Source organism: Melanerpes formicivorus, unplaced genomic scaffold, assembly GCF_026170545.1.
Source record: "Melanerpes formicivorus ecotype bairdi unplaced genomic scaffold, bMelFor1.0.p_v2 SCAF_47, whole genome shotgun sequence".
Classification (NCBI taxonomy): Eukaryota; Metazoa; Chordata; class Aves; order Piciformes; family Picidae; genus Melanerpes; species Melanerpes formicivorus.
Genome location: NW_027142399.1, coordinates 3582030 through 3650274, shown reverse-complemented (window position 1 = coordinate 3650274; position 68245 = coordinate 3582030). Strand labels below are relative to the sequence as shown.

The 68245-nt window shown below is 54.4% G+C and overlaps 2 protein-coding genes and 2 long non-coding RNA genes across 5 annotated transcripts in view; 3 read left to right on the top strand and 1 right to left on the bottom strand.

Annotated features, from left to right (window-relative positions):
* Positions 1-19295: 19295 nt before the first annotated feature.
* ADAMTS15 (ADAM metallopeptidase with thrombospondin type 1 motif 15) lies at positions 19296-34239 on the bottom strand. Its single transcript, XM_068160044.1, has 8 exons — positions 33187-34239; positions 28913-29045; positions 28191-28358; positions 27515-27798; positions 25962-26139; positions 24743-24924; positions 23490-23665; positions 19296-22712 (listed from the first exon to the last, which is right to left on the bottom strand). The coding sequence occupies exons 1-8, from the start codon at positions 34105-34107 to the stop codon at positions 21932-21934; spliced, it is 2823 nt and encodes a 940-aa protein (XP_068016145.1). The 5' UTR covers positions 34108-34239; the 3' UTR covers positions 19296-21931.
* On the top strand, positions 33888-35719 carry LOC137452005 (uncharacterized). Of its 2 annotated transcripts, none has more exons than XR_010989938.1 (3): positions 33888-33978; positions 35180-35332; positions 35440-35719. It is a non-coding gene; the product is annotated as an uncharacterized lncRNA (long non-coding RNA). The 2 variants fall into 2 exon arrangements; XR_010989937.1 differs by having other exon boundaries at positions 35436-35719.
* Positions 35720-44477: 8758 nt separating this feature from the next.
* ADAMTS8 (ADAM metallopeptidase with thrombospondin type 1 motif 8) lies at positions 44478-63134 on the top strand. The gene is made up of 9 exons (XM_068159919.1): positions 44478-45107; positions 55398-55637; positions 55883-56015; positions 56741-56908; positions 57085-57383; positions 58648-58831; positions 59441-59613; positions 59725-59900; positions 61992-63134. Exons 1-9 carry the CDS (start codon positions 44478-44480, stop codon positions 62722-62724), a joined length of 2736 nt encoding a protein of 911 aa, XP_068016020.1. The 3' UTR covers positions 62725-63134.
* Positions 63135-67216: 4082 nt separating this feature from the next.
* LOC137452001 (uncharacterized) overlaps positions 67217-68245 on the top strand; it is a 1092-nt gene continuing 63 nt past the window's right edge. Inside the window, exons 1-2 of the long non-coding RNA XR_010989935.1 lie at positions 67217-67748; positions 68146-68245. The exon at positions 68146-68245 is cut by the window's right edge and continues 63 nt beyond it. This is a non-coding gene — a long non-coding RNA (uncharacterized lncRNA). The remainder of the gene's footprint in view (positions 67749-68145) is intronic.

Sequence of the window (68245 nt, the reverse complement as noted above, 5' to 3'; positions counted from 1 at the left end):
GGTTTGGCCCAGAGCTCTCTGCTGTATAAATTGTGGAATTAGAGTCAAACATGAAACTGGAGCAATGGGCCAGAGCTGGCAGCTGACTGCAGGTCAGGGTTTCGCTCTGTGCGAGCGTGTCCAAGCCAGACCTGCAGAAGAGAGGAAGGTGAGGAAGGGGCAAACAGAAATGAGGGGAGCCCAGCAAAGTGAGGCTGGGAACAGACCCCAAAAGGAGGAGAAATGGAGCAGCAGGGCAGTGGAGAAGTTCATCCAGACAGTAGGAAGCATCTGCAAAGCAAGACAGGTCAGGAGATGGAGAGGCACAGAATCACAGCATCACAGAATAGCTTGGGTTGGAAGGGAGGCTGTAGCCAGGCTGTAGCCAGGAGGCTGTAGCCAGTTGGTCTCTTCTCCCAGGCAACCAGCACCAGAACAAGAGGACACAGTCTCAAGCTGTGCCAGGGAAGGTTCAGACTGGATGTTAGGAAGACCTTCAAGATCATCCAGTCCAGCCTTTGACCCAGCACTGCAAGGTCACCGCTAAACCCTCTCCCCAAGCACCAGGTCCACACTCTGCTCAAACACCTCCAGGGATGGTGACTCTAACCCTGCCCTGGGCAGAGCATTCCAAGGTCTGAGAACCCTTTTGATGCAGTAAGATCTCCAGATATCCAGCCTAAAGCTCCCCTGGAGAAGCCAACACCTCCCCAGGGACCACATCCCGCCAGGCCTGGCGCCCAGCCTCGGTGACACGAGGTTGTCCCATCCACTCCCAGGGCCTCAGCTCAGCTGCCACAGCAGTGGGAGGCTGTTTCTGCCTGGCTCTCTGGTGGTGCCTGGGGTTTGCTGGAGAGGCAGTTCTGCTTTTCAAGATCAGGACCATGCCCTGGGTTGACCTCCAGCGCTTCGCAGCCGTGTGGTTTGGATTAGCTGACTCATTGTTTATGGCTGGACTTCATGGCTCTTTGGTGGGGCCAAGACACAGCAAAGATCAGCTGTGCTGGGCACAGAGGGAGATTTCTCCACCAGGGATCATCTGTGGTGTGAGACAGGCAGCAGCACAGGATTTTCTTGGGAGTCTTGGAGAAGCCTGTGATATTTTATTTCCCCCACCACCAAGGGAATTTCTTCTCTGCTTCAAGGACCCCCCAGGACCCAGGGGACAAACAGATGTCCAGCAGCAGGGACTTTATCTCCATCCCCCCCAACTTTTGTCTTCTCTAACCACTTGTCCAGACATGCTGGAGATGGAAGTCAGATGTGGGCTGAATGGATGTGAAGAAATCAAGCAGGGAAAGTCACACTGGGTGGGTGAAGCAGGGGCTGGAGAGCAGAGCCTCTCAGTGCCAGCATTGCCTCCTCCTTCTCATGGCTATCTCCTGAGGACCCCCTCCTTTAATCAGACACCCCCTGAGCTCAGTGGGAGGGAAGCTGGGGATCTCACCAACCTCAGCAACCCAGAATTTCTCCAGGCAGAGCATCAAGCTGCACTTCTTGGTGGTGCCATCACCCTTACACATGACCAGAGGCCATGGGACAAGTAGGAGCATCCCCACCAGAAGCAGTGGGATGTTCCAGCTCCCCACAGCCATGCCCACATTGACAGATGCTCTCCTGGTGCACTCACTCTCTGCAGCCAGGTGGGGTTTTGCTGAACCATTCCACTCCTTGTCTGCCACAGGATAGCTGAGGCTTATTCCTCCTGGAGTTTACAATCTCAGCCACAGCTGAGGACCAGGGAAGAGGTCAGCTCCATGTCCAGATGTCCACAGGGTCTGTGGGCGTTTAGATTGCAGCTTCCTTCCAGCCCCCACCCCATCCCCACCAAACCTTTCAGGAGGGAGTTGCAACATGGAGCTGTTCCCAGTCATGTGCCTTCCTGCAAGCCATCTACGAGTCCTGGGCCAAAGCAGAGGGGTTGGCAGCACTCCCAGAGCCCTCCAGCGCCACACTGCTCCTCTATCACACTCCTGATGGAGCAGCACCGAGAGCTTTGGCTGCCCTGTGCCTCCAGTGCTGTTTGCCACCCCGGAGGCAGAGCTGTTCCTGTGCTAGGTGAGGTTTCCTGCACACAGAGCTCCTTTGCTAGGATCATAGGATGATAGAATGGTTTGGGTTGGAAGGGACCATTAGAGGCCATCCAGTCCAGCCCCCCTGCAGTCAGCAGGGACACCTGCAACTGGAGCAGGTTGCTCAGAGCTCCAAACAACCTGACCTGGAATGGTCCCAGGGATGAGGCATCTGCCACCTGCCTGGGCAACCTGGGACAGGCTCTCACCACCCTCAGTGTAAAGAATCTCTTCCTACCCTCCAGTCTGAATCTCCCTCCTTTAGCTTCAAACCATCGCTGTCCTGCCTCACAGGCCCTGCTCCAGTGCCTGTCCCCAGCTTTCCTGAAGCACTGCAAGGCCACCAGAAGGTCTCCCTGGAGCCTTCCCTTCTCCAGGTTGAACAATCCCAAATCTCAGCCTGGCCTCACAGCAGAAGGCTTCCAGCCCTGCCAGTGTTGGTGTGGCCTCCTCTAGCCCTGCCCCCCCAGCTCCCAATCTGTGCTGAGGGCCCCAGAGCTGCCCCAGAACTGCAGGGTGGGTGAGCAGAGCACAGCAGAGGGGCAGGATCCCCTCCCTGCCCCTGCTGTCCACAGTGCTGGGGCTCAGCCCAGGCCAGGCTGGGACTGGGCTGGCAGTGCTCAGTGCCAGCTGGTGTCCAGCTCTGCCCCCCCATTAGCCCCCAGGATCTTCTGCACAGGGCTGCTCTCCAGCCCTTCACACCCAGCCTGGACTAATGCTGGGAGTGGCTCCGAGCCATGTGCAGGACCTTGCCCTTGGCCTTGTTGAACCTCATGAGCTCCACACAGACCCACTTCTCCAGCCTGCCCAGATCCCTCTGGATGGATCCCACCCCTCAGGTGTCTCAAGTGCACCACCCAGCTTGCTGTCCTCTCCCAGCTTGCTGTCCTCTCCCAGCTTGCTGTCCTCTCCCAGCTCGCTGTGGGTGCACCCAATCCCATTTTCCGTGGTGCTGATGTAGATGTTAAACAGCAGTGGAGCAAATCACACAGGGGGAAAGACTTTGGGGTCACCTTTATGTTCTTGACCTCCCTGCCACCAGCCCAAGCTGCCCTAAGCCACCCATCCCTCTCCTCAGACAATGCCCCATTGAGTGCCCGAGCAGCTCGTGCCAACGGCGAGGGTCGTGCCGACCCCCCTGCCCCGACCCACCCTTGGAAAGGCCTCAGACAATGCCCAGCCTGTCTGCAGCACCCCATGGCAGCACCACCACGGCCCTGCTGGGGACCTGGGGAGCAGCAGCAGCACAAAAAGGGTCTTATGGTGGCAGGGCACAGGCGTTCCTTTCTCGGGGCAGTGAATGGCATCGATTTTTCTGGCTGCAAACAGAATGCCCTTTAAAACATCCAGGGAGAGGGTTGGCCTGGTCCTTCCTTCAGGCTGAATCCTGCTGGTCCCCCCTTGCCTGGCCTTTTCTGGAGGGTGCCCATGTGGATCACCCTGGCTCACACTGTTCCCTCGGAGAAGGGAGTTAGCACGCCACGGCTCCAGCGTGCAAGGCAGGAGCCAGAGCCCAGCTGGCATCCAGGCTGCTGCTGTCCCCTGCCAAAATCTCTCCTGCTCAACTTCAGCAGCAGCCCCAGTTGGGGTTTGTGTGAGCTCTTCTCCCTGGAGAGCTGCCAGCATCAGCATCACCCCCAAACCTTCCCTCCTGCCTGGAGCCATGGTCAAAATAAACAGGAGGTAGGAAGCAGACCTGGTAAAAGGCTGGGTGGAACACTGAGGAGAAATCCTGCATCCAGGTCTGGGCTGCCCAGCTCAAAAGGGACAGGGAACTTCTGGAGAGAGCCCAATGAGGGTGCTGAGGAGCCTGGAGCATCTCTGTGAGGAGGAAAGGCTGAGAGCCCTGGGGCTGTTTAGCCCGGAGAGGAGCAGCCCCAGAGGGGATCTGAGCAATGCTCAGCAAGAGCTAAAGGGTGGAGGTCATGGGGATGGGGCTGGGCTCTTCTCAGTGGTGCCCAGTGACAGGACAAGGGACAGTGAGCACAAACTGGAACCCAGGAGAATAAACCTTTATTTAGAATAAACCAAACCAGGTTGGAAGAGACTTTCAAGATCATCCTGTCCAACCCATCAACCAATCCAACCCACCCAAACAGCTAACCCATGGCACCAAGCACCCCACCAAGTCTCCTCCTGAACACCTCCAGGGATGGCGACTCCACCACCTCCCCAGGCAGCACATTCCAATGGGCAATCACTCTCTCTGTATAGAACTTCTTCCTAACATCCAACCTGAACCTCCCCTGGCACAGCCTGAGACTGTGTCCTCTTGTTTCACTTCAACTTCAGGAGAAGCTTCTCTAGTGTGAGGGTGCTGGAACCCCAGAGCAGGCTGCCCAGAGAGGTCCTGGCATCTCCTTCTCTGGGGAGATCCAAACCCACCTGGCCTTTGTGATCCTGGGCAGGCTGCAGTGGGAGCCCTGCTTTAGCAGGGGGGGGTTGGCCTGGATGATCTCCAGAGCTCTTTTCCAAACACCACCATTCTGGGATTCTGTGGGAGCTCAAATAACCACAAACCCCCCTCCTGGCCGGTAAATATGGGCACAAGTCCCAAAGGACTGCCTCCTGGCGGGGTCTCCATCATCCAGCTCCAGCCCTGGGGGTCACACAGACTTTGTAGTGCTGGCTTGTTGTTTGGCTATTTTTATCCAAGCCTCTTTCCAAAACAAAGCCTGTAAAACATCTTCAAGCTGTGTCCCCTCTCCCTGCCCTTTCTGCCCCCAGTCAATATTTTTAGCTCTGGTAAACACAAACCATTCAGCACTCCAGAGTGCAACCAGTGCTCTGGGGAGGTAGCACTGTGAGGACAACCCATGGTCCTCTCTATCCAGAGATACAACCCAAGAAGTTCTTCACTGTGGGAGTGGTGAAGCCCTGGAATGGGTTGTCCAAGGAGGTTGCCCAGGGAGGTGTTTAAGCCCAGGCTGGATGAGGCTCTGGCCAGGCTGATCTAGTGTGGGGTGTCCCTGCCCATGGCAGGGGGGTTGGAACTAGCTGATCCTTGTGGTCCCTCCCAACCCTGACTGATACTATGATACTATGATTGCAAGGATGAGGCCTTGAGCAACCTGGGCTGGTGGGAGGTGTCCCTGCCCATAGCAGGGGGATTGGCACTGGATGATCTTTAAGGTCCCTTCCCACCCAAATCACTCTGTAAATCTATAAGCCTATTTTAGTCCCTCTGGCTGGACCCTCCAGGTTTGGGACCCACCAAATCCTTGAGCCCATCCAGCCCCTGCTTCCTTCCTTCACAGGGAGCTAAGAGGAGGCAAAGCTCCCCAAAGCAGCTGTGAAACTGAGGTTGTTTCAGAGGAAACCCAAGGGAAGGCTCTTGGTGGCTTGCAGCTCTCCCAGAACATCTCAGAGCCTGTACAATTCCCATGCATACCTAATGCCCCTGAGCTTTTTCTGGGGGCTGTGCTGGGCCCACTGGCTCTTGGACCTCCAATTGCGTGCTGATGAGCTGCTGGCTTTCAGTTCAGATAGCAGGAAGGGAGGGGGAAAGAAAGGATTTCTCAGTGCTCCAGTTTGAAACCCCAGTGAGGATCTCCCTCGATGCAGCCTCACCCTTCTCCATGAGCTTCTCTACTGTCACCACTCAAGATACCACCACAGCACATCTCTGCACTCTCCAATCCCACCTTTGATCCCAGAACCTCCCTAAAACTGATGGAAAACACACTCTCTTTATTCCCTCCCCCCCCCACTTTGTTGACATGTTGACATCTGGGGAACTCTGAGCAGCCCCAGCGTTCCTCTGAGCTTTGCTGGAGGCCAGCACTGTGGCTTTAACACAAACTGCACAAGGGAGAGCAAGAAGAGAGGAAAGAATTTGCCCATGAGGGTGGTTTGGAGCCATCCAGAGGGAAACCTCATCCGGTTCCCAGGTCTCAGAGTCTGACCCATGTTGTGCAATGAGCAGGAGGGCTGGGATGGCTCTAATGAGTGCAACATGTCCCCAGGAAAGGGGACATCTAGAAAAGGCTGGAGGAGTCCAGCAGGGCCAGGAAAGGACACTGGGAAAGCCTTTGATGAGAGCAGAGACGAGGCTGGCTCGGATGCAAGAGGCCTTTGAGGAGGTGAGAGGCTGAGGACATGGCTTTGGGGCCAGGAGTTTGCTTTCTCTGGCTGTCTGATTTGCCCAGCTCTGGTCTGTGGGACTGGACTCAGCAGGACAAGGTCTAACAGCACAGGCTGGGGAAGGGGCTCAGTGGCACAGCTCAAATGGAGCGTGAGCAGAGCTGGGCTCCCATCCAAGGTCCAGGGCAAGGCACAACTCTGAATTTCCCAAGCTACCCAAGCCTCCTGGGTTTGCAGCTTTGCAGCCTCCTGAGATCAGATTCCCATGATGCATTCCCATCAGCAGAGGACAGAAAGCTGCCCAAGAGGCCCCAGATCCCAGCTGCTGAGCGCTTCCTTCTCAGGCTGTTAGTGGTGTTTGGATTTCTGAAGGCAGCAGTGAGCAAGGAGGAATTTCTCCCTCCTTTGAGGCTCCTGTTTCCTTCCTCCCTGGGAAACTTCTTTCCTCCCATAGTGATGAAAGCCCAGGTCCATCCACCCAGGTGTGGTGGCTGCTCTTTCCACCTTCCTCCTGCCCCAAAAAGCTTCTGCCTGGAAAACCACCCTGTTGCCATCAGGTGGAACCAGACCCTAATCTCTTCCTCCACTGGGCATTTATAGGATTCCTTGGGATGGGATTGGCACAGTTTGGGATAAAGCACATTTTTGGAGCTCTCCTAATCTCTAAGTAGTGACTTAAGGCTCTGGAGCATCTCAGTTTGTGGCTGCCTATCTAGGGGGTCTCTATTAATATTGCTTTCCTTCCTGTTCCCTCACTGTCAAGTTTATAAGGGGATGGTGTTGTGTGTGAGGATCTGGGGACCCTGCTTTCCCAAGGGAAAAGGATCCTGAGTGAGGTGGTGGAGTCACCATCCCTGGAGGTGCTTAGGAAGAGACTGGATGGGGTGCTTGGTGCCATGGTTTAGTTGATTAGATGGTGTTGGGTGAGAGGTTGGACTTGATGAGCTCAAAGGTCTCTTCCAACCTGGTTAATTCTATTCTATATAGTTTCAAGCTGCACCAGGGGAGGTTTAGGCTGGATGTTAGGAAGAAGTTCTTCATAGAAAGAGAGATTGGCCATTGGGATGTGCTGCCCAGGGAGGTGGTGGAGTCACTACCACTGGAAGTGCTTAGGAAGAGACTGGATGGGGTGCTTGGTGCCATGGGTTAGTTGATTAGATAGTGTTGGGTGAGAGGTTGGACTTGATGAGCTCAAAGGTCTCTTCCAGCCTGGTTCATTCTATTCTATTCTATTCTATTCTATTCTATTCTATTCTATTCTATTCTATTCTATTCTATTCTATTCTATTCTATTCTATTCTATTCTATTCCATTCCATTCCATTCTTTAACCCATCCCCAACAGCTGAGCCCTTGAGCATCAGTTCCCCTCTCCTCCACCTACCCAACCCTGAAACCTTTTACTTTATACAAGGGCTTGTAGCGATAGGACAAAAGAGGATGGATTGAAGCTTGAGAAGGGCAGATTTAGGCTGGGGATTAGGAAGAAATTCTTTCCAGTGAGGGTGGGGAGACACTGGACCAGGTTGCCCAAGGAGGTTGTAGATGTCACACCTGCTTCCCCTTCTCCTGCCTGTGCTGTTTGGTAGGGGGCTGGGGAGGATTTCCTGGGTTATTTCAAGCTCCAAAGCTTTGAAGCCTCCATTCAGTGATTCAAGGGAGGGCAATGAAGAGGATCAGAGGGCTGAAGAACCTCCCCTATGGGGACAGGCTGAGAGAGCTGGGGCTGTTTGGCCTGGAGAAGGGAAGGCTCCAGGGAGACCATAGAGCAGCCTTCCAGTACCTGAAGGGGGCTACAAGAAAGATGGAAAGGAGCTTTTTGTAGTGATAGGACAAGGGGGGATGGATTGAAGCTGGAAGAGGGGAGATTGAGACTGGAGGTTAGGAAGAAATTCTTTCCAGTGAGGCTGGGGAGACACTGGAACAGGCTGCCCAGGGAGGCTGTGGATGTCCCCTCCCTGGAGGTGTTCAAGGCCAGGTTGGATGAGGCCTTGAGCAACCTGGGCTGGTGGGAGGTGTCCCTGCCCATGGCAGGGGGGGTGGAACTGGCTGATCTTTAAGGTCCCTTCTAACCCAAACCATGAACCTGTGATGAGATGGGACAGATCTCACTGCCAGTTGGTGTAAATGGGGCTGACAAATGCCTCTGCTGTCTTCATCAGGAAAGATCTTCCTCATTCTCCTGCTCCATTCCTCTCTTCTCTCCCTGTTTCATTCACACACCCACCCCCCACTTCCCACGCTGCCAAAAGCAGCAGTGGGATTGTTGTCCTTGAAACAAGGTGCTGTGGGGCTTGGGGTGGGGTGGGGGAGATGTCAGGCTGCCCTGAAAACCCTCACAAAGCCCACACACATCCATTTCCCTGTCAAAGTGGCTTTAAACAAGCCTGATGTGAGTAAACATGGAAGAGCAGATCCCAAAGGTTGTGCAAACACTCCCAGCTAAGTGGTTTATACTCTGCAGATGTTCCTGTTTAGCAGGAGGGGCTGTGCCAAGAGGGTGAAGCAAAATGTTCCCTTCCAGGGAAGGTGATGTGGCTGATGGAATTGGCCTTTTCCTTGGGCAAGACCCATGTGGCAGCAGGTGGAAGGTACCTGAAAGGAGGTTGTAGCCAGGAGGGGGTTGGTCTCTTCTCCCAGGCAAGCAGCACCAGAACAAGAGGACACAGTCTCAAGCTGTGCCAGGGGAGGTTTAGGCTGGAGGTGAGGAGAAAGTTCTTCATACAAAGAGAGATTTGCCATTGGGATGTGCTGCCCAGGGAGGTGGTGGAGTCACCATTCCTGGAGGTGTTTAGGAAGAGCCTGGATGAGGCACTTGGTGCCATGGTTGAGTTGATTAGATGCTGTTGGGTGATAGCTTGGACTCAATGATCTCAAAGGTCTGTTCCAACCTGGTTAATCCTCAGCCTCTCCTCACAGGGCTGTGCTCCAGACCCCTCCCCAGCTTTGTTGCCCTTCTCTGGGCACCTTCCAGCATCTCAACATCCTTCCTCAACTGAGAGGCCCAGAACTGGACTTAGGAGGGTTTGTGGGCCAAGGCCATTTGGTATCCATAGGAATCCAGCTTTGGCACGTGTAGGAAAGCAGCCATGATCCTGGAATAATGTTATCCTAGCAAATGGGTTTGTTCTGGCTGTTGGCTGCCTTGAGGAACATTCCTCAGTGGAGAAAAGCAGCGATCCCAACCCAGAGGGAAGTTTCTCATTATCGGCTCTGAGGAGCTTGGAGAGGAGAGCTTTAGGGGGAAAGGCATCAAACTCCACTGCTCCAGGGAAGGAAAACGTGGGATCTCTCTTTGGTAGGATGTGAAAACTCCCTGGAAAATTACTGGCTGCATCCAGATGTGAGCTCAGGTAGCCCAAATTCCTGCTGGGGGGGTTGGGGGGGGAGCAGATGTGACATAGGAGCAGCTGCCAGCATTGCTTGAGCAAAGAAAACCTAACAGAGAGTGGAGAAAGGAGGAGCCCTCACACCTGTGACAACACTTCTCCTCCTGGTCCCTCCTTCTGCCACATTCTTTCATTGTTGTTCACAACACTTGGAGCAAACCCCAAACGTTTCCACTCAGAGAAGCACAATATTGGCTCTCTGTGTATATAACACAGGGCAACAGCGTTGCCAGCGCAGACACAACCAGATCTGCAGCCTCAACGTGAAAGATCTGCTGGGGTTTCATCTTAAGAGGATCCCATCAGCTATTTTCTTTCCACTTGGGGACAGCCCCAGCTTGAGCATAACTTTGCAGCCTGGATTTGAGCAAGAGCTCAAGATTGCTTCTAGCTTCAGAGGTCATTTGGCATGAGAGTCATAGAATAGAACCAGAGAATCAATAAGGTTGGAAGAGACCTCAAAGATCATCAAGTCCAACCTGTCACCACAGACCTCAAAGATCATCAAGTCCAACCTGTCACCACAGACCTCATGACTACCAGACCATGGCACCAAGGGCCACATCCAGTCCCTCCTTGAACACCTCCAGGGATGGGGACTCCACCACCTCCCTGGGGCAGCGCATTCCCATGGCTAACAACTCTCTCTGAGCCACAGGAGAGGAGAACAGGAGATGGAAATAGAAAGGAAACCAATCCAAGGGATGAAAGTCCATCCAGAGAAGACTGGAAGGTGCACTGGTTGGATATGGAGAACAATTTGTTCTCTGAAAGTCTTGTCAAGCCCTGGAACAGGCTGCCCAGGGCAGTGGTGGAGCTCCCAGCCCTGGAGGGGTTGAACAGCCGTGGACCTGTGGTGCTGAGGGGCATGGTTTAGTGGGGACCTGACACCTGGTGGCCTGGATGATCTTCAAGGTCTCTATCAAACCAAATGATTTGATTCTTGTAGCCAGGTTGTAGCCAGCAGGGGGTTGGTCTCTTCTCCCAGGCAATCAGCACCAGAACAAGAGGACACAGTCTCAATCTGTGCCAGGGGAAGTTTAGGCTGGAGGTGAGGAGAAAGTTCTTCCCAGAGAGAGGAATTGGCCATTGGAATGTGCTGCCCAGGGAGGTGGTGGAGTCCCCATCCCTGGAGGTGTTCAAGAGGGGATTGGATGTGGCACTTGGTGCCATGGTTTAGTAACCACGAGGTGCTGGGTGCCAGGTTGGACTTGATGATCTTTGAGGTCTCTTCCAACCTTATTGATTCTCTGGTTCTATTCTGCAGAGGAATGGAAAGAGCAGCACCTGGGATGCAGAACCAGGAGATCTCTTCCCAAGGGCTTTTCACCTTAATCCAAGCAACCAAAGGCACTGCAATATCTCACAGCTGCTCCATAAAGGATTTATCCCCCCTACAATTTGGACTCTCCACCCAGAATAAGAAGGATTTGAGGCCATTTCCTAGACTGCTGCCACCACCAGCACAACCCCTGTCTGTCTGTCTGTCTGTCTGTCTGTCCCACTGGCTTGGTGTTGGTTTCTCACCATTTCTATCCTGTGCACTCCACACCACGAGGGGAAGGTCGTTGGATCTTTTATCTCCACCTCAGCCCAGTGCTATCAGCTCTTAATGTCTGTGGGTTGATCTCTTGCCTTGTTTGTTGTTTCACTCTCACACTCCCTGAGGCTGCTGAACTGAGGCAGAAAATATAGGACAACTCATTATTATTATTTGCATGTTCTCCAGAACAAGCCAAGGAGGAGTCTCTGGGGGGAGGGTGGGTTTGGCCTCTGTTTGTTTCTTCAGAGGCAATAGTAAAGAGGAACAATGTCAGAAGGCAAGGGGAAGAGTTAACCCTTGCTGGAGAAGCCTCCCTGCACCATGGAGGGGGACTGAGAGCTGCCAGCAGTGGGGAAGAGCTAAAGGAGGAATCAGGAACAGGTTCCCCGATGCTTTGGGCTTCCCACCAGCAGAAACGATGCAAAAATCAAATGTGAGAGGAATCCCTGGCAGGGAGGAGGGGAAAGGCCTGCAGGCTGGTAGCCAGGGCAAAGCCAAGGGCAGGGTTAGCTTGTCCCCATGTAAATTCACCCCTTAAAAACCAAACCACACCAACCAAACACACAAAACACACACTGCCCCTGAGGGCATTTGGAGGAGCACATCCCAGACTGGGCAGCTAAATTCCAGGAGTGGAGGTGAAGGGCTCTTGAGTGGCAGATGGAATGCTCAGCTCCTCCTGGCTGCCTGGGATGCTCAGAACCACCCCAACGGCCAAGAAGCCTCTGAACAGGCACCTGGGGTGGCCCAGGAGATACCATTGGTGGCCCAGGAGATATCATTGGTGGCCCAGGATAAACCATTGGTGGCCCAGGAGATACCATTGCTGGCCCACTGCTTTGTGCCAAGACACTGGAAAAGGGAGGGAAGGGGAGGGAAGGGGAGGGGAGGGGAGGGGAGAAGGGAAGGGAGAAGGGAAGGGAGAGAGAAGGGAAGGGAGAGAGAAGGGAAGGGAGAGGGAAGGGAAGGGAGAGGGAAGGGAAGGGAGAGGGAAGGGAAGGGAGAGGGAAGGGAAGGGAGAGGGAAGGGAAGGGAGAGGGAAGGGAAGGGAAGGGAAGGGAAGGGAAGGGAAGGGAAGGGAAGGGAAGGGAAGGGAAGGGAAGGGAAGGGAAGGGAAGGGAAGGGAAGGGAAGGGAAGGGAAGGGAAGGGAAGGGAAGGGAAGGGAAGGGAAGGGAAGGGAAGGGAAGGGAAGGGAAGGGAAGGGAAGGGAAGGGAAGGGAAGGGAGAGGGAAGGGAGAGGGAAGGGAGAGGGAAGGGAAGGGAAGGGAAGGGAAGGGAAGGGAAGGGAAGGGAAGGGAAGGGAAGGGAAGGGAAGGGAAGGGAAGGGAAGGGAAGGGAAGGGAAGGGAAGGGAAGGGAAGATTGAGATGGACTTTGTTTTAAATAAAGAGCAGCCTAAATGCTTTAAAGTGCTGTGCTTCACATTTGATTTAAGATGTCAGGTCCTTGCTCTTGAGGAGATGATGCTAAGGACTGGCAGGAGGGTATGTGTTGCCTCTTCCTGGCTCCTTTTCTCCTCCTCCAAACCAGGAAGAATGAATAAAAACAAAATCCTAGATTAATAAAGAAATAAAAAGCTGAGAAGGGATTGAGCCAAAGGTTTCCTTTCCAAAAGGACACACGTTTCAAAGGGCTTCTTACAACCAAACTCCTCCCCCTGTGAACAACATGAAAGTGATTTTTCTTTCCTCCCCATCACCTTTTGGCAGCCAGGTTTTACCTCCCCCCTCCTCTCCAGGTCTAGCACAGCACGGAGGGTCTCCGGCTGCCCTGTGGTGCTCCAGGGATGTGGAGCAGCCAAAAAAATCCCAGGATTCAGGTGGGATAACAGCTGCTTTGCATTAGCATGTCCCTCTTGAGCTTGCCTTTGTTTTTCTTCTTGCTCCTTGTTTCCTTTTCTCTCCACTCACTCCTTTTTTCTCCTGCCTTTGGGAGAGGAATGGGGTGGGGGGAGGAGGGGGGAAGGCGGCCCAGGTTCTCCCTGTCTTTCAGTGCCTGTTTGCCTCTGTGTTTGTTTTTCTGCCTAATATATCCTCACCTCCACAGTAAGTGCTGAAGCCAGGAGGTTAATGAGCAACCTGGGAAAACCCTGACCAAGGCCATACCCTGCCACAGCCATCCCGTGTGACCCCTAAACCCAGATCTCACCTCCCCCAAAATCCTGGGGCTATCTATGGAAGGATAAAGATGTGGCCTTTAGCCTCACTTCACATCTAGTGGGGGGTTTCTTTTCCCCACATGTTTGGGGATGTTAAATTGCAGGATGCAATGGGCTCAGCCTACTCAGCATCTCCCTGCACCTTCCCATCCATCCCTTGTCCAGATGGCCCTCTCCTACCTCTCACGGCCGTGCGCCTGCAGCGTGTGGAGCTGCTTCTGGGCAACACATGTCAAGGAGAACACAGAAAGCCTTCATTATCTCTGTCATGATGATGTGGTCCTGACAGTGGCTGTGATTTTGGGGGAACATCTGTTTCTGCTATCCCAAGCCTGGGTGCTTTGAAAACATCCTGAACAGCGCAGGGCTGCAGAAAAAGGCTGAAACAAGGCGGTGGGGAAGGGGAGGGGAGGAAATCTTGCTGTGTGACAGGGGAAGGGAGATACTGGAGGAGAGATTTAGGGAGATATTCAGGGAGATACTTCAGGAAATGTTTAGGGAAATATTTAAGGAAATACTTAGGGAGAGATTGAGGCAATTTTCTCAGCTCTCTGCTCCCCAAAGGCTTTGATTCAGCCTCGGTGCAAAGTTCCAGCATGCGTGTGAAGCTGCTCTGCTTTACAGGCTGCACCAAGCGGGGAGGTGCTGAAGTGCCTGCTCAAAATTAAGAACATGCTCAAGGGCTGAGAAAAAAATGTGCAGTATTTCAGCTTGAACAGCAATGAAGGACCAAGACGTGGCCCTGAGTGCCTCGGTGGCTGAGGGACAGCACGTTGCTTAGCCAGCTCTGGCTGCGCTGCTCGGCGCTGCAGCCACCTGAAAGTGTCTCAGACGCTCTGCCGAAGCCCCACAGCCTCTGGGTTGTTTTAACTCAGAGCAAGGGGGGGGGGGAAAAAAGCAGCTGTTGCTGCAAACAATTATCCTTACCCCTGGCTTACGTGTGGGGCTGCTCCTTCCATGACTCCAAAGCATTTTTTCCTCGAGGGCTTCTCTTTCCAGAGCTGTCAATCCCACACACCCCACCCCCCACAACTCGCCGTCGTGAAAGTCAGTTTCAGGAAGGAAATCGACCAAACCAAACCCAACCAACGGCTTTCAAAGCTAAATAACCGAGCCACATTAGCTAACCTTTCGGGAGACCATCCGCCCTCCCAGGCTTGCCTGGCTGAGCTTGACGTTAATTAGGCACAATCTCAAGGCGGCACCTTCCCCGGGAGTCGGCTGGAAAGCTCTCACCCCATGGCTGCAGCTTCCAAGGCTTTTACCTAGTTAAGAATCATAATCTTTAACAGCTGCCTGATTTACTCAGATCATTCCCTCCTCCATGCTGACGTGGTCCTTGATGTGGCTCTCGCCTTCCACCATCACTCCGCTGGGGATTGTGCACCATGGCCATCCAGCATCTGAAGGGGGCTACAAGAAAGCTGGGGAGGGACTTTTGAGGGTGCCAGGGAGTGATAGGACTGGGAGGGGGGATGGAACAAAACTAGAAATGGGTAGATTCAGACTGGATGTTAGGATGAAGTTGTTCCCCGTGAGGGTGGTGAGAGGCTGGCACAGGTTGCCCAGGGAGGTGGTGGAAGCCTCATGCCTGGAGGTTTTGAAGGCTGGGCTGGATGTGAGCAACCTGCTGTAGTGTGAGGTGTCCCTGCCCATGGCAGGGGACTTGGAGCTGGCTGATCCTTGAGGTCCCTTCCAACCCTAACAGTTCTGTGATTCTATGATCTATGAGAGAAAAAGGACGTGATGGAGACCTTCAGAAAGGTAAAATCCCTCTCCTGCCACCAGTCAGTAAGGAGGTAGGAGTCCCCTTGCCAAGTTCATCTTGCCAGATTAGAGCTGTCTGGACAAATTTGGCACTGATTGCTTTGTATAATTAGTGGGGGGGGGGGGAGGGGGGGGGAAGGAACAAAAATACAAAAACAAGCCTAAAACCTAGCAGAAAAGCTTGTGGGAACGTGTCAGTTTGCTGGCTGGAGGAGGAGGAGGAGGAGGAGAAGGGGAAGTTTAGTCTGCTGCAAGGGGTCGGCATCGCTGGGGGGGTTGGCAATCCCTCCCCGGCGGTGGAAAAGCTGCCCAGGATTTCTGCGAGTGCCTGACCCGGGGTTAGGCTCTGTGGCAGAGCTGCAGGAGTGGGGAGAGAGAGGGAGGGGGGGGGAAAAAAAAAGAAAGAAGGCTGTTTCTGCTTGGAGAGCTGGATTTTTCCTGCCAGATCCAGGGAGGACCAGCCACAGCCAGCACAGCCTGTCCTCTGCTATCGCAGCTGGCAGCACCGGCAGATGGGGAGAAGGGCCAGGACCTTCCATCCCTGCTCCACCCCAGCATTCCATTTTTCCATCCCTGACCTCAGGTGAACATCCCATTTTCCCCTCTGTGCTACAGGACACTGCACTACCCTTCCCACCCCCCTCACCCCCCAGGAGAGCTTTTCCCTGGGACATGTGGTATCAATTAGGTTCATTTGTTCAACCTACGTCTGGTTTAGCTTTTGTCTCCTGGCAAAACCCAATCATAATAATAATAACAACAATAATAATAATAATAGCAGTAATAATAGCAGCAAGGCAGCATCCCAGCCTCAGAGACCAGATCCACATCCACTTTGCAGGCCTTCTTCTGATGCTTTCTCTCCCTGGCATTACACTTCAGGTCACCTCCCTTCAGTTGGTTGTTTTTTTCCCCCTTCAGGTTTTTTCTCCCTTCAGGTTTTTTCTCAAGCTCCTCAGGTTTCAGCTCAGGACAACTGAAAACAAGCAGATTTCCAGGCAGTCCCAGCTGCAAGATCAGGTTTTAGTTTCATGAAGGCATTCAGGATGCATTGCCCAAAGCATCTTCCATCCTTGGGCTCAGCCAGGAATGGAGTTTGGAGAGAAGCTCTTGATTTGGCTGGGTCACAGCAGGACCTTTGCTCTCAGCATATCCTCCTGCATATTAAATCACTTGGAGAGTTTAGCACTTGCTGGAGGGGCTGCCACAAGGGCTTCACAGGCTGGAGATCTCCAGGTCCCAAGCACAAATTGAGGCTGGGTGAGGAGTGGCTCAACAGCAGTCTTGAGGAGAAGGCCTTGGGGCTGTCAGTTGGTGACAAAGTCCCCAGGAGTCAGCAGTGGTCACTGGCAGCCCAGCAGGCAGCTGAGTGCTGAGCTGCATCCAGAGCAGGGAGAGCAGCAGCACAGGGAGGGGATTCTGCCCCTCTGCTCTGCTCTGCTCTGCTCTGCTCTGCTGCAACTCCACCTGCAGCACTGCCTCCAGTTCTGGAGCCCCCAGCATAAGAGGGACATGGAGCTGCTGGAGCAGGTCCAGAAGAGACCACAAAGATGATCAGAGGGCTGGAGAACCTCCCCTGTGGGGAAAGGCTTGGAGAGTTGGGGCTGCTCAACCTGGAGAAAAGAAGGCTTCAGGGAGACCTTAGAGCAGCCTCCCAGCACCTGAAGGGGGCTACAGGGGGGGGACTTTTGAGAAGGGCTTGCAGTGACAGCATGAGGGCCAATGGCTCTGAGCTGGTAGAAGGGAGATTGAGGGGAAAGCTTGCTGCCCTGGGGGGAAATCTGCCTTTCTACTCCTAACAAAGCAGTTTGCAGAGGGAGCTTTCCTGGAGTGGGATCTGTTTGGGCTGAAATTGGTCTTCCTCATGGGGAGAGGTGCAGGTGATTCAGCCTTTATTTCCCTGCTGGCAAGGGTGAAGATGCTCGCATGGCTCTTTCACGTTTGGGTTTTTGTGGTCATGAAAAGCAAAGTGTGGATGGGCACCAATAAAACACATTGAATTTGCCAAACCATTACAGCACAGCAAGGAGGGGGGAAAAAAGTCAAACCACCCAACACACTTGCTGGGGGAAAATAACACAGCAGGCAATCTGGTGAGAGCTGGAGGGGCTGACATCAGGGAGAGCTGACGTGTCCCACTGAAAGGAAGGGTTTTATCTCACTGTTGGCCCAGATGCAATGGGGAAAGAGGGCTCTGACTCAAGCAGGGTGTGCTGGGAATGGGCAGGAGGAATCTGAGCTGTTTTCCGGGCACCCAGCAACCCCCCAGCCCTGCCAGGCTGGCTCAGCTGGGAAGATAGCGCTGCTTTTCCTGCGCCATCCCAAGGCGATGTGACAAAGGGCTGAGGCTGGGGGGTTGTTGGCATGTGGAGAGGATGACTCTGGAACAGCATGTCAGGAAGGGATGGTCCCGGAAAATGGCTGTTCCAGGATGTGAGAGCGCTGTTCCAGTTTGCATTCATCTCTTTAACCCTATATTCACACAGGCACAAGGCTGCTTTGGGTGGGAAGGGACCTTTAAAGGTCGTCTTGCCCAACCCCTCAACAGTCAGCAGGGATTTCTGCAAGGAGAGGAGGATCCTCAGAGCCCCAAGCAACCTGACCTGGAATGGCTTCAGGGATGGGGCATCTCCCACCTCTCTGGGCAACCTGGGCCAGTGTAAAATGCTTCCATCCAGTCTAAATCTCCCTCTTTTAGTGTCAAACCATCACCCCTTGTGCTGTCCAACAGGTGACATTCCAGACAGGGAATTCTGTCCTGCTCCTGCCAAAACACATCTTGATTTGAGGCTAATGCAGCCTTGGGTGTTTAATATCCTGGCCCAAGAAGCCCAGGGACATGCAGGGATTAATCCACCACTGTGTTTCATCAGGCTCAGGGACTGAGTGAGCTGCCAATAAATCCTGTAGCAGAAGTCAGAATAAACCTGTTAGGCTTTCACAGGTTTGGGTTTTTTTCATAGATTCATAGAATGCTTTGGGTTGGAAAGGATCTTAAAGATCATCCAGTTCCAATCCCCTGCCATGGGCAGGGACACCTCCCACCAGCCCAGGTTGCTCAAGGCCTCATCCAGCCGGGCTTTGAACACCTCCAGGGAGAGGGCATCCACAGCCTCCCTAAGCAGCCTGTTCCAGTGGCTCCCCAGCCTCACTGTCAAGAATTTCTTCCTAATCCCCAGTCTCAATCTCCCCTCTTCCAGCTTCAATCCATCCCCCCTCATCCTGTCACTACAGCCCTTGTAAAAAGCTCATTTCCATCTTTCTTGTAGCCCCCTTCATGCACTGGAAGGCTGCTCTAAGGTCTCCCTGGAGCCTTCTCCAGGCTGAACAGCCCAAACTCTCTCAGTCTATCTCCATAAGCAAGGTTCTCCAGGCTGAACATCCCCAGCTCCCTCAGCCTGTCACAGAACCACAGAATCACCAAGATTGGAAGAGACCTCAAAGATCATCAAGTCCAACCTGTCCACAGACCTCATGACTAAACCATGGCACCAAGTGCCACATCCAATCCCCTCCTGAACACCTCCAGGGATGGGAACTCCACCACCTCCCTGGGCAGCACATTCCAATGGCTAACAACTCTCTCTGGGAAGAACTTTCTCCTCACATCCAGCCTAAACCTCCCCTGGCACAGCTTGAGACTGTGTCCTCTTGTTCTGGTGCTGCTTGCCTGGGAGAAGAGACCAACCCCCACCTGGCTACAACCTCCCTTCAGGGAGTTGTAGAGAAAAATGAGGTCTCCCCTGAGCCTCCTCTTCTCCAGGCTAAGCAACTCCAGCTCCCTCAGCCTCTCCACATAGGGCTTGTGCTCCAAACCCCTCCCCAGCCTCCTTGCCCTTCTCTGGACACCTTCAAGTCTCTCAATGTCCTCCTTAAACTGAGTGCCCCAGAACTGGACACAGGACTCCAGGGGTGGCCTAACCAGTGCTGAGTCCTGGGGCACAATGACTTCCTTGCTCCTGCTGGCCACACTATTCTTGATGCCATTTACCTTCAGCCCTCTGATCCTCTTCGTTGCCCTCCCTTCAATCACTGACTGGAGGCTTTGAAGCTTTGAAATAAGCCAAGAAGTCCTCCCCAGCCCCCTGCTGAACGGCCTGGGCAGGAGAAGGGGAAGCAAGTGGGACTTTAAATACAGTTTTATTTCAGGTTTGCTACTGATGCACAAACAGCAGAGATCGAGGTTTAGTATACATGGTATACACAAAGCAGCCAGTACCATCGGCATCTCCGTCCTTTTGCTGCACACAAGGCAAAAGAACCGCACGCAACAAGTCACCCCTCCCACCCCCCACCCCCCCCTCCTTCCCCTTCCCCCATCAACCCAGGGTGATGATTTCTCAGTGGCTTAGATGGCAAGACACCCAAACAAAAAATAAAGTTAACCCCCAGCCCACCCCCAAAATAAAACCAACCCACAAAACAGGGCAGCTCCTCAGAGTTCTGTCCCCAAAGGGAAGGAAAACCCTCTGAAAATGGGTGAGAGGGTCATGGGAGTGGAGACCTGGAAGGGATTTCCTAGAACATTAAATCCCCATCCCCCTGCTGTGTATGAGCAACCACAACATCTGCTCCTGGCTCTGCCCTGCAGCATGGAGACCCAAAATATTATTGTCTGCAAAAGAAACAAACAAAACCCCACCAGGCAGTACAGAAACCCAGGGAGGATGGCTCCACAGCCATGGGCACGAGGAGTTCGCTGAGCTGGTGGGAAGGTCAAGCGAGGAAACCCTTGTGCTGCCAGTGCCCTGTCGCCTGTGATCTTGGGAATGTTCAGTCTGCAGAAGAGAAGGCTCCCAGGTGACCTCATTGTGGCCTTCCAGTATCTGAAGGGGGCTACAAGAAGGCTGGGGAGGGACTGCTCAGGATCTCAGGGAGTGATAGGACTAAGGGGAATGGAATGAAGCTGGAGGTGGGGAGATTCAGGCTAGATGTGAGGAGGAAGTTCTTCCCCATGAGAGTGGTGAAGCCCTGGAATGGGTTGTCCAGGGAGGTGGTTGAGGCCCTGTCCCTGGAGGTGTTTGAGCCCAGGCTGGCTGAGGCTGTGGCCAGGCTGATCTAGTGTGGGGTGTCCCTGCCCATGGCAGGGGGGTTGGAACTAGCTGATTCTTGTGGTCCCTTCCAACCCTGACTGATACTATGATCTTTCTTGCCTTGCCCACATCTGGAGACCTTCTGGAGCAGATCAAAGGGCACAAGGAGTTTCCATGCTATGTCTGTATAGGAGCAAGCAAACAAGGTGGGCTCCAAGCTTCTACTCAAGACAACACCTTCTGCCTACCCATAACCTGCCTGTTGTTCTGTCCTGCTGAGCCAGGAACAGCAAACCTCAACCCAGAGGCTCTGGCTTGCTCACAGTCACAGCTAATTAATTAATCAAGAGGCACCTTCATCAGTGGAAAAGGAGAGGGTGAAGTGGTCCCTGATGATTTGGTCTGAGCAAAGAGGCTGAAGGCTCTTGGGAAGAGGGCAGCATGTGAGGTAAGACCACGATGGGCACGACGCTACATAACCATCAGAGGTACCAGATAACCCCTTCCACAAAACTCTGCGTGGGGAAGCTGCTTGGAGATGCTCTGCAGCATCAAGAGGTTCAGCTCTCCCTCTTTCTCCCCAACACCTGAGCCCTGCTGAGCCCCCAGGAAAGCCTTCAAACCCATCCAGGAGCCCAGCCCCCAAATTCATCTTCTACTCACACAGCTCAAAAGCGATGCTGGGGTTGTCACACCAGCCCTGCTCGAGTTCAGCTCAGGATATCTCAGGGAGGGTGAATGCAGAGGCAAACCAACCCAGCCTGACCCAAAGCCTGGGAAGGAGAGAGGGCATAGGGATGTCTGGGCATGGCATACTGGTCCCATTAAGCAGTGAGCACCATTTTTAGAGGGGAGTCAAGCACCAGCAACTTGCAGGGCTGCATCTGACCCCATAGGGCACCGTGGTGGTACAGTACAGCTTCTGGTTGCTTTTTGTGGAGTGACAGCTCAGATCTCAGCTCCATAATGATCCCTTTTAGCCCCCCAATAAAACTCCAGGCAGGTGGGTTACAACCTGCCCTGGACTGGGATGTAAAGGAGCATCCAGCTACACACTGGATGCTGGCACAGCCCCATCCTGAAGCACCATAGGAAAGCCTCTGCCAGGTGAGAGAACCCACTAGGAAGAACCATCCCTGCTATGCAAGGCCTGCATCCATCACAGGTGGGGAGGAAGGAGGTTAAAAACAATACAGAGTTAAGCACCATAAAATCTACACTGGTCAGGTCATAAACATGAGAAGAAAATGAAAGTAAAGCCACCACCTTCCAGCCTGGTCCAGGGATGCTGCTGGGGCTCTCCAAGCTGCAAAGTCATCACCCTGGAGGCATCAGTCCCAGCACCTCACCCCACCAGGGCTTGGACAACTCTAATTTGCCATCGTTGCGTTGGGAAATCCTTTTGGTCCCCGTGTGTTGGAGGAGCCTGGGAAGGGAGGAGGTAGGCTTAGCCCCGGGAAGATGCGGGGAGGCTTCAACTGTGCAATTTAGGGGCATCTCCCTGCCTGGACTCGGCTCCACGGTGGGCAGTGATCCTCCTCCTCAGCTCCCAGGCTCCCCTGGAGGGTTTCCGTGTCGTTCAGCGGCTTCGAGGTAGACGTTCGTTCCTGCTCTGTCTCCGAGCGACCTGGTCGGTAGGATCTCTCTCTCCTGGGCTCATGGGGTGTGCGTGCTCTGTCCCCACGCCCAGGGCATCCTTTGTGTTCTGGTTTGGGTTCGGTTTGTCGTTGTCGTTTGTCCCGTCGTCTCTTTTCTCTTTGTTCGTTTGGTTTCCCCAGTTGCTATGTGCTATGGACATCTTCCCCCTCTCCCAGCCCCTGGCTGCCGCTCAGCCATGTCCAGCCAGAGGGACGCCACCATACCCTTCCTCTCAGACACCACCACTGCCCCCACCCCGCTGTGGCCTGCTCAGCACGGCCTCAAGGTGCAGAAATCCAACTCTTGAGGCTTCCTCCGAAAATTGCAACTCTCCCGGGGCAGCAGGCGCCCGCCGGGCACCGAGCACTTCAGCGCCCTTCTCTTGAAGCCCCGACCGCAGCTCTTGGAGCAGGAAGACCAAGGTCCAGCTTCCCAGGCCGGGCAGGGCTCCCCGCAGAGCCGGACGTCCGCCGGGCGCTCGGTGGCGTCGCACTCGGCGGCCGGCTGGCCGTAGGAGTCGCGGCAAGCCACGGACCTCTTCTGCAAGCCGTCCCCACAGGTGACGGAGCAGGCCTCCCACCCCCCCGCCGCCCACCTGTAGGAGGGCCGCTTGTAGCTGGGCCTGCCCCCGTCCAAGCGGTTGGACAGGCTGAGGACGCTGTTGTTGAGGTCGGGTGGGGTCTTCCCCTCCTTTCTGTAGGAGGACTTGTCCTCCTTGCTCTCCTTGGGGAGGTAGAAGGAGTAGCGCACCCGGGGAGGGGTCATCTTCCCCACGGAGAGCACCTCCAAAGTTAGGGGCTCCTGGATGGGCTTGAAGGCTTGGAGGCTCTCGACGGCGGTGCCGGTGCCGCTGTAGCGCAGGACGCTGCCCTTCACCATCAGGTCCCTCTCCACGGCCGAGACGATGAAGTGGCCGTTCAGCAGGTACTTGCCCTGCCCGTTCTTCAGGGCCAGGTAGTTGTCATCACTGATCAGCCCTTTGTAGCCCCGCTGCCTGATGTCGATGTTGGAGGCTCCGGCAGGGATGACCACGACGAAGTTGTAGCCGTGCCTGGAAGAGAAGAGCGGCCAGGGCAGGCCATCAAGCAGGGGAACAGCTCACTGTGCTACAGCCTCGACCTGAAGCTCTCTGAGGAGGAGACCTCATTGCCCTCCACAACTCCCTGAAAGGAAGTTGGAGTGAGGTGGGGTTGTTCTCTTCTCCCTAGTCTTAGGTAATGGGATGAGAGGAAATGGCCTGAAATTGTGCCAGGGGAGGTTTAGGTTGGAGATGAGGATAAACAGCCTTCCTATACAAGTGGCCAAGCATTGGAACAGGCTGCCCAGGGAGGTGGTGGAGTCACCATCCCTGAATCTGTTCAAGAAACCTGTGGCCATGGCACTTTGGGACATGGTTTTGTTGCTCTGGTGGTGTCAGGTTGGACTCAATGATCTCAGAGGGCTGTTCCAACCAACACAATGCTATGATTCTACAACTACAATCCCGAGATCCTTCCACCCCTACAGCTATCTACCTCTTCTCATGAAGATCAGAAGATCATTTTGAATCTTCCATCTATGCTGAGTGTCATCTAGACTGAGACCACCCAGGCATGAGAAGATTTTTCAGATCATCTGGCTCAGTATGGATGTCATTCCACCAGCAGAAGCCAATGGCACGTTAAATGTGTCCTCCTTCAGAGCTAGCCCAGGTCCCCACGCAGTGATGGACACTACCCTGCTCAGGATGGACTTATCCCCCACCCACCACCTCCATGACCTTCCCACATCCACCCCAAAAAGCAGAGCTGGGAGAGCAGGAAGCAACACGTGGTCACCTGACACTTACATGGGTTTGGTGAACAAGCCTGAGACCTTCTTGCAACTCTTGTTGTCCCCTCCACAGACACTGCATTTGTCAAACTTCTTCTTGGAGCCCAGCTTCCCATCACAACCTGCTTTGATGCATTTACCCTGGACGCAGACCGAGGTGGAGTCTGGAGAGCAAGGGGTGCCATCCACCACCTGCAGGAGGGGGAGCAGGACAGGTTGTTGTATTGCCCTGTGCGACCCAAAGCACCTCCCAGCAGCAGCCATCCGACCTAAGGCCACCCAAGTCCACCCAGCAGGTCCTGAGGAGACACTAGCAGGCATTGTGTCCCCCCCTGTCCATGGTATGCTTTGCAGTTGAGCTATTTAGGGTCTCTGAGAAGAGTTGCATGGGGCTGTGGCCCTTCTCCATCATTTTCATCTTCAGCATTTTCTGCCCTTTCTGTTGCATCAGTGCAAAGGGTCCAAGATACACTGAGGACAGAGTTCACACCACCCCACTCCATCCCACATCTGAAGAGCACACTCATCACTTCTGTAGCACTGGAATTATCATCCCCTATTTCAAGACTATGGGCATGCCCCAGAGGAGCCTTTACAAACCCAGAGGAAGACTCAACCATGGACCAGCTCCAGCCCTGGAATTAATAAGCAGAGTTGCACAGGCTGATTCCTTCCACCCTGGTGGATTCTCATCTTCTACAACCTCATCTAACACCAGACAAGGGGAATTCGTTGATTTCCAGGCACGCTGGACTCATCCAGAGTTAGGACAAGAGGAAATGGCCTCAAGTTCCACCAGGGGAGGTTTAGGTTGGATATTAAGAGCAATGCCTTTGAGCTGGAAGAGGGGAGATTTAGGCTGGAGATTAGGAGGAAAATCTTTTGAGTGAAGAAGGTGGTGAGGCACTAAAACTGTCCAAGGAGGCTGAGGAGTCACCACCCCTGGAGGTGTTCCAGAAACCTGTGGCCATGGCACCTTGGGACATGGCCTCAAGTTGCACCAGGGTGGGGTTAGGATGGATATTAGGAAAAACTTCTTTCCTGCAAGAGTGGTCAGGCATTGGAACAGGCTGCCCAAGGATGTGATGGAGTCACCATCCCTGGAGGTGTTCCAGAAACCTGTGGCCATGGCACACTGGGATGTGGTTTAGTGGCCGTGGAGGTGTTGGGTCGATGGTTGGACTCAGCGCTCTTAGAGGCCTCTTCCAACCTTAATGATTCTATGATCCTACAACCAGGAGGCTGATCCTAGGTGGGGTCCTCACCAACCTTGGGTGCCAGCACGTAGAAGTAGCCAGTGCCATTAGCCCTGCAGATGAGCTTGCATTTATCCCGGGGGGACACGCCGGAGTATTTGGGGACCCAGGAGACGGAGGCGGTGAGGCGGTTGGTGCTGTGGCTGTAACCATTGAAAGCTTCACACTGCTCCTCACGGAAGCTCTTCCCTGGCACTGGGGGGAGAAAAAGAAAGAGGGATGTGTATGGAATGGGCTTCTCATATTAAGAAGGACATTGAGACACCTGAACATGCCCAGAGAAGGGCCACAAGGTTGGGGAGGTGTCTGGAGAACAGCCCTGTGAGGAGAAGCTAAGGAAGCTGGGGTTGCTTAGCCTGGAGAAGAGGGGGCTCAGGAGAGACCTTGTTACTCTCTACAACTCCCTGAAGGGAGGTTGTAGCCACGTGGGGGTTGGTCTTTCCTCCAGGCAACCAGTGGCAGAACAAGAGGATACAGTCTCATGCTGTGCCAGGGGAGGTTTAGGCTGGAGGTTAGGAAGAAGTTCTTCCCAGAAAGAGACTGGCCATTGGAATGTGCTGCCCAGGGAGGTGGTGGAGTCACCATCACTGGAGGTGTTCAAGAAAGGACTGGATGAGGCACTTGGAGCCATGGTTTAGTTGTCAGGAGGTGTTAGGTAATAGGTTGGACTTGATGATCTCTGAGGTCTTTTCCAACCTGGTTGATTCTATGCTTCTATGAATTGGGAGAGCAGCCTGCAGCTCCAGCACTGAGGCCCTGAACACAAGCCCTATGAGGAGAGGCTGAGGGAGCTGGGATTGTTTAGCCTGGAGAAGAGGAGGCTCAGGGGAGACCTCATTGCCCTCTACAACTACCTGAAAGGTGGCTGTAGCTGGGAGGGGGTTGGTCTCTTCTCCCAGGAAACCAGCACCAGAACAAGGGGACACAGTCTCAAGCTGCACCAGGGGAGGTTTAGACTCGAGGTGAGGTGGAAGTTCTTCACCAAGCGAGTCATTTGTCATTGAAACAGGCTGCCCAGGGAGGTGGTGGAGTCCCCATCCCTGGAGGCGTTCAAGAGGGGATTGGATGTGGCACTTGGTGCCATGGTCTGGTCATGGGGTCTGTGTTGATAGGTTGGACTTGATGATCCTCGAGGTCATTTCCAACCTTAGTTATACTGTGATACACTGGTTTGCTGGGGTTGTTACAGGTCATGCACACAACAAGGAGCAAGAAGAGCTGCAGCCCCTTACCCGCAGCAGAGCAGGGCTCCAGGTTGCAGGAGCGGTACTTGACGCGGATGCCCTCGCAGTAGGAGCCTCCGTTGGCAGGCACTGGGTTGGTGCACTCCCGCTTGGCCAGCTGCACCCCGCCGCCGCACGTCCTCGAGCACTGCCCATAGGGCGCCCACTTTGCCCAGCCACCGTCCACCTGTGGGGATGGGATGGGTTAAGAGCCCCTTCACCACCAGCTGCATCCCAAGCTGGGGCTCCCTGGGCTCGGAGGCGTCTCACCGCTGGTGAAGCTGCGCCTCCAATACTGAGTTCAGTTTTGGGCCCCTCGCTCCAAGAAGGGCACTGAAGGGCTGGAGTGGGTCAGGGAAGCGATCGAAGCTGGGGAAGGGTCTGGAGAACAGGGCTGGTGAGGAGCAGCTGAGGGAACTGGGGTTGTACAGCCTGGATAAAAGGAGGCTGAGGGCAAACCTCATTGTTCTCTGCAGCTCCCTGAGATGAGGTTGGGACCAGGGGGAGGTTGTTCTCTTCTCCCAAGGAACAAGGGATAAAAGAAGAGGAAACAGCCACAACTTGTGCAAGGGGAGGTTTAGAAACATGAGGAACAATTTCTTCCCCAGAAGGGCTGTGAAGCCCTGGAATGGGCTTTCCAGAGAGCTAGTGGAGTCACCACCCCTGGAGGAATCGAAGAGCCATGTAAGTCTGGTGCTAAAGGACATGATTTAGTGGTTGTCTGGCAGTCTTGGGTTAATGGTTGGACTTGATGATCTTAAAGGTCTCTTCCAGCCAAAAGGATTCCATGACCCTATTCTATAAGTCTGCCTCCAAACCTGCCCATGACAGGGTGGAGCAGAGCAGCAGCATCCCTCCTTGAAGAATCATAGAATAATTAAGGCTGGCAAAGACCTCTAATCTCAACAAGTCCAACCATCAACCCAGCACCACCCTGCCCACCAAACAACATCCCAAAGCACCATGTCTGCATGTTTCCTGAACACCTCCAAGGGTGTTGCCAGCCCTTGAGATCCTGGCAATACCCAAGACACCTCCATGAGGAGAGGCTGAGGGAGCTGGGGTTGTTTAGCCTGCAGAAGAGGAGGCTCAGGGCAGACCTTGTTTCTGAAAGGAGGTTGTAGCCCGGTGGGGGGTGGTCTCTTCTCCCAGGCAACCAGCACTAGAACAAGAGGACACAGTCTCAAGCTGCACCAGGGGAGGTTCAGGCTGGATGTTAGGAAGAAATTCTTCCCAGCAAGAGAGATTGGCCATTGGAATGTGCTGCCCAGGGAGGTGGTGGAGTCACCATCCCTGGAGGTGTTTAGGAAGAGCCTGGCTGAGGCACTTGGTGGCATGGCTTAGTTGATTAAGTGGTGTTGGGTGATAGGTTGGACTTGATGATCTCTCAGGTATTTTCCAACCTGGTTAATTCTATTCTATTCCATTCCATTCCATTCCATTCCATTCCATTCCATTCCATTCCATTCCATTCCATTCCATCTCTTATCAGCAGCTCCCCCTGCAAAACCTCAGGGTGACCTCATAGGATGTTTGGGGGGGTCTGTGGTGCAGGTACTCACCCTGTACTTGCTGATGTTGTGCCTCTCCACACAAGCACCCTTCAAGCAGAAGCGTCCCTCGCCACAGCTGGTGCCATCCGCCCAGGGGAAGTGGCGAGTCTGGCAGACGATCTGCCCCCGGGCCTTGCCCGTGCACCACAGCTTGGCACAGTACTGCATGTAGGGGCAGGGCTTGGAGCCCACCCCAAAGGCCAGCTCACACTGCTGGTTCAGGCTGTAGCTCGTCCCTGGCAGGTCTTCAGGCAGTGGGATGGGTTTGGCAGGCTGGTCCAGCAAGCAGTCGCCTGCAGGAGAGGGGATGAGGTTGTCTAGGTGGGTGCTTGAGGGGACCAGTGTGGGGAGGGAGATGTGAGGGATGGATGCTGGCAGTTTGGCCAAAGCTATCCCAGAGTGACCAAAGATATCTTCATGGTCAGCTGCATCCCAGACCCAAGACATTCCACCTCTTGGGGCTGCTGGTGCTGGAAGTCTCAGGGCAGACATCCAGCACCTAGGAAGCTCATCTGGTGCAGAAGCATCACCAAATGCCCATTCCTTTCAAAGATTGTTTGCAGAGGGAGGAGAAGAGCTGCTCTACAACCCTTCCTCCTCTCCCAGCAACCAGCCCCAGGGCTGGATCCTGCTCCCAGGGGGCAGGGGCACAGGTAAGGGGGTGAGGGGGTGCAGGAGGGCTCACCATGGCCGCTGTCAAGGAAGTCAGTGATGATGGCAGCACTGCAGGCTGACCAGGGGTTGGCACGGTCGATCTGGATGAGGGTGGGGGACATCATGTGGTTGGTCTTCAGCCGGCCAAAGACCTCCTCACAGGCCTTCACATTGTCATGGGGCATGTTGAAGACATGACCTGGAAGTGGGACAAGAGTGGAAAGCCTGAGTAACCCCCACTTGGCACACAAGGTAGGGTCCCCACAGCTTCTTCCAGTGAAGGAAACTGAGGCACAGAATGGGGCAGACTCTTCCAAGGACTGCAATGGACATCTGAGGGCACACATGGGGAAAGATCATGCTTGTGCATGTCCTGGATTGGGCTGGGAGCTGGAAGAACACTTCAACACTCACCTCCTTCCCTCCCTCCTCCTCCTCCCACTGCCCATCACAAGTGCTTGAACGTTGGACTTGATGATTTTCAATGATTCTATGATTCTAAGTGTCTTTGGAGGTAGGCCTGCCCTCCACCTTACCATTCCATGACTCCTGAATCCTGGAAGCCCACCTGAGGTAGCAACCACAGCAGCAGAGCCTTTTGCTTCCTCAGCAGCTCCTTCCCACCCAGCTCTGCTGTGGAATTTCCCCATCGCCCATTTATTGCCTCTCCTGGATGCTGAAACCAAGGTTATATTGGCCCCTGCCAGCTCCTGGCATTCGTCCCAAGAGGAAGAGGAGCATGAGGAGCCTTACCCAGCTCGTGGGCAGTGGTGAAAGCTGATGGCAGCCCATCGTCCTCGATGACAGAGCAGCTGCGCTTGGGGTCACACATGGTGCCCACGTCCGCCATGCCCAGCGTGTCACAGGTGGTGGCACCACACAGGTCCTGCAAGGCAAGGGGAGACAAGGGATTAATCCCAGGGCCAGCGTGGACATCGTGGTTCCTCATCCCCAGTCCATCCCCAGTACCCCACTGGGAGCTGATCCCAGGCTACTTGGAGGGGATGGGGACCACACCAGGCTGTGGAGGCAGGAAACCTCACCCAGACCAAGCTGCAATGGTCTGTTTGCCAGGCACTAGGGATGCTTCTGTGCTGGCATCCTCCCATGCCTTCAGCAACATCTTATCTCACCCAAAAGGCTCCTGCAGCCAGGGAGGAGCTGGTTTTGACATGGAGGAGTCAGCCTGGCTCCCTTTTTCAAGGACTGGACCCAAGAACTGGTGGATGGGAAGACAGCTGGCCTGCGGCTCACAGCTGACCCATTTCTCAACCTCATTCCTCCTCCCTAGGACCAAGGAGCCTGGACCAGGCCCTGAGGTTCCAAAGGCTAAGGGAAGTTCCCCCAAGCCACTTTGCAGACACTTCAAGGAGCAACCAAGCCCAGATGCTTGAAGGAGGAGCTGGCCCAGCCTTCTACCCTCAACTCAAGCATGACCAGACCCCTGTAGATGCAGATGGTAGGAAGGTTCTCTAAAGAGTGGATCTTTGCTTCTTCGTTTTAGGTGGATCTTTGCTTCTTCATGGTCCAAAGGTGCTTGTGCAAATAGAAGGCCCATTTGAAGAGCCATCACTGCTGCAGCCTGGTGAGAGCATTGTCCTCAGATACCCTCTTCCCCTGCAGGGGCCTGTGGGTGGCTTGAGAGAGCTGGAGCATCATCTCCATCCCTCGGTGTCGTCCCAGCTGGGCTGGGAGCTGCCGGGGAGGCCGTGTAGGAGGCAGGGAGCTGCTTTCCACATGAAAAGAAAACGTAAGGGGCTGGCTGGGCGCTCCCCTGCTATAAATAAATGTGATTCATGCTTGGTGCTCGCCCAGCCAGAGCTCTTGGGTTGCTCGAAGTCTCGCCTGAGCTGCTCTGCCAACATTTCCAGCGAGGTTTCCAAGCCCAAGGCATTCCCGGCGCAGGCAGGTTCAGCCGTGGGTAAATAACAGTCCTGATGACTTCAGAGAGCCCCAGCCAGGGCTGAGATGGCTTTAGCAGGAGATTTGTGGCTACAGAGTCTGGAGGCACAGACAAGACCAGGATCTCTGGAGAGGTGAGGTGGAGAAATGCCTGGGTCTGGGCTGGCTGGTGGAAAATCCCGTCACACAACTCCTGTCACACAACCAGGTTGGGCTCTCCACTCTGCAGTGGTTTTCCTGGTTGAGTGGAACCCCATCACATCTCTGATCCCACCATACAGCAGTGCTGGCAGGGACAAGTAGGCAATGCCACCACTGGTGAGTGTGGGGTGGCTAAGCAGGGCTGGCAAGCCCAGGCACAGCATCCCCTGACCCCAAATGCCACCTAGAGCCAGTGCCCAACACCACATGGGGCTAACCCAGGGATGCAACTTGCCCAAGCTGCCTTGTCTGTGCCCTCTCCTGGGGCAAGTGAAGGTGGGTCACAGGGTGGGAGGACAGAACATCTGGGGGAAGACACAGCCACTCACAGCTCCCTGCTCCCTGCTCTTTGAAGAGCTGCTGCTTCCTTGCTGGCGTGGAGAGCATCTGGCTGCCAGCCCAACACCTGCACTGACACACTGACCCACTTCTGCTCTGAACCTTGCCTGCCCTGGGCTGCATGGAGGAACAGCTCCTAATGTGTTTTGCCTCACCCACCAGCCACAGCCTCCCGAGGACAGCCCTCTGTGGAAGGCTGGGCTCTAGTGAGAAGTCCTGGCTCCCCAAAAACACCTCCTCCAGCCTTGTTGGGGGTGCAGCCTGCTCAAAAGGAGAGACAATGAGAGGTGGGAGCTACAGGAGGGAGGAGGCAGAAAAGCAAGAGGTTTAAGGTAGGAAAGCATCATGCAAAGGGCCAGCTCTGCCTTTGCATGGCTCTCACCATCACTGATCTCCCCTGCTGCCATCCCAAACACAAGCAGGACACTCAGTACCCCAAGGGGCCGCAAGCAACTTGGTAGGTAGACCACCAGGACTCTTCTGCCAGCCTGACCTTCATCCATGGGCACTTCTAAGGCTTTTCTTCATCCCCTTGTGAACTTTTCAAGAGGCTCTGCAGGTCAGCTGGGAGGGACCTTTGTGGCTGGTGCATTAATTCACCTATTCAGAGATCAGGCACAAGCACGCTCCCCATCATGGGAGCATCCCATCTCTGGCTGCAGCCAGATGTTCCTCGGTGTGATGTCCCTTTGGTTATACAACAGGCCAAAGCTGCTCAGCAAAGCTTTGCTGGTGGGACATCAAGGTTCAGGATGAGTGGGAAGCGTGGCCAAGCCCTTGGCTGTGGTGTGCAATGTCATTTCCAAGAGGCAGGAGCGTGGCTGAAGGCTGGGCGCTCTGCAGGACCCTCCAACAAGCACCAGCTCAGGTAGGAAGGTGAAGCCTGAGCAGGATCGATTTCCTCCAAGGCAAATCCTGAATCCAGCACGACCAGCGCTGGAATGGAGCAGAGCTGGGTGGGAGAGGACAGCCCCATCCATCAGCAGCTCGTTGACACCACAGGGAAGCTGCCTATCAACCGGGCTGGAGATGAAATTTAAGACGGGGGCTTATGTAACAGCTTTTTGGCAGGGAGATAAGCTCGGGGGTGTCAGGGGACCACAGATGGATGCACTCAAGGAAGGCAGATGTCTCCTCAACCCTGTGCCTCTGCACTGAGCTTGCCTTGGGATTTCAGGAATGGATGGCTTAGCAATGTGTAAAAAATGCAGCTCTGTGCATGGCTGGGACCGGCTCCGTCCCACCTGCGGCCCCGGTGACCTCAGCAGGTTTCCACCAGAGATGGAGCCGGCCTGTCCCCACGGGGATGTCAGCAGGTCCTCCTCTCTGCAGGCAGGAGCTGCTCCAGCAGGCTGGGATTCAACCCTTCCTGTGCTCCAGCAGGATTTACAGCCGGCTAGAGGACGTGGACCCTGCCTGGGGCGTGGGGGGACAAGGAGGATGGGTGGGACGAGGTCTCAGACGTCCTGCACAGCATCACTCCTGCTCCAGGCCATCAGCAGCCCATGCTGACTCCAGGCAGCTGGATGCTAAATCCTTCCCACCTCCAAATGCTCAACCTGGAAAGATGTTTTGGGAATGGTCTCCCTGCTGTTTTAGGGAGTTCCCAACCTGTCCTTAATCCAAAGACATCTTAGCAGGGATGGGGGAAGGAGAAAATGCAAGCTGGACTTGCTGACAAAGCCTTCTAAGTCCAACATGAACTGTGACTACCACCTTCAAGCCAGGCTCATCCTTCTCCCCTCCCATTAACAGTTTGGAGGGTTCAGGCTGGAGCACCCCCAGCCATGTCAGTCCTGAGACAGGACCACAGGGAAGCAGTGTCACCCACTTTATCAGAGTGGGAGGATGGAGACGCTCATCCTGGGGCAGCAATCACCCCATAAACCTTTCCAAAGGTCTTTCCTTTGACATCTTGGCAAAGGCTAGGGGCAGTCATGGGGAAGACTCTCTTCTTTCCCCCCCAAAAAGGGCTGCAAGTGTTGGCTGCATCTCCAGAGCTGTTCTTCCAGCCCTGAACTGGCTCCACAGTGAGCAGCCAGCACGCAGAGGAGAGGTCCAGGTTCTCAGGAGGACCTCACGCATGAGTCAGAGGAAGCAGGGAGAGGTTTCTTTTCTTGGCAGGTGGCACTGGGAGCTCTTCCCAGATGAGGAGGGGGAACTGGGGCCCTGCTCCTTCTCTTCTGGGCTCAGACCCCACTTTTTGGGGTGCAACAGAGATCTTGGCCGCTGGCTGCTGAGGCTCCTGCCAAGGGGCAGTGGAGGGAGCAGCAGGATTCAGTCCATGGTGACAACCTGCCTTTGAACACTTCCTGGCCTTTCTCAACCCCCCCTGGCAGGGCTTTCTCTGAGCTGCTACCCAGAGGACAGCAAGGACTGGTTCAGACAAGCTTGCTCCACACTTGTGCTCCCCCCACCCCAACACCTGAGGGTGGAGGGTCCCTTGGAAAAGGGGAGGGGGGGGCAGCCAGCCACCAGCACAACCTCCTCCAGAGCGCGCCAGAGGTGTCATACAAAGTGTCAGGAGCCCCCCAGCAGGGTGTCAGGGCTCCTTGAAATGTGGGGTGAGCTGGAGGAGCACCCACCTGCTTGGTGAAGAGGATGGCGGTGTCCCAGTACTCCGGGTGCTTGTCGCTGACCTTGTTCCACTTCTTCTGCCAGGCGCAGAAGTTGCGGAGGGTGAGGGCAGCGTTGCCGGTGACCTTGGGCCCCTTGTCGTCCTGCCCGATGAGGAGGAACTTCACCACGGAGATCTGGATGGGGTTCCGGATGCTGGGATGCTTGTAGAGCCGGGCGGCCGTGGCCATCAGGGTCAGCAGGTAGTGCTGGAGGTCATCCCCGTGGAACTTCACCATCGACTCGTCGGCCACCACCAAGGTCTCCACGTAACGAGGGACCGAGGCAAAGCGTTTGGCCCGACCCCCTTTCCCCCCTCCACGTCCCCGGTACTTGTCCAACGCCTGCAGCACCCCGGGCGTGAGCCCGGAGCCCACGGCGCACCGGGAAGCTCCGGCCCCGGCGGGGCGAGCGGGGCTGCGGCGCTGGAGGCGATGGACGCCCCCGGCCGCCCCCGCCAGCAAAGGGCTGATGATGTATTCGGCTCCACGGTAACCGAATGCCCCCCGGAGCCCCCCGCAAAGGCTGAGGGCGGCGAAAGATTCCCGGTCGGCGTTGACATCCCCCGAGTAAAAACAGTGGCGGAGGTTGGGGAGGGGGCGGGAGGCACCGGGCGCGACCCCCAGGTGCTGGGCAGCGAAGGCGGGAGCGATGAAATGGGCGTCGGGGGAGAGATGGAGGTAAAAATCCTCCCCGAAAGCCGAAAGCTGAAAAACCACCGCTTGTTCTCCCCGGGGGGGTTCGGAAGACCCCCTCCTGAAGTAAGAGCGGCCGTTGATATCGGGGTCCAGGCGGACGGGGGTGACCAGCTGAGTGTCCACCTCGGGCCCCACCGAGGGCAGGCTCAGCCCCGGGGAGCCCAACAGCAGCAGCGGCAGCAGAGGCAGCATCGTCCCGGCGAGCTCAGGCCGGCGGCATCGGGCTTGGGGCTTTTTTTGGGAGGGGGGAGGTGGAGGAGGAGGAAGGGGGGAAAGAAAGCAAGAAACACCCCCCCTTCCTCCCTCCCTCCTCCTCCTCCTCTTCCCAACACTCGGCTGGAGGGGAGCGGAGCGGCCGTGCGAGCCGCCTGCCCCGCCGCTACCTGCCTTATGGGGCGTTTCGGGCTTAAGTACGGCGGGACCGGGAGCGGGGGGAGCGACGGAGGAGGAGGAGGGATGGGGGGGGGTGGGGGGAGAGAGGGAGGAAGCGGGGCGCGGTTTGGCCCCGCCGCAGCCACTCCGGTGCGGGGGGCCGGGAGCGGAGGAGAGGAGCCGGGAGAGCCGCGCTCCGCCCGGGACTGCAGCCGCAGCCTCCCCTGGACGGGGTCGGCACTGAGATGGGGGGGTGCGGGGTGGGGTGGGACCCTCTTCTCTTGCAGCAGAGACAGGGACCTGCAGTCCCCCCGGCGATGGTCCCTTCTACTGAGCTCGGTTTCGCTTCTTCCCAGTCCCCCATGGATGGTTCCTGGTCCCCCGTGGACGGTTCCTGGTCCCCCAAGGATGCTCCCCGATCCTCCAAGGATGGTCCCCGGTTCCTTAAGGATGCTCATAGTCCCCTAACGATGCTCCCAGAAATGGTTCCTGGTACTCTAAGGATGGTCCTCGGTCCCCCATGGATTCTCTCCCCTCCCCCGAGGATGGTCCCTCATCCCCCACAGATGCTCCCCGGTCCCCCAAGGATGTTCTCCAATTGTTCTCTGGGCCTGCTCTAAGCAGAGGGGGAGGTTAAAGCTCTGTGAGTGCCCTCAGGGAGTAGGGTGTGTGGTTGGGCCAGGGGTGTGCAGTGAAGATGGAAGGTCCTGGCTGGTGTTTGGGGCACTTCAGCAGAGTAGGAGAATGCCCTGTTTGGCAGCTGAGGGTTCAGTTCTCAGACTTCTTCAGGAAGAGATATTAACACAGTTTTCACAGCCCAGGTGAGTAGGTGTCCCTCCAGACACCTTCAGATCTACCACCCTAAGCGCCTCCTCCCCTTCTGTCCCTCCAGACCAAGGGTACCCTGGTACTTCTCCCCCCAAGGGACCAGCTATTGATGTATCCCTCACTCAGTGGCTCCATCCAAGACACAAAGGGGCGACTTCCACTGCTGGGATGGGCTCAGCCTCCCTTCATCCCCAGGACCACCAAAGGGAGCACTTTGGTAAGTGTTAATACCCCAAATGTCCCCTCCTCTGAGACCCCAGGACACACCACATGGAGTGTATGGGAATGTCCCCATGTCCACCAAACACATTTGGGCCCAGGAAGGATGCTGAGGCAACTGATGCTGCTGAGAGACACAAGAGTGGGGCTTTTTGGAGCAGAACTGCTGAAAGGAGAGTGATGGACAGTCCTCAGTGACCATCTGTGCCTGAGGAACAGGTTTACTGACAAGCAGTAAGCATCCCAGGGCTGCACAGGAGGTGTCCAATGGGTCCTTTTTTATCCCCTGCAGCAGCTCTGTTTCCACACAAACTGGGTTTGTGCCCAGAGGAAAGGATGGACCCATCCTTTCTTTACTGCTCCCAGGCACTCAAGTCCTGCATGTCCTCCCAAACCCTGCTGGTTTCATGATAAAATAAAGTCCTTCTCACAGCCAGGCTGGTTGTGCTGTGATTTTTAAGGCCATAAGAAGAACTTAAGAAATTGTGCATCAATGAAATCTAAGCCAAGGCTGTTGCTCAAGATGCAGAGCCCGTGGCCTGCAGCCTGGCTCCATGGTTTGCTCCATCATGTGTCTTGCAGCTGAACTTGTGACCCAAAATAATCATCTGACTGTGCTGGGTTCAGTGAATCAGGGTTTTTGTCTGCTGGCCAAAGGGCAACATGAGGAGGGATGCTTATAGGACCCCAAAGGAAAGCAGGCAGGGCAGGGGGTGGAGGTGCAAAGGGAGAAGGACACAACCTTGAGAACCTAGAGGTGCCAGAAGGGAACTTCTCCTTCCCATGGCATTGCCCCTTCAACAGGATGTCTTTATCCTGGAGGCCATGGCACCATCTAGGGTGGCACATGGTCCCAGAGGTGCCACCTCACAGCAGCAGCAGCCAGCTGGCACCTGGGGACATTTTGGGGAGTGAAGTTTAATTTTGAAGCTGTGCTGGGTTCCTGAGTGGGAGGGGGGAGACTGTTGTGCTTCTCCTCACCCCCACCTTTACTCTGTTCACTCTTTGTGGCTTTGTGGTTAAGGACAGTAAGTTCTCATTCCCTTCCTTCATGGGATGCAGATAAGGAAGGTCTCTGCATGTACCAAGAGAGCTCCAGCTACCCCAGCCTAGAGGTCATCAAGTCAAAGCTAGTCTGTGCTGTTCTGGGAGCAGAGGATGAGTCAAACTGGCAGAACTTTATCTTCAGCCTGCAGAACATCTGCTTGCCTCCTGATGGGGGAAGGCAGGCAGAGAGTGCAAGTGTTTGGGCTCTGCCTGTGCTGAGACACTGGGTTCTACTGGACTCGCTCTGTCCCATGATGTTGTGCCAGCATCCTTGGGGATGAAGTGAAGGGATGGTTCACCTGGCCTCTCTCCCCACAGACTTCCTTATCCTCACTCTTGCCCTGAGCAGGAGGGAACCACCTACCCAAAGACAACGGGCAAGCCAAGTCATCTGCTGCCTTCATTTTCCTGCCCACAGAAAAGCTTCTGGCTCTATGTTGTCCTGAGGGCTCACCATGTACAGGCAGCTCCAGGGGCTGCTCAGAACACTCCAGATAAGAAGACAGGCAGATTTTTATTTTCCTTTCCCTCTGGTTCATGATTTTCCCAGTCTCCATCACCAGAGAGGGCCCAGACAAAGCCCTTGAGTGGTCCCAGGGTTGTGGTGTGTGCTTGGGGCACCCTCCACTCATGGTCAGTCACTGTAATTCATCCCTTCGTGTAGGCAGGAGACACAGCAGAGCTATTCCCCTTTGCCTACCTTGATTCCAGAGGGATGTGTCACTGGGATGAATTACAGTGACTGGCCATGAGTGGAGGGTGAGGACCAGGAGAGAGCAGGCAGGTCCCTTCTTTGGGGACATCCCAGTGGTTCTTGCACCTCACAGACTTTTACATCTGCAGGAAGGAGCTGATCCAAGACACCACCTTGAGGCTCACTCGGTGTCATTCCAAGTGCTTGAGGCTGAATCTGCTTTCTCTTCACACATTTGGTTTGCCTGGGTTTAATGGAAATGTTCTGCAATACAGGAGACTTAAAGGAGACCACATGGTAAGCAGAGAATGGAGATGGAAGATGCCTTTGGGCCTCACCAAACAGCTATGGATGATAAAGTGTGTAAAGTAAATTCAGCTCCTACTCTGATTTTCTGCCCAGAAACCCCCTTAAGTTACATCTTATCTCTCTCAGGGCTGATCTATAGCTCCACCCTGATCTTGAAATATCAGCATGAGCTGATGTGCAGTGTGGCCTCTGCTTCTCCCACCTTCCTCCTCCTTCATCCCAAGGGGAAAGTGATGCTGAGTTATCTGCTGGGATTTGTGCCATCATCGTTGTGATGCCAAAGGTGTGAATTTGGGAACAGAAGAAGAAGAAGGGGGGGAATCATTCCCAAACCCCACATACCTCCTGGATGTTCAAGTTCACAAGAGGAAGAGGTTTAAAGAGACCATCTGAGAGCTCTCTGTCAAAGATAAACGTTGTAGGCAGGGAAAAGCCAGCACTGCTAGCCCTTCACTTGTCTTCAGCTGAAAGGTTGGCAGATCAGAGGCCTGGGCTCCCACCCAAAAGTTCAGGCTGTGCTCTCCCAGCTCCCCACCACATGGGCAGGAAGAAGGATCCTCTCCAGGGGCTGAAGATGAGTCAAAGTGAGTTGTTAAGAAGCTTTCCAGGAAAGAAAGGTTTGGAGAAAGAAAACTGGTTGGGTCTAGATGGGGTCAGTGGGGGAATCCTGAGCACGTGGAGGGCTTTTGGAACCTAAAACCTGCCTATCCCTAGTCCAGGAAGATGCTGAATGTGATTAGATGCATTGTGGCTCAGATGATAGCATCTGGAGATGGACAGGAGGATCTGCCTTGGGTTTCTTGTAGCTCTTCTATGAAACAGGGCTGGCTGCAGCACTTTACTTGTACCCCATGAGAAGAGAGGAAATAAGCTTTAAAGACCCTCAAGCACATGTCTACATGCAACACCATGAGAAGCAAATCAGCCTGCCTCCTTCCATGCACAGGCCATGCAGGAGAAGGAGCTCTGTGTCTTGTCTCATTGCTGCTTGAGCAGGAACATCTCTGCTGCCTGCTCCCAATTCACAGTGTCACCTCTGGCATCTGCAGAGCTTTGATGTGGGAATGCCACCAAAACTCACCCCTGATTTCCACCCAGTTTTGCAGGTCCTGGGGTTGCTGATAGTTTCTACACCTAGAAAGCACCAACAATGCCATCCCCCCTTCTCTTCACCCCCCCCTTGATATTTAGGGCTCTTCCCTGTTTAAAGGAAGTTTTCCCAGGGTGCTTTAAAACAGCAAGTGGAAATTTAGAGAAGCTAGATGATGGTCACACACATATCCCCCCCAAAACTAGCATCCCTTGTTTCTTAGCCTTCCTACACACATCTTCAGCCTGAAGAGTGATCATGGAATCAATAACGTTGGAAAAGACCTCAAAGATCATCAAGGCCAACCTGTCACCCAAGACAGACTACTAAACCATGGCACCAAGTGCCACATCCAAGCCCCTCTTGAACCCCTCCAGGGATGGGGACTCCACCACCTCCCTGGGCAGCACATTCCAAATGCCTAACAACTCCCTCTGGGAAGAGCTTTCTCCTCACCTTGAGTCTAAACTTCCCCTGAAGTGCTGACCCAGGACTCTGTATTGCACCCACCTGCCTGAGGCAGGACCCATCCTTCAGTCATTAGCTTAACGAGCTGCTCAGGTTAGGAACACAGGAGGCAAAGCTACCTGAAGGCCCCAGGCTGGCCAAAGGGTGAAGCTGCAGAGCTGGGTGAGCTCCAAAAAGCTTGTCCAAATGATGCCCATCTGGAATAAACCTGGGAGGATGGAGCTTCACGAGGTGGATGCTGAGGATGTTCATCCCTCAGTCAAGACATTATGAGGTTCATTCATTGTTTTTTGTCAGCTCATAAACCACGTGAGGGTGGAATAGGGAGAGGATTCAGCTGTGGGTGTTGTGTTGGCTGTTTTGTTGTTGAGTTGGGTTGTTGGGGTTTGGGGTTTGTTTTTTTCCCCCTGTAGAAGAGTATTTTTGACTTGCCACATTCATTTTGATTTGGTTTGTTGTTTGGATGGAGCAGGTTGGAAGGGACCCCAAGGATCATCTAGTCCAAACCTTTCTCGGTTATTTATGGGCTGGTTCGTGGGAAAAGTAGCTCTAGGAGAGGCTTAGAGGTCTCAAGCTTATCTCAGATGTGGAGGGGTTTAACCCCAGGTCAGACATAACTCTGCAAGGGGGAGGACCAGGAGATCACTGGAGGATTTTGCTGATGGTCTCAGGACACCTTGCAAGCCTCAAGACCCAGCCAGGAAGCGGAGAAGCAGCTCCCCAGGGAGGATAAAACCTGGGAGGAGGCTGCAGTGCTGGAAATAGGATTGAGACTTTGGTTTTGGGAAGCCATAAACCTGCTTCCCTTCCATCCACACCTGCACACCACCGGGGCTGCAAACCCAGCCTGAAGCGCGGCTGCCCTCCTGTGTCACGGTCTTGCTCTGCACTTCAAGGTAGGAAATGCCACTGAGTCGGGGGATGGCATTAGAGACCAAAATGCAGTTTTAAAGGGGAGAGGAAATATGGAGGTGCCTTATGGTGGGTTAGAAATCAGAGGTAGAAGCCTATCAGTTCAAATCATGTCAAGTCAAATCATGCCCACGGCCCTTTGCTCTCAGTGAACCCAGCTTACACCACGGTTTTGGAGGTGGCATCATCAGCTGTGAAACCAGGACCCAGCCTGCCTGCTTTGCCCTTCCCTCAACTCTTAAAACCGATTCCCCATCTCCCCCTGTTTAAGAGACCCAGTAGGAGCTACGGTCCCTCCCCAGCATCACTTTCCCAGCCACTGAAACCCCCTGTGCCATCAGGGCATGGTTTCCAGGGACGGGCTGCTGCACTGAGGGGATCAAATCTTGCTCCGAGGGGAAGACAAAACCATTTTTGACGGGGTGCTGAGGGTTTTGAAGTACCAAAGAACCTTCACTTGTAAGGCAGGGGAGCCCTCTCCTGGCTGTGAGGATGGAGTTCCGTGCAGCAGCTGAAGATTTAGCCTAGGCTGGGATATTTTGCAGCTTAATTTACTTGCTGGTTCTCACTTGATCTTCCAACTCGAGCCCAAATCTCCCGTTGTCATGGCGACCACAGGTAAGACCCAGCTCCCTGAATCTATTTTGCACGTGAGATAGTCTCTGTGAAGAGAACTTGGTAGGACAAAGCTGTGATTTAAAGCCCCGGTGCTTTTCCGGGGAGGGGTTTCATCCCAGATGCTTCCTTTAAAAGGAAAACTAAGGGATTTGCTTCTTCTGGCATCAGGTGGGGTCTGAGCTCTTCCATCTTCCTTCCTGCTGCTTTGGAACTTGCTGGGTGGCAGGAATGGAGCTGGGGGTTTCCCATCAGGTAGCGCAGGGTGGCACTGACATCTAGCGGTAATCCTTTCGGAGCTCCTAGCTGCTTTGCAAACCTCTCGCAGAGTTTTTCCCAAGTGTTTTCCTCGAGCGGAGGGCAAAGCAAACAGCAGGGGAATAGCTCGGACGCTAGCCTGGAAATCGGGATGTGATCCTCTATAGAAAGAAGAGCACAGCACAGCATCCTGGAGACCCTTAGAAAGGGGAAATCTTGCTGCTGCTGAGCAAAACGCAACGTGAGCCTCACCCTGACAGCCAAAATTCACCTGGGAGAGGGGTGCTGGGCAGCAGGAAGTCAGGATTTGCCCCCCCCTTGGGAAGGATGTGGGAGGGAATTGCCTGCTGCGTGGCTTTGCAAAGCTGGGGGACACGCGGAAGGGAGCAGGGCAGCCGTTTGCAAGCTGTGTGATCAAAAGGCTCTTTAAATCGCAGTGACTGGGGAGTTAATGGCTTTCACATGCCCAGACAGCCCCATAGAAATGAGCTCCACAGCCCCCAGGGGCAGGCAAGCTTGGGGCTTAGCATGTCCTGCAAGAGGGTGAGCAGCAGGAACTCCAAAAAGCTTGGGGGGCTGGGGCTGGAGCTGGGGGTTTGGTGTCTCTGCTGGGAGGAGCTGCGGGGGGGCAGCCAGGTGAGGTTTTTGCTGTCTCCCACTTGTCCTTCGAGCTGGTTCTTAACGAGCCCAGCGAGGCTCGTATCAGCTACAAGTAATTCCAGCTACTGTTCCCCGAGCCTAATGGAAACCAGCGGTGCCTCCGAGCCCAGATGCGAGCGTGTCCTCCCAGATCAAAGGTGCTGCTCCCGCAGCGGAAAGCCAGGAATCGATTGCATCCTGTTGGATAGATGTGCCCCCTGCAGCCTTACCTGTCCTAGTTCAGAGCAGGGACACCCTTTCCCCTCACCTACCCTCCCACCCGAAGCAAAGCCTAGTGGGGTGCACACCCACACAGGCACCTTCAGAGGGGGTTGGGGTTGGAGGAGGCAGCGCCAAGGGCTCACTTTTGGCTTCTGATTCTGCCTCTGCAGTTCCCTGGTGGTTCTCAAACACCAACTGGGGGTTTTGTCCCTGGTGCAGAAGGAGGAAAAGCCACCTTGGCCACTAAAGTTGCTCCAGCTGGCGAGCTCCCTGCCAGGAGAGAAGAAACACATCCAACCTACAGCTCTGACCCAACTGCATCATGCCTGGGGCTGCTGTTCTCCCTTTTGAGTCTTATTTCCTTCCCTTCTACAGGTCACAAACTCCACACTTTTAGAGTAAGACCCCAGGGCAGTGCAGCTCCTCAGAGCCAGGCTTCTCTGTTTACTGTATAGGTAGAGATGTGGCTTTGAAGTGGGGGTAGTAAATATATCCTGGAGTAAGGGGTGAGCAGCCTCTAACCCTGTGCTCAATCATGGTCAGTCTCTGGTTTCCCAGGAATCCCAAGGTGCTCATTTTGATCCCACAAAGTGGAGGAACTGGTCCTTGGGATTGCTTCCACAGGTCCTGGCACAAGCATGGTCCTGCGTAGGATAGGACCCACCACCCCCAAACTGCAGCAAGGATGTTCTGGGATCTCTCAGGGCTGCACATGGGGTGCTCCAGAGGCCAGGAATCTCATGAACTGTGGGGGAAGGAGGGCTTAAGAGGAAAGGAGAAGGAATCTAACAGAAGAAACTTCCTTTTCTTCATTACAGCTGGTCCTGAGCAGGCTTCCAGACAGGGACAGCATGTTTCTGGCCATCTCCTGCTGTTTGCCACCACTGAGGACACAGCAGCAGCTCCCTGGTGTCACAGCCCTTTGTATTCTTGTAGGATTTTCACCCTCTGCAAGGGACCATGGATGGGAAGAAAATCTCTGTTTGGAAGGGGGAGAGCTGGGTTTGAAATGAAGTCACACACAACAGGACTGCCCTTTCCCTCCCCCAAAAAGCAGCAGGAGGAGCTGGCTGCATAGTTTTATTCTCACAGGTATTTCCCACATGTCTGATGTATCCCACTGCCTTATCCCAGCTGGAGGAAACCCCATGTGGACCCAGCTGCTCATCCAGGGCATGGAAACCACCTGGTGTGCGTCACTGTTGAGCTCTCCTTGGGATCTAAAGCTCTCTCTGTCCCTGGCTAAGTGGAGCACCACAGGACAAAACCTCCCCAGGCATCTTCTGCCTCATCTCAGGTTGAAATGAGATGAGGGAAGTTGTGGATGTCCCCTCCCTGGAAGTGTTCAAGGCCAGGTTAGATGAGGCCTTGAGCAACCTGGGCTGGTGGGAGGTGTCCCTGCCCAGGGCAGGGGGTTGGAACTGGATGATCTTTAAGGTACCTTCCAACCTCAACCATTCTATGAGTCTATGAGATGCTCTCCAGCTGGCAAAGACCTGTTGCATCCAGCAGTGAAGGGATGCTGGGGAGAAGGGGAGAAGAATCCCCCTCCCATAGTGGGGAGGCAACTGGGTACAAATCCCAGCTCCTGGGGCAGGAGCACCTCCCTGAGCCCAGGTGATCAGGATCAGGCCACAGTGTGTGGCTGAACAGAGACTGGGTTAGCTGTTTGGGTGGGTTGGATTGGTTGATGGGTTGGACACGATGACCTTGAAGGTCTCTTCCAACCTGGTTTGGTTTATTCTAATAAAGGTTTATTCTATTCTAATATACTGGTTTGGGTTGGAAGGGACATGTCAAGGCCATCTAGTTCAACTTTGTACAGTCAGCAGGGACACCTGCAACTTGAGCAGGTTGCTCAGAGCCCCAAACAACCTGACCTGGAACAGCTCCAGGGATGGGACACCTACCACCTCTCCGGGCATCCTGGGCCAGGGTCTCACTACCCTCTTTGCAAGCAATTTAGACCAGATACAAGGAAGAATCTCTCCTCTTTAGACTAAAACCCACCCCCCCCTTGTCCTTTCACAACGGGCCCTGCTCAGAAGTCTGTCCCCAGCTTTTTTCACTCCTTTCAGTACTGGAAGGCCACACTGAGGTCTCCCTGGAGCCTTCCCTTCTCCAGGCTGAAGGGGTTAACGCTGAGAAAGCAACAGGCTGGAGCTGACACTTGGGAGGCAGGCAGGCAGGCAGGGCTGTCGGTGCCTGATTGGCCTCAGATCCCATCCCAAAGTGGGTTGGTTTTGATTATTGGGGTTCTCTTTTTTAATCAGTTGTCTTTTTTTCCCCCTTTTTTTTTCCTAAATCTTTTTTTTCCCTCCTTTTTTCTCCTTTCCCCCTCTCCCCCCCTCCTTTTTTTTCTGCTCTTTGACTTTTATCTCTTCTTTCTTTTTTTTTTTGCTTTACTTTTTCTCTTCTGCCTTCTTGAAAACTTTTTTTTTCCCTCTCTTTTTTTTTTTTCCTTTCCTTTTTTAATTCCTCTTGGGCTTTTTATTTTTTTGTCTTCCACTTTTTTTTTTTTCCTTTTTCTTTTTTTACTCTTTATTTTTGGCCTTTATCTCCCTTCCTTTTTTTTTTTCCCTTCTTATTTCCCCTCTTATTTTTTTTTCTTTGCCTTTTTTTTTTTTTCTTTCCTTCCCGCTGACTTCTATTTTTTTTTTTCCCCTCTTACACTTCTCCTCCCCCAGGCTCTGGCTGGCAGGGGAGGGGAGAGAGAGTGTGTGTGTGTGTGGAAGGGGAGGCGGGTGGGGGGGACGGGACCAGCAGAGAGATCAAAAATAACCCTCTTATGTCAAAGCCGGGGAAGGGGGGGTGGGGGTGTGCAGAAAGTATAAATACGGCGGGGTTGGGGAGTCGGCACGGAGGCTGCGGGGGAGCCCGGCGGGGGCGATGGGGCGGCGGGGGGGGTTGCTGGGGGGCCGGGCTCCGCTCCATTTGCTGCTGCTGTGTCACGCCTGGGCGCTGCCGCCGCCGCCGCCCCCCCGGGAGGCTCAGCCGCTGCTGCCCGCCCGCCTGCCCGCACCCCCGGGCCAGCTCGCCCTCAGGCTGGCCGCTTTCGGCCGCTCCGTCGTGCTCCGCCTCCGCCCCGACGCCGCTTTCTTGGCACCCCGGCTCCGTTTCCAGCGCTTAGGGGGTCGCCGTTCCCCGGGTCGGAGCCCGCCGCGCCGGGGCTGCTTCTATTCGGGAAGCGTCGAGGGGAGCCCCGATTCCCCCGCCGTGCTCAGTCGCTGCGAGGCGGGGGGAGGTTTCCGAGCCGCTTTTCTCCTCGATGGCGACTCCTATGAGCTGCAGCCCCTAGGGCAGCCCTCGGGCAGCCCTCCCTGGAGACGCCTGCACCGCCTCCGGCGCCGAGCCGCCCCGCCGGGCACCCCCGGCCCCGCTGCTGCTGCCGGGGCCACCGGGATCGGCCCCGGGGAGCCGCTCCGCAGAGCCAAGCGCTTCGTGTCCCAGGCGCGGTTCGTGGAGACGCTGCTGGTGGCTGATGCTTCCATGGTGCGCTTCTACGGGGAGGAGGTGGAGGTAAGAGCTGCTGCTGTCCGCTGACCCCTCGTCCCTCCAACCCTGTCCTCGGTGACTCTCCATCTCTTCATTCTGCAGTTCCCTCTGTCCCTGTCACTCCTTCACCTCCATCCCCTTCCCTGTCCCCTATATGCCCTTCTGTCCTCTTCCTCTGCCCCTTCATCCCTCTGTCCTCTTCCTCTGCCCCTTCATCCCTCTGTCCCTTTCTCTGCTCCATCCCTGTTCTCGATGACTGTCCACCTCTTTCTCCTGCAGTTCCCTCTGTCCCCTCCATCCCCTCTATCCCCTTCATCTCTCCATCTCTCTGTCCTTCTGTCCTCACTGCCCCTTTATCCCTCGGTCCCCTTCATCTGGTCTGTCCCTCCCTCCTTGTCCTCAGTGACTCTCTAGCACTTCATCCTGCTGGTCCCCTCCATCCCCATCACTCTTTCACTTCTCTGTCCTCTCTGACCCTTCCATCTCCTTCCCTTCACCCCTCTGTCTCCTGCATCCCCTTCAACCCTCCATCCTCTCTCCTCTCCTACCCCTATGGCCATCGTCTCCCATCTCCACCCCTTCATCCCTTCCTGTCCCACTCACAACCCCAGCTCTCTGAGTTTCCTGACACCCCCGAGTTGCCCACAGCCAGGGTTGCCCACAGACCTGCAATGTCAGGGACCTTCCTGGTGACCAAATAGAGAGCTGGGGGCAGGGTGCTATGTCCTCACCTTTCCTTGCTGTGTAAGGGCTGTAAAAAGGCTGCAGAGTTGAACTGTTTGGGGTTCAGTCAGCATTTTGAGGACCTTTCCTCTGCACAGGCTGGCCATGGTGATGTCCAATCAGTCTGGCATACCCAAAGCTGAGGGACAGGGTGGTTAATGCCTTTCTTGCTGTGGGGAAAGAGCTGTGCTGCAAAGTGATGGGCTTAGCTCCCTTCCCACTAGCAGCTCTGGCCAAAGAGCAAACAAACCAGGGGCTGAGTGCAGTCCTGCTCCTGAGCCACCTGTTAGCAGCTGAGCAGATGCAGCAACCAGCTTTTCCCCCAGCCACTACCACGAGAAACTCTCCCTCTCCTTCAGCATGCTCCAGCTGTGGAGCTCCTGCCCACAGCCAGGTTTCATGTACACTCTGGGAGTGGAGATCAAGGTCTCTCCACCTCTGTATCTGTCTGCAGGGCTGTTGACCAGCTGGCACCAGGTTATTTTTTGTGCTTCTTGCAAAGCCAGCTCCCCACCACCGTGGCTTGGTCTGAAATACTCAGGTCTTTGCACCAAAGCTGCTCATCCTGGCTGGGCATGGGGCTGCTAGAGGAGTCTTGAGCTCAGCAAGGGGCAGTTGGGCAGCTGAACCCAGGGGCTTTGCTGTTTCTGTCCTCTTTAACCTTCCCCTCGGGGCTTCATCCAGCTTCTCCACTGCCTATTCTCCAGTGGTTTAATTCCAGCCCTGCTCAGGCAGGACTGGACCTTGAGAGATGCCAAATCTTGAAGCTCCAGCTGAATTCAGCTGCTCAGCATCACTCAGGTTTCTCTCCTTGCTTGGTTTTACTTGCATACCACCACACCAGGCTGGCAGGAGCAGTGAGGAGTTGAGGAGTGATGAATTCTGCCCTTGGAGACAACACCATCACAGCTCACAGCAGTCAAAATCCAGTTTGCAGTGGACTTATCTGAACACTCAAGCAACAAACATATAAATGGGGATGGAAATGGCTCTCCCCATGGTGTGAAGCTGGGTTTTGGTTCCCCAGGAGGGCAGGAAAAATAGTGTCAGTGCATCTTCTGGAAGCCAGTGGCTTGAAAGCAACACCCAGGGGTCTGCCTCCTGCTAAAACAAGGGAATGTATTTCAGGAGAAATCCTGATGCTGCCCAGCTTGAGCTAGGGGAAAAAAATCAACAACCCTCTGGGCAAATCTGTGCTGTGAGGCAGCTCTCAGGAGGCTGCTGAGCAGCAACCAAGGGGGTCTGAAATCCTGGGACCTTGCCTCGGTTTGGCTGCTACACCCCCGGGGGGTGGTGAGTGATGCTGCCTGGTAGGTCCATGACAGCCTCCTCAGTTAGCAGGAAGTTTCCATTCTGCTTAGTTGCCGTTTTACTACCTCCCTGTGCCCAAGAGCAGTGTCTCTGCATCACCTCTCAGGGTGTTTCCTGCTGATGGGAAGGAAAGCTTCAAAGCTCTCGGTTTGGATGAAGAGGGCAATCAGGGATGGAAGTATTTGGGAGCAAATTTCTGCTAGCTGTGGTGTAGCAGTGAAGGGAGGGGAGGGGGGAGGGGGAAAGCCACCTGCTGTGCTTCTGTGCCTTTTGTTCTCAGCCACGAAAAAATAAAGAGAGAAACCCAAAAAGCAGGGAGAAGCTGCTAGCTGAGGAGAGCAAATCCCCGTCTCACTTCTTCTCCCTGGGCATTCTGTGGGCCAAAGAAAACCCACATAAATAAATAACTAACTAGATAGGGGGATGGCTTGCTGGAGCTGCTGAGGTCTTAGAGAGCTGACTTAGGAGATGCCCAGGGAGCAGAAATGTTGAGTTAGAAGGAATCCTATTTATATAGTGACTTTTCTTCCCAGAACCACACTTTAATTACCAAATAGCTATTAAAGGTCACGAGCATTGTTTGTATTCCCAGCTAGTTTCTTGCATAAGCTGTAAAGAGCTCAAGAAGAAGTCACCAGAAGATGTGTTCAAGCACTGCAAGCTGTAATCAGTGCCATGCTGAATGCTGTTAATGATTTATTCCTAATCAATCCAAGCCTTATAGCTCAGCTGTTAACCTCATTTAGATAACAAGAGCTAAACTCTGCCTCCATTGATAGTCAGGGAAGTATTGATGGGGGAATATGATGCAGTGAGGGCAGGAGGGGGAAATGATGCAGTGAGAGCAGAGGCAGACCTGAAATTTGGGGGTTTAATTATTCTTCTGGCTTGATGCTTGCTGGAGATGGGGTGTTCAGGGTGGTGAGCAATAAGAGCTGTGAGCAGCTAGTAGGTCACGGAGGACTTGGCAGGATGGGACCTGCAGTGATTGGGAAGAGCCCAGAATCACAAAATGGTTTGGGTTGGAAGGCACCTTAAAGATCATCCAGCTCCAAACCCCCTGCCATGGACAGGGACACCTCCCACTAGCCCAAGTTGCTCAAAGCCTCATCCAAGCTGCTCTTCAACACCTCCAGGAAAGGGCCATCCACAACCTCCCTGGGCAACCTCTTCCAGTGTCTCTCCACCCTCACTGGAAAAAGTTTGTTTCTATCTCCAGTTTCAGTCTCCCTTCTTCCAGCTCAAGGCCACTGCTCCTCAGCCTATCACTACAAGCAGTTGTAAAAAGTCCCTCCCCAGCTTTCTTGTAGCCCACTTCAGGCACTGGATGAGTGTGAGTATGCAGGCTGGACATTTTTTTCCTGAGGAGAATCCAAAATGCCTGGAGGAGGGGGGAAAGGAGGCTGAGCATCACTAAGAGAGTTAAGTTGGGGGTTTGAGTAGGGGAAACTGAGGCAGGGGGTAGTGAAGGGCCTGATCCCTCTGCATGGAGGAGAAAGAGCAGTTGGGCTGAGCACCTGCAGCAGAGGCTGCACTTGCAGGGATGCCCTGCAAGTCTCAAGGGATGTCTGCTGAGACACCTCAAGTGGTTACCAAACCCATCCACAGCATTCCCAGCCAGTTGGCAGCAGAGCTGCATTCCTGTGGTGGGATTTCTCCAGCCTCTTGGGTGCAGATGAGACAAGTTTCCAAGGTTTCCTCTGCAAACATGATGGCTACGATCCCCTTCTCTTTCCCTCTTGCTCTTGTGAGTGAGGCAACTGCAATCCTTGACTCCAGGAACTGGGAATGACTGAGGGGCAGGGCAGAATCTGATCCATCTGATTAAGCCAGGATTCCTCACTCGGCTTCTGTGCTCATTCCAGGCAGATTTATGAGGGTTTAGGAGCACTGTTGGAATCCTTCCCCTCTAAAACCAGCTGAGTGCAGGAGTGTGTGGCACAGGCCACTGCTGGTGTCCCTCTGCCAGCTCTCCCACACCCTGCCTGGCCATCAAAGTGAGCTTGGAGGTAAAGCCAAAGGCACCCTGCAGCCTCAGGTCCCCTGGCATCCGGCTCCTAGGCTCACTTTAGGATATTTTGCAGCTTGAGTTGGTGAGTTTGCTTAATCCCTTAACAAAAGGAGCCTGAGCCCATCCCAAAGGCACCCAGGGTGGGATTAAAGGGGATCTTTGCAGAGGAAAAGGGAACCTGCCTTGATGCCACTGTCCCAGAGGAGGTGGCTGAGAGGAGACCTCATTACTCTCTACAACTCCCTGAAAGGAGCTTGCAGTGAGGTGGGGGTTGGGCTCTTCTCCCTAGTCTCAGGTGATAGAAGGAGAGGAAATGGCCTGAAATTGTGCCAGGGGAGGTTTAGGTTGGAGATGAGCTTTGCTGTAAGAGCGGTCAGGGATTGGAACAGGCTGCCCAGGGAGGTGGTGGAGTCCCCTGGAGGTATTTAAGAAATGTGTGGACCTGGCACTTGGGGACATGGTTTAGTGGCCATGGTGGTGCTGGGTGAAGGTTGGGCTGGATGCTCTCAGTGATGGTGCTGGGTGAAGATTGGGCTGGATGCTCTCAGTGCTGGTGCTGGGTAAAGGTTGGGCTGGATGAGGGTTGGGCTGGATGCTCTCAGTGGTGCTGGGTGAGGGTTGGGCTGGATGCTCTCAGTGCTGGTGCTGGGTGAAGATTGGGCTGGATGCTCTCAGTGCTGGTGCTGGGTAAAGGTTGGGCTGGATGAGGGTTGGGCTGGATGCTCTCAGTGGTGCTGGGTGAGGGTTGGGCTGGATGCTCTCAGTGATGGTGCTGGGTGAAGATTGGGCTGGATGCTTTCAGTGCTGGTGCTGGGTGCAGGTTGGGGTGGATGAGGGCTGGGCTGGATGCTCTCGGTGGTGCTGGGTGAGGGTTGGGCTGGATGAGGTTTGGGCTGGTTGCTCTCAGGCTGTGGTGGTGCTGGGTGAGGGTTGGGCTGGATGCTCTCAGTGCTGGGTGAAGTTTGGGCTGGATGCTCTCAGTGCTGGTGCTGGGTGCAGGTTGGGGTGGATGAGGGTTGGGCTGGATGCTCTTGGTGGTGCTGGGTGAGGGTTGGGCTGGATGCTCTCAGTGGAGGTGCTGGGTAAGAGTTGGCCTGGATGCTCTCAGTGTTGGTGCTGGGTGAAGGTGCTGGTGCTGGGTGAAGGTTGGGCTGGATGCTCTCGGTGGTGCTGGGTGAAGGTTGGGCTGGATGCTCTCAGGCTGTGGTGAGGGGTGGGCTGGATGCTCTCAGTGGTGGTGCTGGGTGAGGGTTGGGCTGGATGAGGTTTGGGCTGGTTGCTCTCAGGCTGTGGTGGTGCTGGGTGAGGGTTGGGCTGGATGCTCTCAGTGCTGGTGCTGGGTGAGGGTTGGGCTGGATGCTCTCAGTGCTGGTGCTGGGTGAGGGTTGGGCTGGATGCTCTCAGTGCTGGTGCTGGGTGAGGGTTGGGCTGGATGCTCTCTGAGGGTTTTTCCACCCAAAGCAGTTCTGTGCTTCTCTGCTCCGGCACCGCTGCTGCCTCTCCTCTGGGATTCGTCCCCGGGGTGTGACCCTGAGCCTGCATCCGTTTTGCTGCGCGGGCTTGGAGGAGCAGGCAGCCTCCTGACATGTTCCCCTGGCCGCTGCACTTCGCTTCCTCACGTCACCCCATAATGTCCACCAGCTGCTGCGTTCCAGCCCCGCCGCTGGCGCAGTGACCGCCTATTAGCCAGGGCTTCGGAATGAAAGGCTCAGCCTGAAGGGAACCAGCTCCCACCGACACAACCCGGCAGCCAACTGCAGTCTTCCTATCCCTGGGATGCTCTCAGGACTTTGGGGGGGGGGGGTTCAGCCATGTCTGCAAAGAAGTGGTGCCCATCCTCTGCGTGCCTCAGTTTCCCCCACCCTGGAAAAGGGTAACCTGAGTAGCCAACAGACAAGTACGAGGTGGGGGAGGGAAAAATCAGGTGGCAAAGAGAAAAAGGTTGAGGTAGTGAGATGGGAAGGGAGGAGAGCAGCCAGGCAGGCTGGATGGGGGTCCCTCTTCGCCTCCAGCTTGCCCCCCATCCTCCTCGGCTGCTGCTTATGTTTGTGGAAGGAGATTCTTGGCGCGGGCTTCAAACCGCAGAGGGAGGTTGGCAGGGTGGCCACTGGCCGCTGTGGGTATCCCAGCTGGGGGGGAGCAGGGAGGCTAGCATGCAGCCATGGCTTTGGGGGAGTGAGACAAGCTGGGATCTGTTTTTACCAGTTGTTTTCTTTTATTTAGAGCCGGGCAGCCCTCGCATCTGACCTTGTGTTTCGCTTCCTTCCATCTGCCTGCGCTCCAGAAACTGCTGCCGCCTTAGCTTGTTTGGGGATTCTTTTGCTCTCCTCCCAGTTTCTGGCTATTAGGGAGAAAGGAGAAAGGAGGGATAAAAAAAACAACAACAACAACAACAAAAAAAATACCCCAGCAACCCTAGGGACAACCAAACCAACCTACAGCCCCAGGCTGAGCTGAGCTTTAACCTCCGCGGAGCGTGTCGGAGGGAAACGAGCTCCGCTGGGGTGCCGCGCGGGTGCTCCCCTGCCAGCCGTCTGCTCCCCTGCCAGCCGTCTGCACTGGGTGGGTCTGGGGCTATTAGATCATTGTGTGCATACCACAGTCGTAGTTAATGTCTGTGGAGCAGCTTCTCCTCCCCCAAAACAATAATAATAGTTAAAGAAAGGGGAAGAAGTGCCCCCAACCCTCCCTCCCCCCCGCCCCAGTTTGTGGATCTCTGCAGAACTCAGCTTCTGAGTGGTTCCCACGGAGGAGAATGCCAGCAGACATTTTGCAAGTCAGTATCAGGAGGTGAAATCCAACTTGAGCAGGTTAAAACCAACCCTTTCAGCTCCCCTTGCTCTCATTCCTCTTTGTTCTTTTCTTTCCCAAGCGTGCCCTTTGCTGCTGGTAGCCTCGTGCTGGGCAGTGCTGGTGGTACCTGCGTGCCTGGCTTGGGGCTCTCTCCCAAGCAAGTGATGCTGTGGCAGGAGGCATGTCAGAGCTGTAGTGATGTAGAGGCCTCTGGATCAAAAAGCATCTCCTTTCATTATGAGGGGGAAATGGGTGGAATTTAATCATCTAAAGAGTAAAGAGAGGGATTGCAGCCAGGGTTTTAAAAAGAGGTTCATCACCAGGCTGTGATGCTCATACCTGGCCATAAAAGCAGCACAGGAGGCAGAGGAGGGGTGCTCCTGCAATCCTCTTAGGCTTGAGCTGATGTCCTCTTCCCTCCAGAGCAGGTAATGGGGTGATTTTTCCAGCTGTATTTACCAGCTGGACAGAAATCCTGCCAAGATCCCCTGGGATGGTGCTTGGAAATGGCAGGGCTCCTTGCAGGGCTCTGCAAGGAGGCAGAAACCAAACCATCTGCACCACTGGGCTCCCCAAACATGACCCCGTGGCTGCCCCACATTTGATCCCAATCTTCTCCTCAGCCTTGAGAAGGAAACCTTGGAGAAGACTACATTCCCTCCTTGGTGGTTCATGAAGCCAGAACCTGCTTACAAAAGCATGGGGAAGATGGGACAGGAGAGATTTAGCTTGTCCAAAGCCAGAAGTGCTCATTCAGCCGCTCCTGAGCCCTGGAGATCACTTAATTTGCTTTTGGCCCCAGTTCCAAACCTGTGTCTGAGCCAAGGAGGTGCAGGTGGATTGCTGCTCTCCAGCCAGGGTCCATCCAAACCCCAACCAACTCCAGCACAGTGCAGGGATGGGTATAAATAGACACCAGATGGTGGAACAAGTGAAGCTGACCTTTTAATCTGCACTAAATAGCTGTTTGTTCAGTTCCTATTCCATCTTCACCTTCCAGATGCAGGGAAAGTGAACGGATGTTTCCCTCTGTTCCTGCTCCTGAATGAGCTTCTGGGCTGGATGGAACCCTGGGAATGTGAGGGTTGGCGTCCTGTGGGATTTGTGGTAGGGACCTAGAGCTCCCAGCTACCAGGATGGAGAGAAACTTGCAATGGGATAGAAAAGGGTGGGGCAGGATTTGCTTCCTTGGAAAAGATGGATGATCCCATAGGATCATCAAGGTCAGAAAAGACCTCTGAGATCATCAACCCAACACCGCCATGCCCATGGCCTGAAGTGCCACCAGAGCCCTTCCAGGTCTTCATGTGTGTCATTTCAGGAAGGCTTTGTGGCATTTTTAGGATGGTTCCCAATGGATTTTCCCCATGGGGTAAACAATGCCCCATGGGGATCTCTCCTGGGACTCTTGCCTTGGAGGTGGCTTCCCTGTGACATTTCTGACATGCTTTGGGCTGGGAGGTGAGTCGTGGCTGGCCAGTCTACATAAACCAGGCTACTCAGTGCTCACATCACCCTTACTGGGGCCTGCCCTTGGATAATGAGCTGGGGACAACTTGGGCTACATCCCACTGAAGGAAAACAGCTGCTTACATGGAGCTGCCAGTGCTGGGATGAAATGTGACAGAGGGACTGAAAAGAGCCCCAGGTGCCCTGGGCGAGCAGCTCTTGGTGCTATCACTGGTAGGGCAGGGGGAGGCATCTCCCTCAGCATCTCCCCCTCAGCATCTCCCCCTCAGCATCTCCCCCTCAGCATCTCCCCCTCAACATCTCCCCCTCAACATCTCCCCCTCAACATCTCCCCCTCAACATCTCCCTCAACATCTCCCTCAGCATCTCCCCCTCAGCATCTCCCCCCTCAGCATCTTCCCCCTCAGCATCTTCCCCCTCAACATCTCCCCCTCAACATCTCTCCCTCACCATCTCTCCCTCACCATCTCTCCCTCACCATCTCTCCCTCACCATCTCTCCCTCACCATCTCTCCCTCACCAGCATCTCCCTCACCAGCATCTCCCTCACCAGCATCTCCCTCACCATCTCCCTCACCATCTCCCTCACCATCTCCCTCACCATCTCCCTCACCATCTCCCTCATTTGCCAGGAAAAAGGCATTTTGTGCATAAACCCCAGCAGCAGCACGATGGATGAGCCTGAAAAGCCAGCTCCACCCAGGAACCAGGGATTATTCCAAGGAAGGGGGGGGAAGAAACTGATCCCTCAGAGAGGTCTTTCCTGAGCCCTGGCAGTTTAATTAGCGTGGCTGGAGCGAGACCGTGGGGTGTAATTTGTCTGGGGAGGAGAGAAGCCACTTTCTCTTTCCCAATACTTTATTGTGTAATAGCTGCATTTTTCTCTCCTGACTGTGGGGCTGGGAGTGAGTGCCAAGCAGAGGAGGAATTTTGATGCTCAGATAAGATGTTTACATCAGCCTAAACATCGCTGGCGCGTTTGACATATTAAGTCATCTCTGGGCGTCCCAGTTGCCCCAGCACTGCCTGCTGCTGGGTGAAGACTCATCCATCAAAGTGCTTTGTTCCCACTGAGGACAGTGTGGGTCCAAACCCTGCCAAGCAGCACGGGCAGGACATGCACAGCAATGCAAAGGGTGGTTTTCCACCAGGGAGGTGTTTGTGCAGGAAGGCTGCCAGAGTTTGGGGCTGCTCAGCCTGGAGAAGAGAAGGCTCCAGGGAGACCTCAGAGCAGGCTTCCAGTACCTGAAGGGGGCTACAACAAAGCTAGGGAAGGACTTTTGACAAGGACTGGGAGTGATAGGAGGGGGGGGAATGGATTAAAGCTGGAAAAGGGCAAAATTTAGTCTGGAGATTAGGAAGAAATTCTTTCCAGTGAGGGAAACAGGTTGCACGGGGAGGTTGTGGATGCCCCTCCCCTGGAGGTGTTCAAGGCCAGCTTGGATGAGGCCTTGAGCAACCTGGGCTGGTGGAAGGTGGAAGGGGTTGGAACTAGGTGATCTTTAGGGTCCTTTTCAACCTAAACCATTCTATGCATCTATGAATAAACTGTTCTTGCCCCAGGGCAGCCAGGGCAGAGTTAATGATTTGGGAATATGCAAGAGCACTTGCAGGGACTTGTGAGATTGTCCCAAAGGGTTTCTGGGTGCAAAAGGTTCATGGCAGGTGAAGAAGGTGACGAGGGGTTGGGTATGTCCTGCCTGCCCTTCCTGCTGGCACGAGGTGTAAAGTATCAAGTACAGAAAGGGCAGCACTTGTCCATCAACCCAGGTTGCTGCCTGAGCTGGGCTGGATGTGTTTGGCTTCCTACAGCAGGTTGATGTCTCCTTTCTTCTCCTTTCTTCTCCTTTCTTCTCCTTTCTTCTCCTTTCTTCTCCTTTCTTCTCCTTTCTTCTCCTTTCTTCTCCTTTCTTCTCCTTTCTTCTCCTTTCTTCTCCTTTCTTCTCCTGAGAGCCCTGTGGCAAACCTTTCACCCAGGCTTTGCCTGCCCCTCTCTTTCCCTGCAGAACCACGTCCTGACCCTGATGTCCATGGCTGCTCGCATCTACAAACATCCCAGCCTGAAGAACTCCATCAACCTGGTGGTGGTGAAGGTGCTGGTGGTAGATGAGGTGGCAGCAGGGCCGGAGGTGTCTGACAATGGTGGCCTCACCCTGCGCAACTTCTGCAGCTGGCAGCAAAAGTTCAACCCCCCGAGCGACCGGCACCCAGAGCACTATGACACTGCCATCCTGCTGACCAGACAGGTCTGAAGGGTCCCTTGGGGATGCTCTGGGGAGAGGAAAGGGTTTGAGGTCTCCTTGGGTGGAGAGGAGAGGTGCTTCCCATTCTGCAAAGGATGGAGCTTGGGGCAAAGCCACAGGGGAGGTGGTTGTGCTTGGGCTGCAGAGCACCACTGGGTTGCTGCTTTGAGACTGGGGTGCTCACTGGGGTGCTGATTGTTGGACCTCCTCACCTCACCTTATCCCTCCTTGGTGCTGCCACCAAACAGGACTTCTGTGGCCACCAGAGCTGTGACACGCTGGGGGTGGCAGACATCGGCACCATGTGCGACCGCAACAAGAGCTGCTCGGTGATTGAGGACGAGGGCTTGCAGGCAGCCTACACCCTGGCTCATGAACTGGGTAAGGCATCCCTCTCCCACCAGGCTTTCTGCTCTTCCAGCCCTGCTGCTGGGAAGTGATGTAGCACAGCCCAGCATCAGCCTCTCCTGGCTGGGTACCACCTGCCAAGGCTTGGGCAGCACTGGGGAGGTTCTGGCACTGGCAGAATCATAGAACAGTCTTGGTTGGAAATGACTTCTAAAGCCATTGAGTCCAACCATCAACCTTAGACCACCATGGCCATTAAACCATGTCCCCAGCTGCCATGGCCACAGGTTTCTTGAACACTTCCAGGGGTGGTGACTCCACCACCTCCCTGGGCAGCCTGTTCCAATCCCTGACCACTCTTGCAGCTCCTAATCTCCAACCTAACCCTCCCTTGGCACAATTTCAGGCCATTTCCTCTCATCCTATCACCTGAGACCAGAGAGGAGAGACCAGACCAACCTCCTTTCTGAAGTTCCTAAGTTGGTGTAGAAGTGTGATGAGCCATGACCTGAGGCCAAGCACCTCTCCCCCTTGGCTGGCCACTCCTAGAGCTGTGCTGGCTCATCTGGGCTGCTTTGCCCTGCGTGCAGCAGGCTGCACCTTTGAGGCAGAGCAGGCACCATTTTGGTCATGGCTTCTGATTTAGCAAAGCAAAGAGCTCCTGCAGCAGCTGCTTGGCTGTTCCCATCTGCCCACACATCACCTGCAGCAGAGCAGGGGCTGGGAGGCTGGAGCTCACAAAGCTCTCTGCTCCCCAGGTCACGTACTCAGCATGCCCCACGATGACTCCAAGACCTGTGAGCGGCTCTTTGGGCCCCTTGGGAAGCACCATATGATGGCTCCTCTCTTCATCCACTTGAACAAGACCCAGCCCTGGTCTCCTTGCAGTGCCATGTACCTCACCGAGTTCCTGGATGGAGGGCACGGTAAGGAGCCTCATCCCTCAGCACAGCCTTTTCCTTAGTTCCTCAGGCCCTCTGCAGTGCATGGAGGGATGTGTGGGGTGAAGCACTCCTCAAATCAGAGCACAGACAGAGCTTTTGGGTGTCCTGCTGGGTGCAACCCATGGCATCAAGCCTTGACACATCTCTGTCCTGCCCAGGTGACTGCTTGCTCGATGCTCCAGCTGATCCCCTCTCCCTCCCTGCCGAGCTGCCTGGCCAAGGAGCCCTGTACAGCCTGGACCAGCAATGCCAGCAGATCTTTGGCAAGGACTTCCAGCACTGCCCCAACACCACGGAGGAGGACATCTGTGCCCAGCTCTGGTGCAGGACAGGCAGTGGGGAGCCCCTTTGCCACACCAAGAATGGCAGCTTGCCATGGGCTGATGGCACCCCCTGCAAAACCAGTGGGCTGTGCTGGGATGGACACTGCCTGCCACAGGACGCCCTGCAGCCCCAGGTAATAGAATCATAGAATCATAGAATTATCAGGGTTGGAAGGGACCTCAAGGATCACCTAGTTCCAACCCCCCTGCCATGGGCAGGGACACCTCACACTACAGCAGGTTGCTCAGAGCCACATCCAGCCTGGCCTTAAAAACCTCCAAGGATGAGGCTCCTACCACCTCCCTGGGCAACCTGTGCCAGTCTCTCACCACCCTCATGGGGAACAACTTCTTCCTAACATCCAGTCTGAATCTACCCATTTATTTGATCCCCTTGGAGGATGAAGCCCTGAAATAAAAGGAATGAGGAGGGATTGGGGACAGATGGGCTAGGGGTTGACCTTTTGGGATTCCCAGACCTCTGACCACAGTCCTGCCATCTGAATCAGCTTTGGGACTGGCTGATCTGTTTGTTGGCTGTCACAGAATTGCTTTGCTTGGAAAAGACCTCCGAGGTGATCCAGTCCAACCTTCAACCTAAGACCACTGTGGCCATAAAACTGTGTCCCAAAGAGCCACATCCACACATTTCTTGGACACCCTCAGGGATGCTGACTCCCTGGGCAGCCTGTTCCAATGCCTGACCACTCTTGCAGCAAAGAAATTCTTCCTAATCTCCAACCTAAACCTCCCCTGGCACAATCTCAGGCCATTTCCTCTTGTCCTATCACCTGATACTAGGGAGAAGAGACCAACCTCCACCTCATTCCAACCTCAGCTTCTCCTCACAAGAGCTGTTCTCTAGATCCTTCTCCAGCACTGCCAAGTCCACCATGCCCCTCAGCAGCACATCTAGATGCCTGTCTCCTTCAGCAGCTCTTTTTTATCAGTGGCAGCTCATAGATAAAACCCTGCTGTGCCTTTCCCCAGGGCTTGGGCTGGTCTGAGCCAGAGCAAGCAGCCACAGCTCTGCCCTTAAACCATTACTTAGGAAGTTCCATCAGAACATGAGGAGGAACTTTGAGGGTGGTAGAGCACTGGAACAGGCTGCCCAGAGAGGTGGTGGAGTCTTTATCTCTGGAGTCATTCAAAACCTGCTTGGATGTGTTCCTGTGTGACTTGTAGGTGACCCTGCCTTGGCAGGGGGGTTGGACTCGGTGATCTCCAGAGGTCCCTTCCAACCCTTCCCATTCTGTGATACTGTGAGAGGAGCTGGGGGTAGAATTTAGCTCTGCTCCAGACCTTTGGTCACTCTAGTGGCAAGCAGCCAGGGGTGGATGGGCTCAGGGATGGATGGGCTCAGGGATGGACCTAGCAGCTTCTCATGGTCTCTTGCAGCCGGTGGTGGATGGTGGCTGGGGCCCATGGAGCCCCTGGGGCTCCTGCTCCCGGACCTGTGGAGGTGGTGTGCAGTTCTCCTACCGGCACTGTGACAGCCCCAAGCCCCAGCACGGGGGCAGGTACTGCGAGGGCCAGCGTGCCAAGTACCAGTCCTGCCACACTGAGGAGTGCCCACCTGATGGTAAGCCCAGCTCTGCAGAGCCACCCATCCACCCCCCAAAGGGGTTCCCAAAGGTGTGTTCAGCTCCCACCCCACTCTCTCCAGGACCCACCACCAGGGACTGCTCTGCTCTCCCTTGAATATTCACCTTGGGTTTGGAGAGCCTTTTGCTGGGGGTTCTGATCCCCTCTGGTTGGGTGGGAAGTGCTGTGGCATCCCCCCTGTGCTTGCACACCCACCACATGCTCCTGCTGTCCTTGGCTTGCTACCACATCTCCACCATAGAATCCTGGAAGCATTTTGGTTGGAAAGGACCTTTCAGATCATTGAGTCCAACCATTCTCTCTGTGCTAAAACATATCCCTCAGCACCACATCTCTGTAGCTTTGGAGCACCTCTGGGGATCAGGATTCAACCACTTCCCTGAGCAGTCCAGTGGTAGAGCAACCTTTCAGGTTTCATTCTTCTGATGGCCAACCTAAGCCTCCCCTGGTGCAACCTGAGGCTATTTCCTCTTCTCCCACACCTTGTAACTGGGGACAAAAAAATAAGGTGACCAACTGTGGCCAAGGGCAGTGGTTCTCACCAGTTTTTTGGAGCTTTTGGGCCACATTTAGGCATTCCTTCCAGGCAAGAGCTTTCGGGAGCAGCAGTGTGAGAAGTACAACAGCTACAACTTCACGGACCTGGAAGGGAACCTCCTGGAGTGGGTCCCCAAGTACGCAGGAGTGTCACCCCGAGATCGATGCAAGCTCTTTTGCCAGGCCAGAGGAAGGAGTGAATTCAAAGTCTTTGAGGCCAAAGTAAGACACCTGGTGGTGGTCATTAATATCCTCCCTCATTACCCCACCTCAGACCCAACCCACGCAGCCAACCGTGCCCCTAACTGCTCCTCCCCGTCCCCTCTTTCCTAGGTGATCGATGGCACGTTGTGTGGGCCAGAGACCCTCTCCATCTGCGTCCATGGGCAGTGCATCAAGGCTGGCTGTGATCACATAGTTGGGTCCTCCAAGAAGCTGGACAAGTGTGGGGTGTGCGGTGGCAATGGCTCAACGTGCAGGAAAATATCTGGCTCGCTCAACCGATCCAAGTAAGGGGAGAAAGGGGCTGCAGGGATGGGCTTGGGGAGGAGAAGATGTTGACTTGTCCAGGGAAGGGTAACAAAGCTGGGGAGGGGTTTGGAGCACAGCCCTGTGAGGAGAGGCTCAGGGAGCTGGGGTTGCTTAGCCTGGAGAAGAGGAGGCTCAGGGGAGACCTCATTGCTGTCTACAACTACCTGAAGGGAGGTCGTAGCCAGGTGGGGGTTGGTCTCTTCTCCCAGGCCAGCAGCACCAGAACAAGAGGACACAGTCTCAAGCTGTGCCAGGGGAGGTTTAGGCTGGATGTTAGGAAGAAATTCTTCACAGAGAGAGAGACATTGGCCATTGGAATGTGCTGCCCAGGGAGGTGGTGGAGTCACCATCACTGGAGGTGATGGTTTAGGAGGAGACTGGATGGGGTGCTTGGTGTCATGGTTTAGTTGCTTAGATGGTGTTGGGTGATAGGTTGGACTTGATGATCTTGAAGGTCTTTTCCAACCTGGTCTGGTCAGATCTATTCTACTCTATTCCCATCTTTCTCCTTCCTTCTTTCTTCGTTCCAGCTGTGCAAAGCTGGTCAGGCTTTGGAACAGGCTGCCCAGGTGGGTGGTGGAGACACCATAGAATAGAACAGAACAGAACACAACACCATCCCTGGAGGTGTTCAAGAAATGTGTGAACATGGCACTTTGGGACATGGTTAGTTTACCCCCTGTAATGGGCACTTGTTTGACCACACCTTGAGTACTGGGTTCAGTTTTGAGCCCCTCACTCCAAGAAGGACATTGAGGGGCTGGAGAGTGTCCAGAGAAGGGCAAGGAAGCTGGTGAAAGGTCTGGAGAACAGGGCTGGGAAGGAGCAGCTGAGGGACCTGGGGGTGTTTAGTCTGGAGAAAGGAGGGCTGAGGGAAGACCTCATTGCTCTCTACAGCTCCCTGAAAGGAGATTGGAGTGAGCTGGGGTTTGGTCTCTTCTCCCTAGTCTCAGGTGATAGAAGAGGAAATGGCCTGAAATTGTGCCAGGGCAGGGTTAGGTTGGGCATTAGAAGAAGTTTCTTCCCAGAAAGGGTTCTCAAGCACTGAGACAGGCTCCCTGGGAGGTGATTAAATCCCCATCCTTGGAGGAGATTAAGAGAGGCAGAGATGTGGTGCTGGGGGACATGGTTTAGCACCAGCTTTGGCAGAGTTAGGTGGGACTCAATGTTCTGAAAGGCCTTTTTCCAACCAAAATGATTCTCTGATTAACCAGGGTTTGCAGCCATGCAAATGCCTTGCAGCAGCCTGGTCTACCTCCCCAGACTCTGGAGCTCAGGTGGTTTCCAGGGCAGCATTTTTACAAGCCAAACAGTTTACTCCCTGGTGGAGACACCAGGATGGGCTCAGGCCATCAGTGTGAGTAAATCTGCTACCCTGAGGAGTTTCCAGTGTGAATCTCACCCTGGTGCAGCGAGCTGGGCACACATTTTGAGGGCTGATGTGGGATAGAAGGAGCTCAATAACTTTTCCCTGGGTTTAGGGGTGAATTGCAATCCTGGGACGCCGAGGCAACCACTTCCCTCACCCAAGATCTCCGTTGCTTTGCCAAGGAGTTGAATTTCAGGCTTTTGTTGAAAAGATGGGAACAAAAGCCCAACATGTCCAGTTCCATGCAGGGAGGTGACTCATGCAGCCAAATTAGATTTCCTAAATTGTTTCCTTCCAGGGAGCCAGCTGAAATGGGGCTTCCACTCTCCTATGAATTATTTGTGGTTGACTAAAGAGAGATTAGCATGGGAGCTACAGCCAAGAAGAGATCCCATTAAGATCGGGGTTAAGGAGGCCAGGGTGACTGAGAGCAGGCTTTGACCTGAAGGTTTTGTTCCAAAACACTCTGAACCTAATTACTGACCACAGCATCAGCCACGGGGCTGTGTGGGAAATGATCCTGCTGGCCACATGGCCTGGAGCACACCGGGGTGGGGGGCATTTTCTTTTCCAGCTCCTGAGTGCTCTGGGTTACAGAGGAAGTGCTTCAGAGCCATGATCCCACTCACCAAGTGCTCTCCCCTGCATGGATCTCCTCTTAAGCCCTGTACAACAGCCATGTTCCCTTTGCTTCCTGCAGATATGGCTACAATGACATCGTCACCATCCCTGCCGGGGCAACCAACATCGACATCAAGCAGCGCAGCCACCGAGGGGTCCGTCACGATGGGAACTACCTGGCCCTGAGGACCCTCGAGGGCAAGTACCTGCTGAATGGCAACTTCTCCATCTTGGCCATGGAGCAGGACATCCCCATTAAGGGGACCATCCTGAAATACAGCGGCTCCATGACGACCCTGGAGAGGCTGCAGAGCTTCCAGCAGCTCCCAGAGCCCCTGACTGTCCAGCTGCTGACCATCGCCAGCGAGGTCTTCCCACCCAAAGTCAAGTACACCTTCTTCATCCCCAAGGATGTCCCCTTCAGCAAGCCAAAAGGCAAAGAGAAGAAGTCAGCCAACGTCATCCGCCCGATGCTGACCTCCCAGTGGGTGCTGGGCGACTGGTCCGAGTGCTCCAAGACCTGTGGCTCCGGCTGGCAGAGGCGGACGGTGGACTGCCGGGATGTGGAGGGTCAAACCTCCTCCGCCTGCGACCGAGCCCTCAAGCCTGAGGACATCAAGCCCTGCGGAGACGTCCCCTGCCCGCTCTGGCGCCTGGGGCCCTGGTCCCCCTGCTCCCAAACGTGCGGCGAGGGCGTGCGGACGCGCAGCGCCTCCTGCATCGACTACACCGGGCAGCTCACCGCCCCGGGGAAGTGCAGCTCCCCAGGGCCACCGCCAGCCACCGCCCCCTGCCTGCTCCGGCAGTGCTGAGCCGTGCCACGCCGGGACAGGATGGCCAGGGCGCCGCGGGCTTCTTCAGCAGACAGACAACCACTCTCCAGTGCCTCATCCCCACCCCAGTGATGTCTACCTCAGAGGGGGAAATAACAGCAGCAAAACAAGGAGGAATCAAGGAATCACTTCTTTCCTTTCCCCCCTTTCCTTCCTTCCTTCCCCTCCTTTCCCCCCTTCCTTCCTTTCCCCTCCTTTCCCCCCTTCCTTCCTTTCCCCTCCTTTCCCCCCTTCCTTTCTTGCTTCCTTTCCCCCCTTCCTTTCTTCCTTCCTTTCCCCCCTTCCTTCCTTCCTTCCTTTCCCCTCCTTTCCCCCCTTCCTTCCTTCCTTCCTTCCTTCCTTCCTTCCTTCCTTCCTTCCTTCCTTCCTTCCTTCCTTCCTTCCTTCCTTCCTTCCTTCCTTCCTTCCTTCCTTCCTTCCTTCCTTCCTTCCTTCCTTCCTTCCTTCCTTCCTTCCTTCCTTCCTTCCTTCCTTCCTTCCTTCCTTCCTTCCTTCCTTCCTTCCTTCCTTCCTTCCTTCCTTCCTTCCTTCCTTCCTTCCTTCCTTCCTTCCTTCCTTCCTTCCTTCCTTCCTTCCTTCCTTCCTTCCTTCCTTCCTTCCTTCCTTCCTTCCCCTTCCCTTCCTTCCCCCCTTCCCCCCTTCCTTCCCCCCTTCCCCCCTTCCTTCCCCCCTTCCCCCCTTCCTTCCCCCCTTCCCCCCTTCCTTCTCCCCTTCCCCCCTTCCTTCCCCCCTTCCCTCCTTCCTTCCCCCCTTCCTTCCTTCCTTCCCCCCTTCCTTCCTTCTTTCCCCCCTTCCTTCCCCCTTTCTTCCTTCCTTCCCCCCTTCCTTCCCCCCTTCCTTTCTTCCTTCTTTTCCCCATCTTTCCCCCCTTCCTTCCTTCCTTTCCCCTCCTTTCCCCGCTTCCTTCCTTCCTTCCTTCCTTTCCCCCTCCTTTTCCCTCCATCCATCCCTCCTTTTCCCCCTTCCTTTCCTTCTTCCTTTCTGGCTGGCAACTTGTCCAACATGGCTGTGCAGACTCTGTTTGGAAGCTCCACTGGAGAAGCAGAGCCTGGCTTTGACCTTGTCCCATCCCAGCTGCAGGTCGAGGAGGTGCAGGGTGGGTGGCTTTGCTGATACAATTGGGAATCCCTTTGCAAAAGGCTTGGGTCTGGTTGCTGTCTCCTCCCTGCAGTGGTGTGGGTGTTTCTGGAGCACGAGGAGTGTTTTATCAGCTGTCGGGTTTAGTTTGGGAGATAACTCACTTGTTTGGCTGGGAGCAGGAGGGCCACATCCTGCCACACATTAGGCAGGAGGACAGATGAGATGGTCGTTGGTTGCTTCTACTGAATTTACAACCTACAAGGGGGCAAACCTCTGCCTCCAACCCCTTCCCCCTCTATCCCCCAACACGTCCCCTCAGCCTCTGCAGAGTTATTCCTAGAGCTGCAGCCCCATGCCTCAACTTCCCCAGCTCTAAAACCAAGGTTTAATTCCACCCAGTCTGGCTTTCAGTCCTACCATGGGGATTAACTCATTACCAGCTCTGTAGTGCTTGGACGGTGATGTGGCCTGTTGTCACACTCCATCCCCCCACTCTGCACACTTGGGTGTGCCAGCCTTTCCTCTCCCATCCTCAGCTCTCAGTCCCTTGCATGCTCATTTTCATAGCTTTGTTTAGATTTTGGAAAGAATTTGGCTTGCAGCAGGGATGAGCCCAGGATCTGCAGCTGCTGAGCCTCTCCCCACCCCCACCGTGGTGCCTGCTCCTCACCTCTGCTCTCCTGGGATACAGGGAGATGCTTGGATCTGGTGTCAGGCTCCAGCTCTGCCTGAGCAATTGCAGTGTAGAACCGAGCCTGGCAAGGCTGGAGCTGTTCCTCCTTGGCTGGGAACTGCCAGACTCCCTGTCCCCAGCCCGGCTGCAGCTGGCTGCCCAGCCCCTGAACTTTCCCCCTTTCCAAAGTGATCTCCGTCCATGTGCTGGCAGCAGCTGCTGCCTGGGGAGCAGGGATGGAATTTGGGAAGGCTTTTTGATGAACAATTCAGTACCTCCAGGCTGCTCTCTCCGTGCCCCTTGCTGCTTGCCTGCAGATACCTGCACCATGCCTTGGCTCCCCCTTTTGGCAGCAAAAATGCTGAATTGCCAGTGGGGAAAAGCTTTTTCCTCATGGGCATGGGAGAAGGACTAGAGGAAGATGAATTGATTTTACAATGCCTGAGCTTCTTCATTTACATTTGTGGGGTGAAGCCTTTTCCCTGTCCCTTCTGCCTGAACTAAGCTCCTTTATCTCCCTGGCCAGACAGCTTTGGGATGGGACTGTGGGGTGAGCTGCCTTCCCAAAAGCTGTGCCAAAACCCCCTAACACTGATGTGAAAACCCAAGATATTAATGTTTTCATCCCCTGTAGGTGATTCCTAATGAAACCAAGGGGGCTACAGCCAAGGACTGAGGGTACTGAGGGCTTGACTCCAAACGAAAAACAATAGAGGCCAGCTGCAGAGTTTGGATGCAGAGCTGTTTGGGTTGTGTTCAGACCTACCTTGGGGCAATGTTCTTCGTCTGCTAATTAATCTCCAGGAATTTCAGCCCTCTCTCTGGCTCTAACAAATAGCTGGATGCTAAAGTCATGTTGCCTTGCAGGGTTATTTTCTTTCTCCCCCTTTGAGCCTAAGCGAGGGTTTTCACTCAGAGGCCGGCGTGTGTTTTCTCTCTGCTGTCACAACCAGCATTTAGGATGGGTCAGAAATTTTCAGCCTGAGACCATGCCAAAGAAAATGTCTGCATTTATCACACAGGAGTCCTGCAGGCCAAGGGTCTCTTCCAGTTTTTCATATTCACTGTGTGGTCGCTTAGCTGGGGCTTCCTAGTTGCAAAAAACTCCCTTCCTAGAGGCAAAAATGCTGCCTAGGTTCAAGCTTCCATCCTAGAGGCAAAAATGCTTCCTAGGTTCAAGCTTCCCTTCCTAGAGGCAAAAATGCTTCCTAGGTTCAAGCTTCCCTTCCTAGAGGCAAAAATGCTGCCTAGGTTCAAGCTTCCCTTCCTACAGGCAAAAATGCTTCCTAGGTTCAAGCTTCCCTTCCTAGAGGCAAAAACTCACCTTCCTGGATACAAAAATGCTTCCTAGGTTCAAGCTTCCCTTCCTAGAGGCAAAAACTCCCTTCCTGGATGCAAAAAATGCTTCCTAGGTTCAAGCTTTCCCTTCCTAGAGGCAAAAAACTCCCTTCCTGGATGCAAAAATGCTTCCTAGGTTCAAGCTTCCCTTCCTAGAGGCAAAAATGCTTCCTAGGTTCAAGCTTCCCTTCCTAGATGCAAAAATTCCCTTCCTGGATGCAAAAATGCTTCCTAGGTTCAAGCTTCCCTTCCTAGAGGCAAAAAAATGCTTCCTAGGTTCAAGCTTCCCTTCCTAGAGGCAAGATCTCCCTTCCCAGATGCAAGATCTCCCTTCCCAGATGCAAGATCTCCCTTCCCAGATGCAAGATCTCCCTTCCCAGATGCAAGATCTGCTTTCCCAGATGCAAGATCTCCCTTCCCAGATGCAAGATCTCCTTTCTTCAATGAAAAAAAAAACAAACTTCCTAAATGCAAAAGCTCCAATCCTAGATGCAGAAATTCCCTTCCTACATGCAGAAACCCCTTCCAAGATGCAAAGCTCCCCCTTCCTAGATGCAAAGCTTCCCTTCCTAGATACAAAAACTTCCTTTCCTAGGTGAAAAAAAAAACCCACCCCAAACCAAGCAAACCCTTCCTAGATGCAAAACCTCCTTTCCTGGAGGCAAAAGATCCCTTCCCACATGCATAACTTCCTTCCTAGATGCAAACCTTCCCTTCCTAGGTGCAAAGTTTCCCTTTCTAATTACAAAACCTCCCTTCCCAGATGCAAAGACTCTTTTCTAAATGCAAAAATTCCTTTCTTATGTATAAAAATAAACCTTCCTAGATGCAGAGCCTCCCTTCCTAGATGCAGAACTTCTTTTCCTAGGTGCAAAAAGCCCCCAAAGAAATCCTTCCAAGATGCAGAAAACTCCCTTCCTAGATGCAGAACTTCTTTTCCTAGGTGCAAAAAAACCCCAGATAAGCCCTTCCTAGGTGCAAAAACTTCCTTTCCCCTAGGTGCAAAAAGACCCCAAAGAAACCCTTCCTAGGTGCAAAGCCTTCCTTTCCCTAGGTGCAAAACTTCCTTTCCCTAGGTGCAAAAAGTCCCCAAAGAAACCCTTCCTAGGTGCAAAGCCTTCCTTTCCCTAGGTGCAAAACTTCCTATCCCCTAGGTGCAAAAAGTCCCCAAAGAAACCCTCCCTAGGTGCAAAAAAGTCCCCAAAGAAACCCTTCCTAGGGTGCAAAAAGCCCCCAAAGAAACCCTTCCTAGGTGCAAAAATTCCCTTTCCCTAGGTGCAAAAACCTTCCTTTCCCTTGGTGCAAAGCCTTTCCTTTCCCTAGGTGCAAAGCCTTCCTTTCCCCTAGGTGCAAAGCCTTCCTTTCCCTAGGTGCAAAACCTTCCTTTCCCTAGGTGCAAAGCCTTCCTTTCCCTAGGTGCAAAGCCTTCCTTTCCCTAGGTGCAAAGCCTTCCTTTCCCTAGGTGCAAAAACCTTCCTTTCCCTAGGTGCAAAGCCTTCCTTTCCCCTAGGTGCAAAGCCTTCCTTTCCCTAGGTGCAAAGCCTTCCTTTCCCTAGGTGCAAAACCTTCCTTTCCCTAGGTGCAAAAGCCCTTCCTTTCCCTAGGTGCAAAGCCTTCATTTCCCTAGGTGCAAAAAACTTCCTTTCCCTAGGTGCAAAAAGCCCCCCAAAGAAACCCTTCCTAGGTGCAAAGCCTTCCTTTCCCTAGGTCAAAAACCTTCCTTTCCCTAGGTGCAAAGAGCCCCCAAAGAAACCCTTCCTAGGTCCAAAACTTCCCTTCCTAGGTCCAAAAACTCCCTTCCCACATGCAAGACTTCCTTTCCTTAGGTACAAAACTTCCTATCCTTAGATGCAAAAAGCCCCCAAAGAAACCCTTCCTAGGTGCAAAAAGCCCCCAAAGAAATCCTTCCTAGGTGCAAAAAGCCCCCAAAGAAAACCCCTTCCTAGGTGCAAAACCTTCCTTTCCCTAGGTGCAAAGCCTTCCTTTCCCTAGGTGCAAAGCCTTCCTTTCCCTAGGTGCAAAGCCTTCCTTTCCCTAGGTGCAAAAACTTCCTTTCCCTAGGTGCAAAAAGCCCCCAAAAGAAACCCTTTCTAGGTGCAAAAGCCTTCCTTTCCCTAGGTGCAAAGCCTTCCTTTCCCTAGGTGCAAAACCCTTCCTTTCCCTAGGTTTAAAACTCCCTAAACAAGCCCTTCCTAGATGCTAAACCTCCTTTCCTAGATGCAAAGCCTTCCTTTCCCTAGGTGCAAAGCCTTCCTTTCCCTAGGTGCAAAAACTTCCTTTCCCTAGGTGCAAAAACTTCCTTTCCCTAGGTGCAAAAAGCCCCCAAAGAAACCCTTCCTAGGTGCAAAACTTTCCTTTCCCTAGGTGCAAAAACCTTCCTTTCCCTAGGTGCAAAACCTTCCTTTCCCT

Coding starts and splice junctions, on each gene's coding strand:
- ADAMTS15 (XM_068160044.1), bottom strand. CDS start 34,107: ATGCTGCCTCTGCTGCCGCTGCTGCTGTTGGGCTCCCCGGGGCTGAGC. Junction 29,046..33,186: donor CCATCCTCTTCACCAAGCAG/GTGGGTGCTCCT, acceptor CTTGCCTTGCAG/GACCTGTGTGGTGCCACCAC. Junction 27,799..28,190: donor CTTCCTTGACAGCGGCCATG/GTGAGCCCTCCT, acceptor CCTCTCCTGCAG/GCGACTGCTTGCTGGACCAG.
- ADAMTS8 (XM_068159919.1), top strand. CDS start 44,478: ATGGGGCGGCGGGGGGGGTTGCTGGGGGGCCGGGCTCCGCTCCATTTG. Junction 57,384..58,647: donor AGGACGCCCTGCAGCCCCAG/GTAATAGAATCA, acceptor GGTCTCTTGCAG/CCGGTGGTGGATGGTGGCTG. Junction 59,901..61,991: donor GGCTCGCTCAACCGATCCAA/GTAAGGGGAGAA, acceptor TGCTTCCTGCAG/ATATGGCTACAATGACATCG.